Source organism: Elaeis guineensis, chromosome 5 (genome assembly GCF_000442705.2).
Source record: "Elaeis guineensis isolate ETL-2024a chromosome 5, EG11, whole genome shotgun sequence".
In the NCBI taxonomy this organism is placed as follows: Eukaryota; Viridiplantae; Streptophyta; class Magnoliopsida; order Arecales; family Arecaceae; genus Elaeis; species Elaeis guineensis.
This window is the reverse complement of record NC_025997.2, coordinates 127048499-127120587: the sequence shown is the minus strand read 5'-3', so window position 1 is coordinate 127120587 and position 72089 is coordinate 127048499. Positions and strand designations below refer to the sequence as shown.

Below are 72089 nucleotides of genomic sequence, written 5' to 3'. Positions count from 1 at the left end.
AGTAATCATCATTAACAACGATTGATAATTTAACAATGTCAAATTCAAAGAGTTCTATGTAAAATATCATATTATCCATAAACTCACTTTAGTCGGACATCTACAATCCAACGAAAAAGCTGAGGTGACCAACAGGATGATTTTATAAGGCTTAAAGATGAGAATCGATCGAGCTAAAGAAAGCTGGACTAACGAACTCTACAGTATTCTCTGGTCTTACCAAACCACTTCTTAGATTCTGCCCGAAGAGACTCCATTCAAATTGGCATTTGGAACAGAGACCATGATCCCAGTCGAAATCAATCTGCCTTCAACTCAGGTAGAACATTATGATGAATCAACTAATTTGGACAAACGACGAGCTGATTTGGATCTGCTTGAAGAAATTCGGAGACATGCTTAACTAAGGTGACCTTCTACTAACAGTGGATAGCTCGGTACTACAACTTTCGAGTCAAATCCAAAATCTTATGAGTAGGGGACTTAGTCCTCAGAAGAGCTAAAATCTCAAAATCAGCTGAGCAAAGAAAGCTATCTCCAAATTAAAAATATCCCTATAGAATTTTGACAGTTCTACGATTAGGGGCCTATAAAATCGAGAACTTAGATGGCAAAGAAAATTTTCGAACTTGGAACGTCGAGAATCTACGGATGTATTATCAATAAAAGATACCTTCATCAATAAAAAGGTCTTCTTTCTACAATTTTGTGCTTGCTATTGAAGTACTCGAAAATCTATATGAAAACTACTTCCTAGTCGGCTAATACCCGACTAAACATTAGTTGGCTAATACCCGATTAACGAAACCAGAAATATGCCCGTTCTTACATGGGTGGGTCCGTTGACCGTAAGCGCACTTGCTAAGGCTCAAGAGCCGCAGCATCGGGTTGAGCATGAGACTTAGGCAAAATTATTGCGTTATTCAGCTAGTACCCGATTAACGAAGCCACGAGGTCCGACGTCCGATGGTGCACCAGTCCGAGTGCTTATGGGCCCGAAAAGGTTCATGAGCCATGGGGCCATAACACCCGACAAAATAGTGTGGTAAGTCGGTATGGCACCGACAATCTGAGGATCCACTAATCCAAAATAAAAATGAGAATTTTTCTCTAAGTTCTTACTCAACGGAACATCCTATGATGAACAAACTATGGCCGCAACTTCAATCCAACCAAATTCACCTACAAAAACTGACTATATGATTTGAAAATTTTTTCTCAAGACTACACGTTCGGTTATCAACTACTCGTTTTGTAACTCTCCAACTGACTACTCTATTTGGACTTGCCGACTTTGCTACTTAATCAATTTTGCAAAAAGATAAGCAAATGAGTAAAGACAAAAAGCATGCATACAAGCCAACTTGGACAACTTAAAAATTGAAGAGAAAGATCATTCCATTTCATTTCAACAAAGTTCGCTACAAAATGAGGGTACCATAAGAAGATACATGATCGAAAACCAGAAAGAAAAGGAGTACAAAAGTGGACTCTAAGAGGAAGGTGGGGGATGATCTTCCTCATCCTCCGCTCCCTCATCGTCGGACTCATCCTTGTTGGCTCGTATCGAGCTCAAATCAAGTGAGGGCACAAGTCGGTGGATCTCTTTCTTGCACTCCTCGAACTCGAGCACATATGCATCCGAGCCCACATCCCAAGGTCCTCCTCGTACTCCTTTGATTTTCGAAATTCAGCCAGAGCTCGAGAAACAGCCTCCGTAGCTCGAGTTGCTGCTGCCATCAGCTTTTCCTTCAATTCGATGATGGTCTTCTCGACCCCCTGGATAGCCTTCTCGGCCTCCTTGGCACTCGTCTTGACCTCTACAGCTGTCTTTTCAGCCTCCTATCTCTTCTTCCTCTCCTTAGAGAGGGCGCCCTCAGCCGACTCTATTTTTTTCTGGTAGCTAGTCTTCAGCTTGTCGAACTCGTCTTTCTCTTTTCTCTACTGGGTCCCAAAGCCACCAACTCCACCTCTAGTAGAGTAATCTTCTTCTTGCTCTTTCTCTATTTCTCCTCAACTATATGGAGAAGCTCTTCAGTGACCTCGACCTGAGCCTGGGAAGTCTGGGCCAGGTCCTCCAACTTTGTGTTGATCTCAGTGAGCTTGATTAACTCATCATACAAAATTGTCATGTCGTGCATCATCTGCAGAAGAAAAATTGGTTAAGTAATTTAATCAGCTAACCAGTATTCAGATAAAAAGCTAGAGAAGGGTAGTCGGGTACTTACTGCGAGCAGCGACGTGTATGAATCCGATAAAATCTCACCAATTGGGTAACTCTTCCTAACTTTCCAATCGACAGGAAGCATAACCATCTTCACCAACTCCTCAGCGAGCCAACGATCTTGGAGTGCTTGATCCGTCGCCTTGATGCGAAGCCCTAGCATAACGATGGGCTCTTCTAAAGAAGTGTCCGAGCCATAGTTGGCCGTGAAGATAGGGACCTTCCCCTTGTCAGCAGGGGCCTTCCCCTTGTCTGCAGGGGCTTTCCTCTTGTCGGCCTCCACCCGACTAGTAATCTAGACTCCTCCTATCACTATTTGAATTGGGAGAGCTTGGATCGGATCAGCCACCCTAGTCAATGGCTCGACGTCTATTACGTCATCATCGATTGAAGGAGGTGGAGCCGCTATCGTGATGATTTCGATAGCGGGCAGCGGTGAAGAACGCTCCAGTGATGGTTAGGGCGGCGATGGTGGCTGCGTGCTCCTCGACACCCGAGGAGGAGAGTCTACTTTCGACTTCTTTGGCGGCTGAGAAGAACCACTAGGCTCAGACAATGCCTTTACTTTCTTCTTCTTGACCGCTTGCTTGAGAGATTCAGCCGTAACCCTCATGCCTACATGAATATGATAACAAATGAGTTAGTCTACATGCAGAATAAAGAACTACAAAAACTCACGAAAATGAAAACTATCGAGATAACTAGTCAGGTTTATTCCGGCATCGTAAAGGGACTACTCCTTGAGCAGCTCTTGATGTGAAAGGACCTAGACTCCGAAGAGCTTCTTGTATGCCTCCCGATCTTTCTCTAAGACGGTATCGTTTCTATTTAGGGATAGATTGGGAGTCATCCAGGTCTAGTCGAAGCCTCATGGGTGGTCACCCGTAATGTAAAAAAATTTACTCTTCCACCCATAGATAGAAGAGAGAAGACTCTTAAAAATTTGTTGGCGGGGCCAAGGATAGAAGAGCCACCACCCTCGCTCTCGGGGATGCTTCTTCAACAGAAAAACAGTCTGAAACCAAAAAATTTGGGGTTGAACCCGAAAAAGTTGGCAAAGGATGATAAAACAAACAAGGATATGAAAAGAATTGAGCACGAGCTGAGCGGGAATGACCTTGTACAGGTCGAGGACGTTTGGCAAAGAATGGATGAAGAGAAAATTAGAGTTTCGATTAAAGAAACTCCTCATAGATGGCAATATAGCTATCAAGAGGATGAACAATCTGGCTTTCTTCATCGGGCGCAATCACCCAATACCAACTAGGGATATGATAATAACCCCTTAGCCGATCAATAGTGGCCTGCAACAATTCGAACCTCTCAAAGAAAAGAACCTTAAGAGAGAAAAGACCGACAATGATGTCGATGGTGATCGAAAATCGATAATAGGCAACCGATGCCAGAGGAGACAACTTGCCTGCGGCGGAGCCTAACTTCTCTACTACAAAGATAAGGAAGCAAAGGACCTGAGGTAGGGCGAAGGCAATGGAATTGAAAACAAGGACTAAGGGACTCCTATTTATAGATCCTTTTGACGGTCAAGATCGACGCTAAGTATCACATCTTATTCGAAAATTACGACATGTGGCAGCAATCACGACTGACTATCTCGACATCGGTTTGATGCACCATCGTTCAAATCTTGCCGAGTCAGCTCAATCCGCATGATCATGGGCTAGACCAATGGGCGACCGACATATAGACGGCTCAAATACGTGCGCTCATTATTGCCCTAACAACCGATCTCCTGTCATTAGTACGAAAGATCTCCTCAAGCTCCGCGGCAATTATTGCCGCATGACTTGTGATGGGATGGCGCCGCCACACGTCCTACGAAGTGACAAAGTGATGATTCAGTATGCGGTGGGACAACATGAATGGCAATCGATGAAAGCAACTTAGATTTTGATGACTACGAACTCCCTTGGCCTGATTAAACTATGCAATCGGACTCGAGAGTTGGGGGGCAGGTGTTGGGATAGATCTTTATCAATGAACCAACTATCTTTCTACTCATCTCCAAGACAACTAAAGGAGCTGCACTGACTAAGCCACTGTGGCTTCTTCCGACTTAGATTAATGAGTCCTGTCCGATCAGCTGAACGATGGCCTTTATCAATGGCACCCGACTCACTAAAGGCAGCTCACTCTTGGTTGGCACCAGACTGACTAGAGTTAATGTGCCACTCACGGTCGTTTACACTCAACAGCGCTCGGCCTGTAATTGACTTTCTACTCGACATACAGCCGACTGCGCTATCGACGATGGGATATCACCTCTTGACAGTTTTATTTTACCGACTCCGACAACATGGGCTTCTACCGACTAGCTGAGCATCAAACATGGCCACTATGTCATTCTGACAAGTCACATCAAGATCATATTACTTAGACGCCATACTCTGATCAGTTAGCTGCGTGCAGTGATGGGATACTACGAATTCATTAAATGCATCCACAGGATCATTTATTATACCCCACGCACGGTGGCATCCGCTATCTTATCGATGCCAAATAGAAGGTATGCCCACCGTCAGTATTTAAAGATGCCCACGTAGCGTCATGCGGCATCGTATGATAGAACATGATTGTCATGATCATCTGTCCTCTCACCATCTATTTTGCTCCCTTTATAAATAAAAATAAACGGAGATCCCTCCAGGTACGCATACTATTTGTAACTCAGATACTGTCGATCTCTTCTCTTAAGCCATCTCACTAACTTGAGCATCGGAGGATCCTCGCCGGAGCTACCTCCGACGGGACTTCCTTTGTAGGATTTTCTTCTTCGGCACCGGACAGAGACCAACGCCATCATTCACCATTGACTCCTCGCTCTCGCCTTCGGTCCTGACTGTGTGTACTTTCTCCAATGATGGCACTCCATCTTTCGACATCCCACCGGCCCATATTCATGTGCAATAGTTAGTCGACTTCGGATCGAGTACCTTGATCGGAGAAAGGCCGCAACAATACTCATGTAGTTGAAGACAACCTTTTCTTCATATCTTATCCAAAATGTGGAGAAAATGCTGGGATGTTGGTGAGTCATTCGAAAAACTGTTGAGATTGGTGCCTCTTGATACAATTGACCTGCTTGTATTGCAACATGTATCTCGCACATCCTTCCTTGTTATATGGCGTACAATACCTTTTTCCCTGACCAACAGGATTATTATTCTATAAAAAATTTCTTTAAGGCCCAAATCTGAAAAAAATTATATCTTACATCATATATATCATATGGTGGTGCACCATAGCAATCACTGCCGCTCATTCTAGTATTGGTGCACCAACACGAGCACTTGATGAGAGGGATCCATAAGAATTATCGATTGTGATTTGTATAGTGCACCATTTGATGAATGAGATCCATAAAAATGACTAGTTATGATTGGCATGGTGCACCACCATATAATGACTTTGTGTAGATATAATTTATATCAAAAAAAAATTCAGAACCATATCACGAGAAGATTGGTGCTTCACACTAAGGATCTTGTGTTTAACACAAACATTCTAGCCAGTACTATCTACTTTTGCCAATACGGCCTCTTAATTATGAAAGGGCCTCTATTCATTTTTGTTGAGATTATTTGTTGAATTAGATCCATTAGCTTAGTATGAGCAATGGAGAAATCTAGCCACAAAAGAATATGCCTATATTGCCTAATTTTTTTTTATCCATATATAGATATGTCTTTTGATTGGACTGGTCCACCGTTGAGCTGGTAGACCAGATCCAATCAGTAATTTCTTTCTCTATCTTCTTCTCTTCTTTTTTTTTTTTTTCCTCTTCTTTTTTTATTTTTTTTTATTATTATTTTTTTTGAAGATATCAGATTTGGATGCTATCGCAGACCTTTCTTTTTCTTTCTTTTTTTTTTTTAATTTTTAATATATATTTTGCTCTCTATCCCCATCTCTGCCCTCCTCACCTTGCACCCTTTCATCTAAATTGGGCTCGTGAACCACGCAAGATTGTAAAAATGAGGACACGGGTGCCGTGGCAGGCATCATTCACGGGAGCTGGGTGGCCTCAACTTTGCAGGACTGAACAGTTCCTCCTCATTTATGGTTGATACAGATTGACAGGGATTCTGACAAATGCTAAAGGATAAATCCTATGCATTAACATTAAATATTGTACTGCCAAATCTGTACAAAAATTAGCTTTTTTTTTCCTGTGAAAATAAAATGGATATTTGGAGACTCAGCGTGACCTCGTATACAGTGCAATATATTTTCCGGCAGGTCAATAACATGGCTGATTGCTTCCTATATCTCGAAGCACACGGGTTCAGAACCATGGGAGACTAATTTTAAAGATCATCTTAATGGGAGAAAACCATGATGGTTGAACTCCAAATATAACTGAAATATATGTCAACATGTGGCAGCCCTGAACAAAATGCAAGGTCAGCATGACCTCAGTTTTATCATTTTTTATTTGAAAATGAATATATAAATATGAGATTCTTTTAGCAACAAGCAACAATATGCTTCACCCATGCATGAAGCTGGTAACTGTAGACAACTTGGTGCCCTTATTCTTTTGGATGCAATAAAGTTTCTTATCCTTGGATTTAATCCTCAGTTGCCAAGTTCAACCTTTAACAAACTTAAGCCGCTCATCCCATTCTTAAGGCAACCCAATTGATTAAGTAGCTGTATTCCAATTATGTGCATTTATAATAGAGTTTTCTCATAATAAGCTTAGTGTTTTGAGCTAGAAATTACTAAAAATCCAAATCATTCTTGTTTTTCCTTTTCTTTTTTTTGGGATTGACGTGTCTTTTTCTATTGTTTATGGGGTTTCAGTATTGGTAGCAATAAGAATTCTTCACATGAAGCTTTGATTTCAATAAATTAAAGATTCAAGTAATATTCACCTGACACTTTCTGGGGCATCATCATCTGGGGCTTTGATTATCTTAAATCCCTAGCCCTGTGGCTTCTGCTCAAACTGAAAATAGGATCATCCTTTGTGGAAGTTATATTTTTTTATTTTTCACAACATCATAAGGAATTCCTTTAGCCTATTCCTGAGTAATAGTATTCTAATTTCCTTCACTTTCATCCATTCAGCCACCCTTCTTGAGCTAGTTATTAGATCCAAGTTCATGAGCATAATCTAGCACAGGCTTGAGAAAAAACAAGAGCCAAAGGACCCATTCAAAGATCAGCAGCAATTACATCTTTAAAACATCAAACACATCCAATTATTTGATAATTAGCAGGATTGCCTATATTGAAAACATAAGTGACGGGGAAATCAATAACAGAAATAGAGGGGTTTTCACTTTGCTGAAGGTGTCATTAGTCACACAATCTCAACAATAACAGAAGGGAAAAACAAAGAATCAATTAATTCATTCTACAAATACAATTACAAAGTAGCAGTTAAAGCAGAGTTATGAAGAAATCTTTTATAATCAAGATCATGTTACAGCAATCTGGAGCCTCAAGTTCATTGTAGTTGCTACAAGCTTTGCTATAGCTTGCCATACGTTTTGCTTACATTGGAAACTTATTATTGTTGAACTTAATTAAATCTTTATGCATACAGATGTACAACAAGGAGTGGCAGGCACCATCAGGCTTGAAACTGCTGAATCTGCCGACCAAAATTGTGGAACACTAATCTTCAAAATTCTACACATGGGTATCTTCAGTGCTTCCCAATCTCACGTCCCTGCAATTTGCACCAATAAGCAGCCCCATACAGAATCGTTCCTTACTTTTAATCCAGCAAACCTGCAATCTACTTACATCTGTATTTTCCACACTTACATCAGTCAATACAACAACAAATGCATGCAGCTGATTTAGTTTAATCAGATAACCGATAAGTCCTCCTCCCAGGAGTTGGATTTGAGTTTCTGCCTCCAACACCAGATAATTGCCTTAGATTAGTTAAAACATTCTGAGCATGCCTTTTGGTCCTGGGAGTCCCCTGTTTCAATGCTTCCACCAATGCATTCACCAGAGCTTGATCAGTTGAATACAATTGGACAAGACTTTCTACTTGGAGGAACCTTTCCACCATTGATATCACTTTTTCCTGAAGCTCCCCTGGTGCAACCTCTTTGAATAGATAGATTGCAGCATCAAAAAAGCCAAGCTGTTCTAGTTCATTAGTTGCACTCTTAAGGTTTTGAGCATCTGAAACAATTGTGGAAAGTGCTTCCACTGCTGCTATTTGAACGTCTGTGTACTCATCATTCATAAGATCAATCAGTGGCTTGATCGCATTTCCTTTCAGCAAGCAAAAGGAGCTATCATCCTCACACACCACACCATGTAGCGGACATGAGACAGGATCCTTTGGTGGCTTTCCACATATCAAGACTAAGGGAGCACAAAACCCACGGGGAGGTTGAGGTTCCGAGTCTGCAGTTGCAATCAATGCCCTAGCGGACTCAGAGAGGTACTTCAAACCAAGGGCAGCTCGCTCTTTTGCTCTGTTATGCGAACGACTGTTGAGTTGTTCCCGGAAAATGGTCATGAAGTGATTTTCTTGAGCAAGGGCCAGTATCGCTGGATCAGAACTCCTTGCATAGTGCAATAAGAGGCCAACAAGCCCTTCCACCATGCTTCTAGCGTTCTTGTTCTTTCCAGAAACACTGGATTGTTGCTCCTTGATGTTACTGACTATCCATTTCAGAAGATCAGGTCCTAAAATTGTTTTCACCTCCTCATTTGAGATGGGAAGGTTGGCAAGTAGGCATGCTATTTCACATTTCTCACCAAATGAACATTCATTATCCAATAATTTTCCCTTTAGTAATGGTAGCTTGTCAGAAGCTCGCAGCTCCCCGGCGAGAACTTCGCCTAGTCTTTGAGACAATATTCTTACAAGCCTAAAAGCATACATTCTATGTCCGATCTCTGAGTGCTCAAGATAAGGTGCAATTATCACAGTGCCATTCCCACTTCTTATATAAGTAGCTGCCATATCTGAAATAGAAGAAAAATACAAAGGGAAAACCAGCAAGCAGGTAGTTAAAAAACAGGATACCAAGAATTATTTTTCTTAGAAACGAAAATGCTAGAGATACAAGTAGCACATTCGAATTTGAAACTTAAATTAATGAACCAAAATTCAAACTGAGTGCGTTTAAGTCCAATATCAATTTAACAAACAGAAAGGAGAAAGAGATGAGGTAAGCTGACTGAAGGCACTAGTGAGAGAGAGAGAGAGAGGAAGGGATGTCAACAATCTAGTGGGAATGATTTAAAAGTGCAAAATATAGGATGGTCCATTTAAACTAAGAATCCCAATGATTTTTTAAAAGCCTAAAAAAGGCTTAAGAGTCTTCTTGCTTACATGTGGCTGCAAAAGGAAAAATCTAATAGCAAGAAACACTTATCCATTCTGATCTAAGATTTAGAAAATATCCAAACATAATATATCCAAAAATGTCCAACTCTTGGCTTGTAGATATAAATATGTATGCTTCAGATCAATGTTCTAAATTCTTGATTTTTAGAACCCACCATAATTTAGCAGCCTAGCTCTACCAATGCATCAATTTTGTCTCCACCTGATCTGGATGCAACAGTTGTCCAAAATGTTTGACTTTTGGATTTAGGGTACTTTAGATGTTGCATAATGGTAGGAATTTCTCATTAGCATGTCTCCAAGAAAGTAAGTTACAACACTAAGCATCCTAAATGCAATCTCATGTTGCTGTGGAACTGAGACTAAAGCTGAAGAGTTTTTTAAATATCTTTTAAAATGTCTGGATGGACTAATTTATCGATTGTTAAGGCATGTAAATTCAAATATTAACAATATTAATGAAAGCCATTTATTAAAGCTCAAGGGTAGGACATCGATTATTGACAATAAGTTGCAAGATTAAATCAAGTGTTGATATAGGGTTGTTGACCGTTTGATGACCTTATGAACATATTATTTTTTTCTGGTTTATATTTTATGATTAAATATTTAGTTTTTTTTTAAAAAAAAAAAGGTTCAATCAATTGAATGATAATTCAAGCTTGAGCTGAGCTTTAATTCAAGCTTGAACTGATCTTGAATCAATCTTAAACTAAGCTGGACCAACTTTGATTCAAGGTTGATACAAGCGTAAACTGATCTAGGCTTGACTTAATGTTATTAAGCCGACTGGAACAGGCCCATCCTATGCTTGGTTTGTAACTAAGCCCTTAAAATTAATGAAGAAATAGATTATCCAAGCTTGATATCAAAATTCAGACTCAAAAAAGAGAAGAAATTTTTCAAGCCAACCTTTGATCAGACCCAGGCTCAGTTACAGATATCAACTGACAACTTTAGATTAGGAAAATCACAACTGGACTTGCATCATTTTCTGCATATGCATTTCTGCCCTAAGCACTTCATTAGTACAATAATCAACTTATAATTGACAATCCCATAAAGCTGTGCATGTTGATACCAATCAACTGGATTGGAACCCTGCCATCTCTTGATCTCGGCCAGGCTTCCTCCCATGCTAGTTCTGAAAATAATATACTACTCTCACACCTAAAATGCTAGGAGAAATACATCTGTTAATTAGAAGAAACATTTGGAATGGCACATAGCCATATATGATCGTGAAATTATGATAAATCAGATTTTGTCATAGTTATTCACCTAATTCCAAGCTTTGGATAATTCGTAACACTGATCACAATAAACAGCTCTTTGACATGCATATTGCATCCATGGATGGGTGATGATTACAAGCTAGTTCTCAATCCATTAACTTCAGAAAACTAATGTGCATGGGTAAGTGACTTATGATTCTCATTATATTATTCTCTTGGTAACAAAACCACTAGACAATAAACTCTTAAAAGATTGGTCAATTCAAGAAGTTTATTTTGAAAAGCCAGCTAACAGCAATTCACAACTACATTAAATCTTGAACAGGAAGCACACCTGATGCCTGGGGAGAAGATGCAATTCCACAAAGAATCTGAAGAACAGAAGCTTGGCATTTGCAAGATGAACAGGATAGAAGATCCAAAAGTCTATGTATGATGAATTCTGACTGCATTCGATGCCCTTCTTTGTCTGCAAGTGACAATTCCCAGTGCCCCGAGTTAGCAACAATATTTGCTATTATTGAAGCTGCCAAGTCTTTCAGGTCAGAAGGATCATCTTGCTGTGTTGTGAAAAGAATATTCATAAGTGCTGGAAGCACACCCAAATTAACAAGAACAGTAGCATTATCATCCAAGGTTGATAGATTATATAATGCCTGCAAGCTGGATGCCCTTTCCTCCCGCGATGAAAGCATATCAACCAGTACTTTTCCTCCTTGCCTAGCAATAAAGCCTTTCCCATTGCTTGTCAGAGTAATCTTCCCCACAAGTAATGCAATCTCCATTCTAACATCTTCAGAACCTATGATCCAGAAAGAATATCAGTTCATATTACAAAAGGCTACTCCTGATTTAAAACGACTGAGCATTTTGCTATACTGCTGCACTAGTCAGTGCCCCTCGTACCATAAAAATGACAAGCCAATATTTGGTACACCACTTGCTACCTAACTATACCAACAAATGGTACCAACTACTGTACCATGTTGGTATAGTATGGTACATATCAAATACCTACCCTACCAGCAACCAACAGATGCAAGTACTGATAATTAGAATTTCAATTTTGTTTTGTACCAATCTGAAAATAAAATATGTACAAGTCTTAAGAGATGCTATTTCACATCAGAAGGAAGAAAGCTACAGCTTGTGTAATTATTGGCAATGCCAAGACATGCATGAAAAGTGTGAGTACTTGCACAAATAGTGATATTCCTTATGCCAATAACCTGCACGACCGAATCTATCTTTCATTACATTTTAAATTGTAGTTTAGACTTCTCTAGACATTTTTCACTAAATCCACACATGCTAGTTCATATGTTTTCCCTATCTTTCTTGAACTTTTATGCAGATTCAAGCAACTATCCTTGCAAGTGCCTCCTTACATATTTGTGTCCTGCACCATGTCATCCCGATCTTCTTCAAGTTTCCTTCACTTGATCCAAGCTTACAGCTTCACTAAAATACTGATTCCCCACCCTAGCCTTCTCAGACTTACCACAAATCCATCTCATCATTCTCCAATCTACCAAGTTCATTTTGTTTGCTTGATGATTGCTGCTTCATAAAATCATGCCAAAATTGCCAAGGCATGCACTGGCATGCTTAAGAGTACCTTTCTGTTTATCCTCGTCTATCTATACATTCTTTTGTATGACAAATCTACCAAAGCAATAAGTATCTCTCGGCCACCAAAATCAATTGAGGCTTCATTTTCATATCCTTTTCCATTGGAATTGCATTCCACATACTATCTTTGCATTCAACTAACCTTTAAGCCCTTATCCCTAGAGATGTTTTCCATATTTAGCATTATGGCAACAACCTAAGCCCAGATAGCATTCACAATATCGATCACAAGCCTGTACAGAAAAGGAGGATAAGGGTGGGCATGGAGGCCAATATCTTGCAAATTTTATGTAGAATATTTGAATATTCAAGTCAAAGAAGGGGCCTGATAAGATATCAGATTTTGTTCAGGACCTAGAGTGAAACTTAAAAAAAAACTCTGTCGTTCTGGTCTCAGATGTTAGTTGATGTCCATCTCCCCCACATTCCCCCAACCCCAGCCCCCCCTACCTCCCTCCCTCCCTCCCCGCCCACACCAAAAAGAAAAAAGAAAAAAGAGGACCCACCTAAGCCCAAGGATGTGTTTGTAATGGCCTAATAATTACTGAATCATTATAGAAAACCACTATTCTTTAGATCTACTATCAGTATGGATGTAAGCTTGTAGATCTGGTTCTAATTCAGGTCCCAAACATGCGATTCAGATTCGAGTGCAGATATAGCTAAACCAACCCTAATCCAATCCATTGCCACCCCTATATGTGGAGGATTGATGACTAGCAATTAATTGAAAATAAGGATTAAGTGCAAAAAGAATCCAAAAAAGCAAAAGGTTAAGGTTCCAGCCTAGTTTTGCCTATTCATCACTGAAGGAAGCATAAGATTGTCTCATTAAAAGAGAAAGCCAGATGATTGGCCAACTAGCAGACTGTGCAATTTTGAAAAGGGAAATTATAGGAGGGAGAAAAATCATCCAAACACCAAAATGAAACTAATAAGAGAAAAAAGTAAAACATATCTGAAGCAAGGGATGATGACCAAGGTGACAGTTGCAGAAAACAATTGAAGATGGGCATATGGCATATAAGATATGCAAAGAGGAAGAAGAACAACCAGACAGAGTTTATGAAGATGCGCCAAATGATAAACTTCCTGAACTATACAATTTGACCCATTTATGAGGTTCATGCCTGGAACAAGAAGAGAACAAGGATAAGATAGTCAAACTAAAAGCAAGCTGATATAAAAAATTAACATCACAAACAAATGTGGGACAAGCAAGCCATTGAGAAACATTAGAAAAGGAACAAGTAACGCCAGGGAAGAACTTTTGCACAATGAATTAGAAAAGGAGGAGAGATGCGAGGATCATGCAGGAAGAGTGTAATCACCATATATCATGATAAGTAGCTCCAAAGTCTATTGTCCATGATGATGGTGATAAATGAGAGTAAATGACTTGAAAAAGAAAGCATTATTGCTATTGAAGAAGCTCAAAAGGTATAGCTTGATTGCCAGTTCATGCACCATAAGTGTGAAACGAATTATTCATCAATCAGCCAAGTTGTGTAAAAAAGTGTACTTAGTTCATAAACAAATAACTTTTTTTGGAAGAAATGTAAGAGCACAAGATTTATTCTATTAAATGTAAAATATTGGTGATTATATACAGGGGGGCATTGTCCAATGCATATTACCTCAATGCTCATGTCAGTCTTACCAACTGATGGCCTGTATCAATCCATGCCAACCAGCATGTATCACGATGGGCTAGTCGGACATACATCATTGGGTCCATACTCCTAGATACTAAGTTACAAGGCTTTAGTTTTTTAATTTTTACAAGAAACCCAGCCAACAACTGTTTATTTAGTTGGTTGGCACATCTCCCCTAAGACCTTGGCCCTAGAAAAAGGTCCAAGGTTCAGAAGCTAGGTACTGCTCAAAACAATACAGCATGCGCAGTGCCAAAAGAACTCAAGTCCTTAAAGTCAACCAATAAGGAGAACAATTATAAAAACCAAATCTTAAAACATTGACACCATCCACACGAAGCAAATTCCGTGTTTAACCAGTTCAAGACCATTAGAACATAGACATGGTGAAATAAAGAAAAAAAACCAAAGCAGATATGTACCAATGCTCCAAGATATTCAAAAAGAAACAAGAAAGAGATGCCACTCACAAGGCACACAAAAGGTTCACTGCAAGAAATCATCATATTATAATTGATATCCTAGCTTTATTTATGTCAAGTAGTCATTCTATTAACAATTACATCTAGATGAACTGATTTGATATGTGATAAATTTTGAGTTAACCATGGCAACAGGAGATAGCAGATTGTTAATTGACAAAGTAGACAAGCATATGTTGGACAATCTAAAAGTGATAGCAGTTAAAATTTGATGATTCAAAATGCAATTGGAGATAGGATTTCAAGTTTAAATTTACTGCTATCTTAATTTCCCAATAATTCAAGCAATACTGTAGCATAGGAGTTCTAAAGCCATTACAAAGGAAAAAAAATCGGGGGCATACCTTTGCAAAGTTGAGTGATTAATGGCTGAAATCTTCCCGCTATTGCTAAATGTTGAATGTTCTCTTCCACTCTTTCGATGTTCTTTAGGACCTCCTCAGCTAGATTAGATAATGTAGGGTATTCTGAGCTTCCCGCCATACTAGAGAGAAGAACTAAAGCCCCTTTCTCCAGTGCTATTTTTTTACAGTAGCCTTCATCACACGAGAATTCAAGCAAAAGCCTCAAAGCATACTCTTTTTCCATTTCTGAATGCCCGGTCAGACTACGTATCGCCAATCTAGTTATACCTTCTTCGATCATAATTAGCTAGAAAAATAATACCAAATGATTACACACCAGGTGCCATAAAACAGGAGCTTATAGATGAACAGTAATTTCAGCTAAAGAACAGCTCCTACTGAAAAACAAAAAAACATGCATCTCTCATTTGCAACAAACAAATGGTAACCAAATGATGGTGGACGTTTAGTTCAGCTTTATAGGAGTTTTGTTACGGGTGAAAGGCAAATTTCTAAGAGAAGAAGCATAGAATCAAAGAAAAACAAAAACATTTAGGATTATAAAAATAAATTAGCAACCTTTGATATTTGATACGACCATAATGCATTTAAATGTATGAGAATATTTAAGTGTTGTTGTTGATCGAATCTTCTCGTTTATCAAGATACAACCTCATCGTTGAAAGGTGGGCATGAATTGCATCCATTTGAAAGTTGCGAGCAACAGCAAGAACGGCGTTCTAAATAAAAGCTGAACATACCTTGCTTTCATCATCCTTGGTCATGCTATGCATGGCCATAAGTGCCTTGCCCCTCAACTGCGAACCCATTCGCTTCGACCGTTCATTGAGCATCCTGACCACAAGACCAACAATTCCTGCATTCCTCACTCTATACCTGCTCGACGGGTGCTCCTCGGAGATCCTATAAACATTATCCAGCACACTTTCCAAGCACTCAAGTGGACAAGACGATCCCTCGCCAAGATACTGCAATGCTGACTTAATATGGATCTCGACATTCCGATTAACCCACTCCTCGATCGCCCCTGCGAGTCCAATGTTGGGCTTCAGCTCCAGCGAGCTGAGGACCTGCCCGGTGACCGGGCAAGTCGGGTCTCGGCCGTCCTCCAGGCACCGGTCGAACCAGTACCGGATGGCGGTGCGCTCATAGGTCTGCGATGACTCCACGACGACCGGATCTTTCATCACTTCCTTGGTAAGCGGGCACAGAAAGTTCCTGAAAGGCGGAATGTGGGCATCATCCTCGAAGTCGGCAGCGTTAGATCCATCGGCGATGCAGGGCTCCACGGACCAGCTGTCGAAGATCTTCTCCAGCGACATCAAGATCCGCCGCTCGGCAACGGTGCTCGAGCCAGAGAGATCGGAGCGCAAGAGCTTAATTTGCTCCGCCAGTTTGCCATGGTCGGTAAAGTCCATCCCCAGGGCGCGGGCGAGATCCATCATGATGGCGCTCTGGACCGCCTTGCTGCTCTCCCGCACCTCCGCCTCCTTCTGGAGCGTCGTGTACACCCTCTCCTCGTTCTCCGTCACCTAAATTGAACCAAAATCAAACAGAGATAAGAATTGCCGGTAAAATTCGAGGAAAAAGAGATCGAATCGAATCGGGGAGCGAAGGATTACTCGGAGGTCGGCTTGCTGCATGTCGCGGGAAAGATCGGCGGCCTTCTTGCGGAGGTCGGGGATAGGGGAGAGGGGGGAGTCGAGGAGGGCGAGCCAGGAGGCGATGGAGGAGACGCGGTCGCGGAGGGAGGAGCAAAGGGGCTTGCAGTTGATGAGGACATAGATCCGGCACCGGGAGCGGTAGGTGGAGAAGGCGGCACAGGAGGCTTCGAGGTCGCCGGCGACGCCTCGGAGGGCGGTGTGGACGGCGGGGGAAGCGGAGAGGATCTCCGGCGGGGAGCGGGAGAGGTGGTGGGCGACAAGCTGGAGGCGCTGGGCGAAGCTAGCGAACCGCCGGGGCGGGTCCCACAGGAAGTCGTCTCCTCCGCCGCCGGCGCGTCCCAAAATCTCGGAGAGGGTGCGGGTGACGGAGTCCAGCGCGGCCGCCGGCGAGGCAGCGGGCGACGTCATCTTCGGGGGCGGTCGGTCGGGCCTCGATGGGGAGCAACCTAGCAGGCACGCTACATTGACTCTAGTCCTCCACTCGTTCAACATATAAATTATATAAATAAACATATAAATTATATAAATAAACTAAGGCGATGCTCCGCCTGACCATCATAAAGGCACCCCTTCGGTGAGTGACACGTCACCAATTTTACGAATCAAGAGCGGTATAAATAGCAATCAATGGGGATATAATTTTATTGACCAGTTTTTTTTTTTTGTTTTATAATAGGCAATCCGTTGAAAGATGCTATGTCATCTTTTCATGCAGCTTAATGCGGATATACTGAAACAGCGACGGGGGAGGAAGAAATTAACAAAGCGGTGGCGGCATTTATTTTTTTTTTGCTTTGCCTGCTAAATTCCTGGAAGTCAATATAGAGGAAATCAGTTAGACGCGGATAAGTTGGCGCTCGGTGTTGCTGTAACTGCAGAAATGTCCACTTGTCATAGAGGATCCGGCGGGAACGTCATACTCCAAGTTAATTAAGGGATTGAGCACAATTGAAGGGGGGAATAGATGGAAAGAGATTGTATTTATTTTATATGGAAAAGCTTACCCTGTGGTCTCTCTCTTATCTCTATCTGTATAGGGGAGAGCTTATCGTTACCATAGATTTAGACTCCATCTCGAGATAGGGGACGGTGGGAGTCACAAAATTGATAGAGGCACTAATGGGTAGTTAATATAGCACACCCACAATCATGTAATCATGGATAGTTAATTTAAAATAGTTGTCATGCATTTCGTGCATCATAACTGTACCCATGACTTCTTCTGATATTCCAAACAGTTATTATGGCAAGTAGGTTGATAAATTACCGAGCTCTTGGTTGGGAGGTTATCAACATCCGTCGCCTCATATTTCCCCTAGCCGATTGTATAACAGCTTTAAACTACTTTTATATGCTTTAAGTCATCAATGTAATACAATAAAATCTTCATAGTCGGAAAATGCTTATCAGACTATTCTGAGAACTCTTCTCGGGATCCATTCGAGGTCAAAAAATGTAGTAAACATCCCAACACCTATAATATATAAAGTAGATTAAGTTTATCCAAGAATTCATTCCATTATGCATCTCTGAGCGGCCTCACACTAGATTGACTACATCCTCATTTTAGGTGTCATATACTGTATTTACTAATAAAAAAAATGACATGGAATTATTTCTCCTTTCAACAGTTTAAATTTTACATGTTAAGTTTATGACAAATAGTATTAGAACTAGTCTCGTTATGTGTTATAATTTTATTAATCAGGTAGGTTCCTAATTGAGGAATACCTAGATTGAGGAGGATCCGAGAGAATCAACTAGGATCTGGACTATGATATAATGACACGGGACAGTTGCCATCCCTGAATGCCGAACATGCCATCGAGTGCTTGGAATGGGTATCATCCACTGATAGAATGATTTTGAGGAGACATCCATCGAATGCTGATGATGCTGGAGGGAATGCATATCTTGATCTTGAGGTCCCACATCATGAAGCCATCGTCGAGGATGGCTATGGCAGTGGTGTTGTGGATTAAGACTCCTCGGCTGACATTGAAGCATTGAGGGCTCAAAGTGACAAAGGGATACGAAAGTCTCTATGGAACCAATGACATCTCTCCACTAGTTCCCTTCTCTCTTTAGGCGTTGAGATATGTGAAATACCCGATGTGACATAGTTCTACATGTTGTCTATATGATGTATTATAAACCTTGTTTATAGAAATTTTATTTTGGCTAATAGAATGAAAAAGCAATGCCATGAGACTGAATTAAACTACTAAATAAGTAAGATTGGATCAAGTGAATCACTGTGATTTGGTCATAAGGTCAGTTCTCCCCAGGTTCATTAGCCGTAAGTAGGGAGTTTTTATAGATGGACAGGGCATCACAGACAACATTCTTATTGCCCAGAAGTTTATACATGGTCATTAGAAATCTCCCTTGCTATCATTATCTTATGATCATCAAGTTGGACATGAAGAGAGCTTATGATCACACCTGTCGAGACTTTTTTCTCTACTATATGGAGAGCTTTGATTTTCATGAGGTATGGATCGGCTAGATATTGAGCTATGTTCATGCCCTATCTTTCTCCATCTTGATCGACAGTATGCCAACTGTATTCTTGTGCTCTTTGGTTGGTCTTCACCAAAGTTGTCCCTTGTCTTTTTGTCTCTTATTATTTGTATTAACATCTTATCTCAAGCTCTACGGATGGTTTGCTGACATCAGACTTTAGATGCTTACACTTCTACAGTGCGAGCTCGGCCAATGTCAATTTTTTTTTTATAGATGACTGCCTTCTACTGACACTGGCCTTCAGAAAAATTTTGGAGGACTAATGTGCTGCTTCAAGACAAAATATGAATTTTTTTAAATCAGTTGTTTGCTTCAGCCTAAAGACCAAGTAGCAGGTAGAGCACACTATCAAGAATTGCTTTGGGATCAGGGAGCAGGAGGAATCTTGGCAATATCTTGACATCCCCATCACTAGGCATGAGCCTTAAAGGATCGAGTGGTATACCACTACAAAGTAGAGCATTCAAGAGTGGTTGAAAGGCTGGCAAGCTAGATCTCTATCTATGATGGACAAGTTGAATTTGGTGAGATTTATCATTAGCTTTATATTGATTTATCTCATGAAGAATACCATTGTATTGAAAACCTTGATTATAAAGATGCAGTAGATGTTCCAAAACTTCCTGTGGGGCTCATATAATGATGGGCACAGCATGCACATAATAGCTTGGGATGTGATCTACTAGCCACTATGAGAGAGTGGGCTGGGTATTTAGCCCCTATTTATCAAGAGAGAGGTTATGATTGCTAGGTATGCTGTGAGGTTTTTACTCGAGCTCAAGAGTTTTTAGAGCACTCCAATGAAGGCTAAGTATGATCTATGGACTTCTGATATCAATATCCAAGCGGGTCAGTGTAGCTCTTTTATCTAAAGGAAGATATGTACCCATGCCCCTATGATGATGGCTAACACGAGGTGGATGATCAAGAATGGATAGAGCATATGGATGTGATGAGGGACATCTAGATGCTTGACCTTCCATTGAGATAGCGACGAACCATGGTTGATGTAGAGATGGTGAACTGTATATAAATTTATGATTTATTATTGCCTGAGAGATGGTGAAATATGACTTTGGTCACTCCAGATGTTTAGAGAATAGTTAGCTAAGAGGATTTAGGTACTTATGATCCCTAGGCATGGTGCCCGTAATAAGTGTCTAGAGATCTACTTGGAGCTCAAATGTGAGATTTAAGGATGTGTATGATCTTTTCAAAGAAGATCTTTCTCAAAAATGAGATTGTGTTTGGACCTAGATGCTCGATGCCCATGTAAGAGTCACCTAATTCATCAGGAAGGTGACTTGGAGCCATTTTGCAACCACGGATGTTTTGAGTAGATCAGGGGTGAACATCCCCCAACCTGCCGTTGGTGTGATTAAGAGGAGTTCATTAATCATGCCCTATTTTAGTATGGAAAAGGTGTACGGGTGTGGAGACTGGCCAATATCCCACATGACCTCTTTTAGTCAGAGACCTCAAACCCCAATTGATACTTTCCTCGCATATATGCTTGTGGAATACTGCCAGTAGATCACTCTTTAGGTTGACTGCTATTAGGGGTGCTTATGTTGCCTATTATATTTAGCTAGCTGTTGGGATACACCGACCAACCGACCGATGGGCCGACCGACCGACCGATCGATCGACCGATCGACCGACCGATCGGCCTACCGACCGACGGACCGGCCGAGAGTATGTCGGTCGGGCAAACCCTTTCCGCCCTCTCTACCGACTACATCGGGGGGTCCAGTGTCCGACCCCCGTGACGTGCCCGACTGACCGTCGGAGGGGTCCGAATCTTCACCCGACGCCCCTCAGCTGGCCACCGACCTAAGATCGGTCGACTTCTCCAATCACCGTACTACTGCCAGAAACTGTCAGCCCTGACAACGGCATGCGGCGCTACCGCCTAGCGGCATTATCCCGCCCATGGCTTTGTCAACCCTAGTGATTTGACGGCCCCATGGCAATTTGACACCTTTACGGCGACTCTGACATTCTACAGTGAATTGACAATTCTCCAATTGTCCGCGCCATTAATGACGGTGCCATACCGTGCTCCACTATATATATCGGGGAAGGCAACAGTGCTAGGGGCCTTCCGAAAAACTCTCAGGCTTGCTCCCTTTCTTTCTCTCTCTCAATTGAGCTCTCTGTCTTCATCTCACTGTTGCCCGGTCTCCTCCCTGACTTGACCGTTGGAGGGTCTCCGTCGGAGCTGCCTCCGGTCAGTGTGGACTTCCTTTTTGCAGGCACTCGTTCCCGACGACCAGGCGACGAGGGGATTGGCCGCAACAGATTGGCGCGCTAAGTAGGGGGACGTGGAAACGTGCACAGGACTTTACGGTACGCTATCCCTATGAAATTCGAGATGACAAAGATGAGAGCTCAGCGATCGAGGGTCACCGGGTCGGCGAGACGCTCTTCCCGTCGGGAAGAAACCTCTCCTCCACCCTCCGCGGTGGAACCCAGCTCACCGCACCCTGCGGTGACCACGGAGGCACAGATCGCGGCGATCGTGCGGCAGATGACCGTGCTGACGGACGCGGTCAAGAGCCTTCAGCAACAGCCGGCCCAGCTGCCGCCATCGCCGGTCGGACAACCGGCGGTACGTCCGATGCCCTCTAGGAGCAGCCGCCGACGCCCACATCGACCTCCGTCGCCCCCGCAGGAGCACCTGCCGCAGCGCTCCCACGGAGAGGAGGAGGGGCGGCCGCGGTGCGATGCCCATCGGCCCCGACGGCTTTCTCCCTCCCAGCTAGAACGAGCGAGGAAGGAGAAGTGGCCGCGAATGCCGTCCACCTCTCTCTCAGACTCTTCCGGAGACTCTACTCCTGGGGTCTCCCAACACCGACGGATCGACGACTACGAACGTAGGTTCGACGAGATCGACCGTCGGCTTGCCCAGTTGCAGGTGGACGGGCAGAAGTCCTCGAACGACGTTGACTTCCAGACCGCCCAACCTCTCTCCCGACTCGTCCTTGACAAATCGATCCCCAGTCGGTTCAAGATGCCGCACGTGGAGCCTTACGACGGCTCCACCGACCCCATCGACCACCTGGAGAGCTACAAAGCTCTCATGACGATCCAAGGGGCAACCGACGCTCTCCTTTGCGTTGGCTTCCCCGTCATGCTATGCAAAGCTGCCAGGGTCTGGTACTCCGATCTTCGATCGAGAAGTATCCACTCCTTCGGACAGCTCGAGCACTCCTTCGCGGCCCATTTCAGCACCAGCCGAAGGCCGTCCCGAACATCGGACAGTCTTTTCTCCATTAAATAAGGAGAAAATGAGATGCTCCGACACTTCGTGGCGCGGTTCAACGTGGCCACGCTCGAGGTTCGGGACCTCAATGAGGACATGGCCATCTCGGCCATGAAATGGGGGCTGAGGGCGTCCCGATTTACCTACTCCCTGGACAAAACCCTCCCCCAGACGTATGCTGAGTTGCTGGAGCGCAGGTACAAGTACATGCGCGCGGACGAGGGAGCTTCCGACCGACGCTTGACCGAGCCTAAAGGCCCGAAGGAGAAACGGAGAAAGGGTCGGGATCCGGCTGTGCCTGGCGCGCCCCCGATCAACGGTCGGGTGTCGCCATCGCGACGGGACAAGAGGTCGCCCCGACGTCGGAGCCCGAGGCCGACACTCCTCAGGTACGATTCCTACACTCCCTTTTCTGCTCCTCGTGCGTAGATTTTAATGGAGATCGAGGGGGAAGAGTACCTGCGACGGCCTCCACCTTTGAAGGCAAAGGGCCTCGACCGACGAAAATACTGTCGATTCCATCGGGGCCACGGCCACAACACCGAGCAATGTATCCAGCTTAAGGATGAGATCGAAGCCCTCATCCGTCGGGGGTATCTCGATAAATTTTGGAGGAACCCGCCGGCTCGATCAGCTGCCGACCGGCGACCCCAGCCGACTGAAGAGGCGACCGATAACCGACCAACGGCCGGGGTCATCAATATGATTTCCAAACGGTTGGGCCCGGGGACGTCTGCTGAGGGGAGCCAATGAAGAAGCTATGTTCGGGGCATCCAAACCTTCCATGATGATGCTGTTGTTGTCTCGGCAACAATAGCCAATTATGATGTAAAGAAAATTTTTGTAGATAATGGAAGTTCAACGAACGTTCTGTTTTACTCGACCTTCTCACGGATGCGACTGTCGGTCGACCGACTCAAGAGAGTCTCTACGTCCCTGATAGGCTTCGCTGGGGATGCAGTCACAATGGAAGGAGAAGTCACTTTGCCCGTGACGGTCGGTATCGAACCACGACAAAGCACGGTCCTCCTGACTTTCGCGGTCATCCAGGTGCCCTTGGCCTATAACGCCATACTCGGAAGACCCGGACTAAACGTCCTCAAGGCGATTGTCTCGACGTACCATCTCCTGGTTCGGTTCCCGACCAGAAACGGCATCGGGGAGATATGCGGAGATCAACACCTCGCCCGTCGATGCTTTCAGATCTCCGCTCAAAGCGACGAGTCGAAAGGCCCCCTGACGGCCGATAAGCTGGACCAACGGGAGGAAGAAGAATGGGGTGAGCCAGCCGAACAGCTCGTTCCCATCACAATAGCAGGGAACCCCGACCAAAAGGTGTGGGTCGGGTCTCAATTACCCGACCCCGAGCGGCAACATTTGGCAGAGCTGCTAAAGGCAAATACCGACGTATTCGCTTGGTCGGCGGCGGATATGTCGAGAATTCCCTCAGATATGATGACCCATCGACTCAACATTGACCCATCAGCGAGGCCGATAAGGCAGAAGAAAAGATCTTTCGCTCCAGAAAGACAGAAGGCCATCGACGAGGAGGTGGATAAGCTACTCGAGGCAGGCTTCATCAGGGAGACCGCTTATCCCGATTGGCTCGCCAACGTAGTGATGGTGAAAAAAGCCAACGAAAAATGGAGAATCTGCATCGACTACACCGACTTGAATCGAGCCTGTCCAAAGGACAGCTTCCCACTTTCGAAGATCGATCAGCTGGTGGATGCGACGTCCGGCTACCGACTGCTCAGCTTCATGGATGCCTTCGCAGGGTACAACCAGATCCGGATGGCACCCGAAGATGAGGAACACACCACCTTCGTGATCGCCAAGGGCCTCTACTGCTACAGAGTAATGCCGTTCGGATTGAAAAATGCTGGCGCCACCTACCAACGACTGGTCAACAAGGTCTTTAAAGATCAGATCGGGCGCAACATGGAAGTGTACGTCGACGATATGCTGGCAAAGAGTGCGCAAATTTCAGATCATGTCCGGGATCTTGAAGAAACCTTCCGCACTCTACGGCGACACCGGATGAAACTGAACCCGACCAAGTGCGCCTTCGGGGTGACCTCGGGGAGGTTCCTAGGATTCCTCATCTCACAACGAAAAATCGAGGCTAACCCCGAGAAGATCAGGGCCATCATCGACATGCGGCACCCGGACATCAAGAAGGAGGTGCAGCAACTCAACGGAAGGATCATCGCGCTCAGCCGATTCATTTCTCGGTCGGCTAAGAGATGCCTCCCGTTCTTCAAAACCTTACGACAAGCCAAGCAGTTCTCCTGGCCGGACGAGTGCCGGCAAGCCTTCGAGGAACTAAAGAGGTACCTGGCCTCTCCGCCGCTCCTCGTGAGATCGGAGGTCGGGGAGGTCCTGTACCTTTACCTGGCTACTTTCCCGGAGGTAGTTAGTTCGATGCTCGTCCGAGAGAACGAGAATCGGGTCCACCAACCGATATATTATGTCAGTAAGATACTCCACGAAGCCGAGACTCGGTATTCGAAAGCAGAAAAAATGATTTTTGCCCTAGTCATTTCGGCACAGCGACTCCGTCCGTACTTTCAGGCGCACGCCGTCGTGGTCCTCACCTACCAGCCCTTGAGAGCCATCTTGCACCGCCCCGACACATCAGGAAGGCTGGCGAAATGGGCCGTGAGACTGAGCGAATTTGACATCCAATACCGGCCACGACCTGCCCTCAAAGCTCAGGTTCTGGCCGACTTCATCGCCGAATGCCCGACGACCGACCTACCGTCGGGGGAGGAAAGCCCGGTGGAAGTCGGGACCCACGACTGTGACCCCGACTCGACCTGGGTGTTGCACATCGACGGAGCTTCCAATGCTCAGGGGAGCGGGGCCGGTTTCCTGCTCGCCAGCTCGGAGGGGGTGGTCACTGAGCACGCCCTCCGATTCGACTTCAAAGCCTCCAACAATCAGGCCGAGTATGAGGCGCTCGTCGCGGGTTTGAAATTAGCATTGGAGCTCGGGGTCGACCGACTCAAAGTCTTCTCCGACTCCCAACTGGTCGTTGGACAGATCAAAGGCGAGTTCGAAGCACGAGATCCGACCCTGGTCAAATACCGCCAAAAAGTAAAAGATCTCGTGGCGCCCTTCGAATACTTCGAGATCTCCCACATCCCCAGAACGGAAAATGCTCGGGCCGACGCGCTCTCCAGGCTCGCGACGTCCGACTACTGCACCTTGGGCCGGACGTTCGTGGAAAGTTTTGAACGGTCGAGCATCGACGAGGTCGGGGAAGTACTGTAATTAGTGGCGGAGCCGAGCTGGATGGACCCGATTGCTCAGTACCTGACCGACGGATCTACACCCGAAGACCCTGCGGAGGCCAAACGACTCCGGTGGGCGGCTTCCCAGTACGTAATAATCGACGGCCGACTGTATAAAAGGTCATTCTCTCTTCCCTTGCTAAAGTGCCTGGGGCCGACCGATGCGGACTATGCCCTCAGAGAAGTACATGAAGGAATCTGTTGCGATCACTTGGGGGGCAAGTCCCTGGCTTACAAAGTCCTGCGACAGGGCTACTACTGGCCCACTATGAAGAAGGACGCTGCTGAATTGGTTCGGAGGTGTGAACCATGTCAGAAGTATGCCAACATACAGCACCGACCCGCCAGCCAGCTTGCTCCGGTCATTGCCCCATGGCCCTTCGCCCGGTGGGGAATCGACATACTCGGACCTTTTCCTCCAGCATCCGGACAACGAAAATTCATCATCGTCGCGATCGACTACTTCACGAAATGGGTGGAAGCCGAACCCTTGGCACAAATCACTGAGCGGAAGATGGAAGACTTCGTACAGAAGTCCATCATCTTTCGGTTCGGACTGCCAAACACCATCATTACCGACAATGGGCGGCAGTTCGACAACCAGGACTTCAGAGACTTCTGCACGAGATTTCATATCACACACCGACTAACCTCGGTCGGGCATCCACAGTCCAACGGCGAGGTCGAGGTGACCAACCGAACCATATTGCACGGGCTCAAAACACGACTGAATGAAGCCAAGGGCCTCTGGGTCGAAGAGCTGAACTCCATCCTGTGGGCGTACCGGACGACACCCCGTATCCCGACCGGAGAATCACCTTTCAGCTTGGCCTATGGAACGGAAGCCGTGATCCCGCTGGAGATCGGGTTACCTTCAACTAAGGTCGAGCAATACCGTGAGCCGGAGAACTCCGAGTGTCGGAGGGCCGACTTGGACCTCTTGCCCGAGCTCCGCCGCGAGGCCCAACTTCGTATGGCTTCTTACCGACAAAAGGTGGCCCGATATTACAACGCCAGGGTAAAGCCAAAGCTCTTTCGACCTGGAGACCTGGTCTTGAGAAGGGCGGAGGTCTCGAAACCCTCGGATCAGGGAAAATTGTCCCCAAACTGGGAGAGACCCTACAAGGTGGCTGACGCCTACGGACCCAGAGCTTACCGACTGAAAACCCTGGAGGGGAAAACCATCCCCCGAACTTGGAACGTCGATAATCTGAGATTGTACCATCAGTGAAATCTGTATCTCCCCCCATTGGGAATACGAACTCAATTTAAACTTCGGAGTCTGAAATTTCGACCCTTCGACTGGGGTTCGGCGCTCGACGTCCCAACACGGACTTTACGCTCTACTTCGGGCCGTCGGACTGGCTGCCGATGTTTCGTCGAACGTTTAAAGAATCGACGCACTCGTGAAAACAGGAGTTACACTCCTTCTACAACTTTCGGCTAGAACGTTCGGACAGAACGATCAGCCGACTTGCCGACCCCTCTCCGGTCGGGAAAGGCAAAAGCGCCAACGCAACCAACGCTGCGTTCGCGACTTACCGACCGGGTCGAAGCCGGTCGAAGGGTACTCGGCTTACCATCGTTTATCACATGGCGCTACACAAGCGTCCAACCAGAGTCTGGGTGAGGAGAACTCGGCTTGCCATCGTCTTCCCAACCAGACGCGTCGACTGCGTGCGACACTGTAGCAGACGCAGTCTGACCGATCACATCGGACGACATTCGGGTCATCGGGGTGCGCCCGAAAGTCGGTCGACTCTCTTCCCCACGAACGACCTTCGACTCCGCCAGTACGACCGACTCAGCGCGCTCGTGGCTGGAAGTCGGTCGACCCCCAACTCACGCCAAGACGACGTGCGATCGACTCTGGCATTCGGTTTGCGGCCTAACGACGGATGTTCCGTCTAGGTCTTGAGACGGGCGATCAGTGGTCGGGGTTCGCCTTGCTTACCTCACACTGAACAGCCGACTATCTCGACTAACGACTCGGGATGATGATTGGGTGTCCTAATGCAGAACGCCAAGGCTGCGGCCCTCCGACCTTATGACCCCGCGATTACAAGTGCATCCCAGCAGGAAAGAAAAGGAAGTCGAAAAGGGAACTGGAAATTCCTTAAGTTCATTTGATTACAAAATCAGGCCGAAGTCCGGTTACAAGTGTGCTAAGGAAAACAAAAATGATAAAGGAGGATAAGGCCGCGATCACCCTTCGGAGTCAATCTCCTCAATTGACGGAAGCACGGGGATGACCGGTGTATCCACTAGGATCGGCACTAGGTCGACGGCCGAGGCAGGATCGTCGGTCGGTGCTGGATCGGTGGTCGGCACTGGACCATGGGTCTGAGCCTGGTCAGGAGTCAGGGCCGTCCCTCCTTCGGCAATCTATTCCGGGACGGCCTCTCCCACCGCAGCGACGCCCTCCGACGACGGGTCGGCCATCTCTTCCGTGGCTTGGTCCTCAGCCCCCGGTGGAATGATGCCGCTGAGATCCAACTCCGGGTACAGGGCTTGGACTGCATCCTGACCATCCTCGTACCCCACTCGGTACGATGCGAAGCCGGACTCCAGTTGCTCCTCTCGATACTGGTCGGAGCCACGGAAGTCGTCCACCGCCCGACTCACCGACTCCTTCGCCGACCTTGCCTCCGCTTCCGCCCGATCGAGAGAGTCCTTCGCCGACTCTGCCTCTGCCTTCGCTATGTCGACATCGGCCTCGGCAATCGACAAGTCCTCCTCAGCCTTGGCGAGATTCTCCAGGCTGACCCGGAGCTGCTCGCATTCGGCCTCGAGCTCGACGGCGACGCCGTCCCGCTCGCACCGTAGATGGTGCGCAGTCCGACCCTTGCGCTTTGCTTCTTTTCGGGCCGACTTGAGCTCGGACGCGAGACGAGAGACCTCGTCCACCAACTTTGCCTCCCGGTCGGTCGACTGCTTCAGGTGTTCGACCAGCATCGCCCGATCGGCTTCGGCGACCGCCGCCCTGTCCTTCCAAGCCGCCCGGACGTTCCCGAACCTCCGGTACCCGGCTTCAAGTTCGGACATGGTATAGATCAGCTGCGGACGCGGGCACTACGTCAGGAAAATGAAGTAATGAAAACACTAAAGAAAAAGGAGGCGAAGTAAAACTTACCCTGACCATGGTCGGGTAGAACGAGGATAGCATCTCGGTCACTTGCCGAGACCTCAGTACCTCCACGTCAGCCGGGAGGAGGATCCCCTGGCACAGCCTCCTGGCCAGGTTGTGGTCGGCCAGTGCCGACGCTCCTTCGGAGAACTGAGCGCCAGGCGGCGCAGTGCGACTCCTCGACCTTGTGTCGTCAGCGGGGTCCATCGGGGCTTTCCCCCGATCGGCCACCCCAGCCAGTGGATCCGGTAAGGAGGGGTGCTCGAGTTTGATGCAGCACCCCCCGTTGCCGTTGCAGACGCCGTCGGATAGCGTTCGGGTTCCCGAACGGCATCCGACGCCACTCCCGTCGGCGAAGCCGCCGACGTTCCTTCAGCCGCTTCCTCCGCCGGCCACTCCTCCGGTTGCACCGTCGGAGCCGAGAGTGCGATCACTGGCTCCGACTGATCGGTCGCCGATGCCGCGACGGTCGGCGCCGCTGTGGAGGGTTTCTTCGGTGGTCGTGAAGGTCCGGCCCCCGACGTCGGCCTCTTCCTCGCCGCATATTGTCGGATTTCTGCGTCGGTCGGCCTCATCCTGGGCGGTGTCCCTGCGATACCGATAGAAGGATTAATATATGCACGAGAACTGATGCCAAATGAAAAGACAACCGATGGATCGGGCGATACCTAGACGGGGGACCTAGCTCAGGCCAGCGTCATAGAGGGCTTGTTCGGTAACAAGCTCCCTCTGCTTCGGGACCGACATGTCCTTGAGTCGATGGAAGTCCTCCCGGTCGTCCGCCTCCACCCGGCTGTTCTCGTTCGCCTCAGTTCAGGGCGCGCCCCAATGAGAAGGGAAGCCCTAGGGAGAAGAAGAAGAAACAAAGAAAAACTGGTTCTTCCACCCGTGAATGGACGATGGAAGGCCAGTGATGAAGGAAAGGCCCTTCCGGGGGTTGAAGAGCCACCACCCTCGGGCCTTAGGATGGGGTCGGAGGATAAAAAATGTCCGGAAGAGAGAGATACGAGGGTTGGTCGGCAAAAGCTGACACAACAAGGCGAAGCTGATTATTAGCCGAACAGAGTTCGGCGCCAGTTGCACCGGACAAAGTCCGTAATAATCCAACAGATTCCAGACGAACTCCGAAATCGGAAGCCGAAGACCAGCCCGGAGGTCCTCGACGTACAGTGCCACCTGGCCCGTCGGAGGGTTGTTAACCTGACCGCCGACCCCTGGGGTGGAAAGTTGGAACTGCTCCGGGATACGATACTGATCCCGAAGCCGATCAACATTCGGCCCCGAAAGTGAGGAAACTTCAACTTCCGGAGTCGACCGAGGGTCATCAGTCGGGTTTCCCGACCGAGTCCCCTGAGATGAGATTCCAGCCATAACACCAGAACCAAGAGGAAGACAAGACCAAAGGAGAAGGAGAAGGAAGAAAGAAGGTTTAAAGAGAAGCTAGGGCAAAACAGGAAGGAGCACGAACCCTGGATGGACCTTTGCGAGAGCAGAAGAGGAGGCGGCTGCTGGCGACGACGGAAGGATTGCTTGGGCAGAGTCTCCGCAGCAAATCGTCAGGAATGAAGCTTCAAGCCCGAATGGCCCTATATATATAGGGCCGTTCAACGACCGAGATGACGCCGCGCCGATCGAGATTTCTCGGATGGACGACACGTGGCGGCATCCGGGCCCCCTTTCGGCCCGGCGGTTCGACGCACCCATCCCGGGAAGGCCACGCCACCTTCATTAAATGCGAAGGGCGCCGGCCCGATAACCCCTGACACGTGGCGGAAGGGCCGCTATTCGAAATTAAATTGCCCGCAGCGATTCGCGTTCTCGATGGGACGCCTGACAGCGCCCCGCGCTCCCAGAACCGACGCTGGGCGGCGGCTTGCATTCTCCAAAAGGCACCGGACACCCGATCGCCTGACACCGAATCGTCCGGCACCCGATCGCCTGATAACGAATCGTCCGGCACCCGATCGCCTGACATCGAATCATCCGGCACCCAATCGTCTGACACCGAATCATCCGGCACCCGATCATCTGACACCGAATCGTCCGGCACCCGATCGTCCGACACCCGATCGCCTGGCACCAGATTGTTTGACGTCCCATCATCAGACAACGGGACGTCTGACGTCGATCCGCCCGAACCATCCGCCGGTGAAGTCGGCAAATCTGGTCCGGGATGCAGCGAGTAGTCCACTCCTTTCGCCCAACATCCCGCCTGCGTGGAGACGCGGGCTAATGCGACATCAGGCTCAGGAGTGGGGGGGGCCAACTGTTGGGATACACTGACCGACCGACTGATGGGCCGACCGACCGACCGGCCGATCGACCGACCGACCGACCGATCGGCCTACCGACCGACGGACCGACCGAGAGTATATCGGTCGGGTAGACCCTTTCCGCCCTCTCTACCGACTACATCGGGGGGTCCGGTGTCCGACCCCCGTGACGTGCCCGACTGACCGTCGGAGGGGTCCGAATCTTCACCCGACGCCCCTTAGCTGGCCACCGACCTAAGGTCGGTCGACTTCTCCAATCGCCGTACTACTGCCAGAGACTGTCAGCCCTGACAACGGCATGCGGTGCTACCGTCTAGCGGCATTATCCCGCCCATGGCTTTGTCAACCCTAGTGATTTGACGGCCCCATGGCGATTTGACACCTTTACGGCGACTCTGACATTCTACAGTGAATTGACAATTCTCCAATTGTCCGCGCTATTAATGACGGTGCCATACCGTGCTCCACTATATATATCGGAGAAGGCAACAGTGCTAGGGGCCTTCCGAAAAACTCTCAAGCTTGCTCCCTTTCTTTCTCTCTCTCAATTGAGCTCTCTGTCTTCATCTCACTGTTGCCCGGTCTCCTCTCTGACTTGACCGTCGGAGGGTTCCCACCGGAGCTGCCTCCGGTCAGTGTGGACTTCCTTTTTGCAGGCGCTCGTTCTCGACGACGAGGCGATGAGCGGATTGGCCGCAACACTAGCCAAGAATGCTTGATTTTTTAGGACAGCAATTAGCCACTAAGATTTATTTTAGAGCTATAGTTTAGGTCACTGAGTTCAATTATTCACATGTTGTTGGAAAGTCTTTGATAACTCTAGACACCTTGAACTCCTCGTCAACTCTTACAGTGATCTGATCATTGTTCTTCACTTAAGAACCTCCATCCTTAAACTTCTTCAAAATCAATGTTGATGGCTGCGTGATTGATAGCACAACATAAACGGAGCATGATTTGTGATCAGAGATTCGAACTTGAGACTCATGACAACTGGTGGGATCCCGATGTTTGACATCTTGATCCGGCAATGGTACTGAGTGCAATTTGGATGCGTATTAGCTACGTTCGGCGAGTCCTGCGAGCCAACTCTATCCTTCTTTAGAAAGACTGCTACGATGATTGAACGGATACGGAGGCAAGATAGGAGGTTAAATACACCCCCTGCTGCAAGATATCTGGCTTCTAGTAAGGGAAGGCATCTTCTGCTTTGCTAGACATGTCTATCGGAACGTGAACGAGATTACAAATTGGACGGCATCCCTCGTTGCTCAGTGATCTGATGAAGAATTATGGGCTGTCTCCGCATCTATGCCGGATACATTAAAAGGTATTTTATTTTCTTTTTTTCTTATGTACTCCAGTGTGAGTCCCCATTTTAGAGGAAATAAAAATCTGAAACGTGGCAGGATTTGATTGGTGAACTGCTATCACGTTGCACTGCTGGAGGACACATGTCAGACTAGGGATCACCTCAGCGTCTTGTCAAGCCAGCATTACCAAGGACAAGTTGGCAATACCATTGTACCTTGTAGCTTTGTTGTAGGTATAGTGGATTGGATCCGGTGGATAACCGAGTGTCTCCATTCTTTACCAAAAAAAAAACCGTGTGTCTCCGTTTCCACGGCTTGGACACAGTGACGCAAAATGTCCGTTGCCCGCTGACGAAGGGCATGCAGTATGGGTCAAAGTCTTTCTATGGTTTTCTTTTTGGGTAAAGCTGTGGGTTTATCTTTCACGCGAAAGAATGTTTCTTCTCCGCAGGTTCGGCTCCCATATATCTTTCACGCGAAAGACCGGTTCATCTTCTCTCACACGACGTTGATCATTGGATTACATAGTATTTTTTTCATCTGTCTGAAGCAGCTGCAATGGTTGATATTTTGGAAGAAGAGCAATCAGCTGGCAGCTGCAACAGAGGAGATGTGTGTGGGCTGATCTTGATGGAGTCACAGATATCGGACAAAGGCATTTAAACCAGCCATATGTGATATCTATTTATGATCATTTTTTGAAGAGTTTCATTCGAACCGTTTAATTGAAAGGAATTTTATTTTAATTTCAATTTTAAAATGAAATAAAAATAATTCAATCTATTTAAAACTCAATCTCCATTTTTTTCTATGGATTTAAATTTTTATTTCGATTCCGATTCCAATCATAAACCAAACGTTTCAGAAAATTTGATTATTTTGATTTCCATTCCGATCTATTCTGATTTTAATTTCAATCATAAGCCGAGCATCGTCTTAAATTTTTTTTAGAAGGTGCTTGATTTGCAATCAGAATCAGAATTGAAATATATTGGAATCAGAATTGGAATGGATTGGAATCAGAATTGGAATGACCAAATCCTCTGAAATATTTGGTTTGTAAACAAAATCAAAATTGAAATAAAAATTTAAATCTACAGAGAAGAGTGGGGGGATTAAATTTTAGATAGATTTGACCATTCTCATTCCATCCCGAAATCGAAATTGAAATAGGACTCCTCCCAACCAAATAGTTGGAATGGGAGTCTTCCATTTTCATTCTGATTTCGGATCCTATTCCCCCAATTAAACCAGCTACAATCTCTATATTTATAATCATTTGAAGTTTTCTTTATTGTTTTAATAATAAAAGTATTTAGGGTTGCAGATGTACATATTGTTCTCCAAGAACAAAGAGGGATAATACTTATATTTTTTGCGTTAAAGAAGTATTCATCTTTCTTCGTATGAATCCATCGTTGGATTGCATGATGACCCCTTTGAAATCCATTCAGCCGATGAATGAAAAGGTTGGAAGTGCTTTGAGATATGAGCAAATTGCGTTCAAATGGTTGAGAGAATACCAATCGTAGATACAACCTGAACCTGTGCAAGGAGTTACCGGTTGCCATTTTTAAAGCAATCTTGGTGGGGAAGCACTTTGAACCATGGGAACCTCGAGTATCCTAATGTATGACTTTGAAATATTTGTAACCTTTGAAGAGGTCAATCTTGCATAAAGCCAGTGTAAGGGCAATTACAAGCATAACTTTCGCAGAAGTCTATAAGCCAGCGTAACCGCATTTCGTCCTCGAAGCAGCACAAGTTGGTCACAGTGAAGGGATGAATTGTTCCTGCACTTCTTTCAATCGCACGCATAGCATATCTAAACAGATGTTTATCTACTCCATGCGAAAGCACTGGCTGCTCTCTTTGTAATTAATTTTTTATTTTCTTTCGAGACTTACCTCTCTCTCTCATATCAAAAGGAAAAATGTGCGTGAGAGAGAGAGAGAGAGAGAGAGAAGAACACATCTAGCTTTGGAATTCATTTTAGATTGAAGTAATGAAAGTAATAGAAGGAAAAAAATATTTGAAGGTGTGTTTGGTTGGATAGAATTAGATTTCGGAATGATAATGGGAACGAGTGATTTCTGTTTTAGCCATTTAATTGAAAGAAGCCTGATTTTTATTTTTATATTAATATAAGGAAATAAAAATAATCCAATATCTGAAAATTTAATTTCTATTCTTTTCTTAATATTCAAATCTCATTTCAATTTCAATCACCAACTAAACAAATTGAAGGATATGACCATTGAGTTTAAGATTAATCAACTATACTAAGTTATCTATCTTTTACTAATTATTTCATGTATGATTAAATTATACATGTTATTTTCAACATATCACGCCCCAAAAAACTATACTTTCACTCTAGCCAGCAAATATTAATGCCAAGACCTGTTAGGGCGATGTTCCAAGGCTCGGGAAGCTCCTCCATAGCCAATGTGTAAACCTCCATTTGAAGATCAGCTGGTCTACAATTTCCTCTAAAATTTTGCCATCTGCACAAGTAGTCCCTCACAATATTTTTCAATCTCAATTACTTATCACAGCGAGTTGATTCTTATCTAATATCTGCATGCATGTATAACTTAGTTGATGTATGAGTTCTATTTATTTGGACCAAAATCTAAGGTATGTTTGTTTAAGGAAAGTTGAACTTGGGCATATAAATAAAAATGAGCGATTTTTATTCCAACGGTTTGATTGGAGAGACTCTAATTTCTATTCCCATTCTAAAAGAGGATGAAAATATCTTATTTCTTTAAAATTTGATTTCAATTTTTTTTTTAGTATTAAAATTTTATTTCGAATCTATTTTCGATTCTTCCAATATCTGTTCCAACCCATTTTGATTCCAACTTCAGTTTTGACCGCAAACAAAATGCATCCGGATGGTGTAGTCTAAAATTTGGTAAAATGACTCGAATTCTCATAAAAAACTAAATGCCGCATTAGTAATTTCGTTTTCATGAGCCCAAACAATCGTTAGATGTTCCTTGTGAGGAGCAGCCTTGGATCTAGAAATCTCATCATCCCCCACCACAGTCGGAGGGTGCGGTTTTCATCGACGATGATGAATCATGTCCAACTCCACCACCCAAGTATTGTTAGAAAATACGTCTCAAGATTCGATCCACATTGAGCCCACAGTGAGATCGAGGATGAAAAACGAAGTCCAACAAGCCCAAGAACAGTCCAAACGGCAAATATACGTACGAAAGAAGGATGGTACGAAATTCGGAGCGATGGAGGCCGACGGCGGGTTGGAGGTGGCGGTGGTGCGGCAACGTGCAGCAGTGCATGGCCCAGCGTGCAAATGCACGGACGCCCAAGCCAGCGCTCGCATAGTCCACCATGGACCACGGGGCGCTGATGGCCCATAGGAGTGCATGGACTGAAGTCGCGATCCACATGCGGTCTATGGTGATTTTTGCGCGCTCTAATGGCTCTGGAGTGAGCCATTTATGATCGGATGGCTAAGATTAATTTTGAGTTTGATCAAGCATGATCAGAGACTGTTTTGCATGATTGGACGGTTCTGATGCGAGCCGATCACGATCGGACGATCACGGGTGATTCTAGACTTGATTGAGACTCTGTTTCCTACTGAAACAATATTTTTATGATTCTGAAGCCTATATAGCTCCGATTGACGAATCATTTATTGTGTTAGGAAGCTGGTGACGTCTTGAAAGTACATAAAGGCTTCAACAGAGATTTTAAAGAGCTTTTGTGAGGATTTTGAGATTTTTTCTTAAGAGACTCTTGTACAAGGATTGAGTGATGAGTTTTCCTTGTATTGATCTTATTTATTCTCTCATAGTAAAGCTTGCACACCTCATGGAGATAGGCTTGAGGCCAGTCCATGTATTTGTATTGTATTTCTTGTTTTGCTTCTTCTTTCTTCCTGCTGCACTGTATGGTACTGGATCCTGATGGCGCAATAATTGGTATCAGAACAAAGTGATGCCAGAGTGTAGGTTGCAGCGGTGGTGAACAAAATAGAAGATAGAGAAGACAAGTACCATCAAAGTAGAGATCAATAGATTTGATGGAAAGAGTAATTATTCTTGTAGCAGGCAAGGATGAAAGATGTGCTCATCCAGCATGCTCTATTGTGCGAGGAGAAGCCGACCACCATGGAGGTGCAGGATTGAAGGCGGCTTCAGATGCAAACGGTGAGTACGATTCGCTTGTACCTAATAGATGAGGTGGTGATCCATGTGCTTAGCGAGACTTTCCTGACGATGCTGTGGTCGAAGTTTGAGGAGTTGTACATGACGAAGTCCCTCACCAACATCCTCTTCCTCTGAAGGCAGTTCTACTAGTCGCGGATGACTGAAAGATAAAGCGTGCAGGAGCATCTCAGCTACTTCCAGAAGATCCTCACCGACCTCCTCAGCATTGGCAAGAAAGTTGAGGAGAAGACCAGGGCACTGGTCTTGCTAGTGTCTTTCTCCCTTCGTATGAGTCCTTGATGATTGCTCTTCTAGTGGGGAAGAGCATCATCAAGATGGACAAGGTCACTGCAGCGATTCTTCAGAACGAGGTTCTAAGGAAGGAGAACCTAGCTTCGAGCTCAGGCGGCAGCTCAACTTTGATGATTTCTGGAGGAGCAGGAGGCGGTAGACGGAGCGACAGGAGATCGCGGTGAGGGCGGTCTAGATTCAGGATGAGAGACCTGAGCAAGATCAGATGTTACCGATGTGATGAGTTGGGACATCTAGCCAGAGATTGCCCTTAACTCAGAGATCGGATGAGGGCTATTGCACTGACAGCCAGTAGCGACTCAAAGGGTGATGCCCTAGAGATATCTGATGAGATATCTACTTCTTCTCAGCAGTGGATTTTAGATTCTGCGTATACCTATCATGTATGTTGCAGAGAGGAGCAGTTTGACTCCTAAGAGAGCAGTGAGGGCATTATTTTCTGTCGGATAGATCGAGCTGTGCGATCAAAGGCATCGGGACAGTCAGCTGGAGGACACATGATGATGCAGTGAGGAGATTGGGGGAGGTCCGATATATACTCAATTTCAGATGGAATCTTATCTCACTGAATAAACTGAATTCGAGAGGCTATAGGATGGTAGCTGGTGGAGGCATCCTAAAGGTGTTGCACGGCAATAGAATTGTTCTGAAGAAAAAGAAGAGGATAAAAGAACATTACTATCTAGCGGAGAGCCCAGTACGAGGTGGAGCTTCAGGAGCCAGGAGGAGTCCAAAGCGAGGTGGAACTTCAGGTAGAAGTAGATCGGGCATTAGACAGGAGACTCGGGAGGATGAGAGGCAACGTCGCAAGGTGAGATTTCTATTGTCGCAGGAGACTTCCCTGAGTAGGTCTTTGGTCAGAGTGGACATAGTCTATGACGGAGATGGGATCGAGTGGCCTGGCTCAACTCCCATGTCTATCCATCCATGCGACAGCAGACATGCCTCAGGATGTGAGGGTGAGATGGATCACAGGCTCTCGGAGACAGGTGGAGGCCGAATATCGAGTCGAGGTGGAGATTGTTAGAAAATACGTCTTAAGATTCGATCCACATTGAGCCCACAGTGAGGTCCAGAACAAAAAACAGAGTCCAACGAGCCCAAGAAAAGTCCAAATGGAGTCCAAATGACAAAGATACACGTAAAAAAAGAGTGGCACGAAATCCGAAGTGACGGAGGCTGGAGGTGGCAGTGGCATGGCCGCGCGCTGCCCATGAACGCATGGGCATGCGCACGGGCTGCATGGCCCATGCCCACGCATGTGGGTGGGCCGGCCCAGCACGCACAAGCGCCCAGGCCAGTGCTCGTGCGGTCCACCGTGGACTGCAGGGCGCTGGCGGTCCATGGGAGTGCGTGGACCGAAGTCACGGTCCACGCGCAATCTGGTGATTTTTGCATGATCTTACGGCTCTCGAGTGAGCCGTTCATGATCGGATGGTTGAGATTAATTTCGAGTTTGATCAGACATGATCAGAGACTGTTTTGCATGATCGGATGGCTCTGGTACGAATCAATCATGATCGGATGGTCACAAGTGATTCTAGGCTTGATTGGAACTCTGTTTCTTACTAAAACAATATTTTTGTGATTCTATAATCTATATAGCTCCAATTGACGAACCATTTATTGCGTTGAGAAACTAGTGACTTCTTAGAGGTATAGAAAGGCTTCAACAGAGATTTTAGAGAGCTTTTGTGAGGATTTTGAGATTTTTTCTTGAGAGACTCTTGTACAAAGGTTGAGTGATGAGTTCCTCTTGTATTGATCTTATTTTATTTTCTCATAGTAAAGCTTGCATGTTCCATGGAGATAGACTTGAGGTCAATCCACGTATTTGTATTGTATTTCTTATTTTGTTTCTTCTTTCTTCCTGCTGCGCTGTATGATATCGCATATAAAACATAACAATGCAGAGATATATCAACTTAGATGCCAGTTAAAGACAGCATTTGGGTGGAGCTAGCTTGGCTTATCTGGAGTCTGAACCTGAGCGCAGCTTGGGATTTTGATGCCAGCTTTAGACTTGGATAAGTCCTTGCAGCAAAGAAGATGAAGCTACGGTAGAATCAATGTTTGATTCAACTTAGGCCGAGATAGGTCATATTTATGCAACCTAGTAGAATATATTGCCTTTTTGTAGCTATAGATAATTATATTTATGCGTGCCAATAGGTTTGGAGCTGCTGCCCCCACTCGGCTTCCAGGCAGCTTCGCAGTCTACGCTACAGAGTTCTGGTGCATTTGAAGTTTGCTGCAATGGTGACTTGGTAAGAGACAATGCTTTCACCTTCAATGGCTAGTTTTTACTTATTTATTTTTGGCACATACATTCATTTGATGCTACTTCTAAGTCTATGTAGTTTATAAAAATAAATGTGCTCCTGTAGGTGTCATGATCTGTATATTGGCAGCATCCTATCAAGCGTTAGCTGTTTCAGAAAAAAATATTCACATCATAAATTGTATTTGCATTATTATTGCATAAAATAACTGCACATGCTTCAAGAGGAACCAACCTTCTTGGAAAATACTTTGTTTCTGTTGTTATTCTACTTGTGAGGCAGTGAAAAGTGGATCATCTTTGGTTGAGCGATAGAGGGTATGGAGTCCAGTATGAACGTTCCAAAAGAGATGTTTTGACATTGATGGCTGTTCATGTGCAATGACTTAGCATTCCTGTTTGTAGTTACTTGTACCTGATCTGTGAGTCGGATCAGAGGTTCAAGTGTCTTCCTATCATTTGGACGTTTATATAAACCTTAATGCTTACTGAACCATTGAATGTTGCTGTTGGTGACAAAAAAAGGGACAAGAAAACAATCTGTTCTAAAATATCGGTCTCTTCTTTTAAGCTCCTGTGTGATTTACCTCCATTATTCCCAAGTCGGAATTTTAGCTGGCATTTTTTATGTAAATAGGTAACTTGTTTTGTTTTGTTCTTCTGTATAGGTGATGAGGTATGATGAAAGTTACTTTGTGTTTTTTTTCCATCTATTACATGCGATTTATGATCATTTGTTAATGGGAAGCACATGGTTGTCTTTTGTTTTATAAGTATAACCTGTAAGATTAAATGGTCCTTGTTTTCTTACTTGAAACATTTGGTGAGCAATTTCTCAATTAATGAAGGAATCTTAAAAATGTAACTTTATTATCAAAAAGTTTTTACATCCAAAATAGAGGCAAGAAGTCGTATAATTTCCAATTAACAATCAGACAAAACGTTGAAAAAGATAAAGACCAATTTTCGCCTCAATGACAGAATTTAGCATGAACTGAACAAAGCCATCCCACTCCTGCTCTAGTTTTTTTTATCCCACTAAACCCATCTAGAATTACAACTGGATTCAGCCTGCGCCTTGAGAATGCTATTGGGGACTAATTCATCATAACCATGATAATAGACGCTCAATGATTATACCTTAGAAGTTATAGTGATGGCCTCATCAATGAAGGGTCTTATTGTGTGTGTCTCAACTAGTTCTGTGTATGGCAATATCTGTTAGCTAGCTTATGTTGTAACTAGCTACCTCAATTATCTCCATGTTGAGTTTGTTATACGATTGTGATATGGTATTCTTATTCTTTTGCTCTGAACATTGCTTAAGAATTAGTATAGAGTTGTTGCGTATTTTATCCTAAGAAATTAAAGTGATCTCCTTGAGGCTTTGTACCTTTGATGACTCCTGTAACTTCACAATTTTTGGTTCTTATTATTTGTTATATAGCTAAAATGCTCTCCAATACTTCTCTTTCTATTATGCATCCAAATATACTTTCTCCCTCCTCTCTGCGATGTCTACTTGATGTACCTATTTCATCTTCCATTTATGTCTAGCTGCACACATGCATGATATATGGATAACATGTTGATATTTCTTTCATAATTTATTTATAAGCACTAAGTTTGTCATGGTGACTGCTACTACTTCTTGTTTTATTTTGGTGGAGCATGATTTCTCTTACTTAAATTATATTAATTGTACTGTTCATACTTGGTACTTGTCATGTTTATAAGAATATTAATCTGATTCACGATGATGGTTTTCTGTGAAAGCTTTTTAGGTGTCTAAGTTAGAAAGAAGAAATAATTATTCTTCATTGTTAATCATCAATTCCCGATCCCACTGTTGTCTCCCAGATTTTTGGAATCTTAGAGCCCTTATACTTGTCATCCAATGACAGGCTTTTTCATTTCTGATGTGTATCTATCTTATCCTTATGTTCCTTTAAATTCTTTTCCCTTCCATTTTTTTGGGATGACAACATGAAAAGAGGGAATAATTGTTCTTGAGTTCTTGATACATGAGATTTTATTCTTACCAACTAGAAAAGAACTGCCATACACAATACTCTTTTTTTTTACATGATAAATTGAGCTACTGAGATTGTAAGCATGAAAAGCTTCATTTTAGTTGTAGCCAATTCGAATTCCGACTATTTGATTAATTATCTAGCTTCCATCACCAGACTCCCAATTTGTTTTCATGCGTTTCTTCATGGGAAATGGAGGAAAAATATATACACAGCAAGCTGTGGTAGTAGTTGCTCTGGGAAAATGGATGCAACACGTAAATTGAAGAAACTTTTGTTTATTTCATTATACTTGATAATTATATTGTTTCAGAAGTTTTGTGATATTGTTGTAGTTTATAAATTGGAATGCAAGGAAGATAATAATTGGATGTTATTATCATATGCAAGTAACATTACCAAAGATATTTGTAATTTTTCTTGGCATTAAAGTTGCATGACTATATGCTATAATTAATTTATCTTAAAGCAACATGCGGACAAAATTTTAGCTGGTGATTGCCAGTTGCTTCTGCTTTGCAAAATGACCAACTTTGGATGAGGATGCTACGTTATTAAATTCCTTGAAATTATGTCATCTTGCTAATAAAGTCCTCTGCCTCACAATAACTCGATCTGTATATTACACCAGCAGTCTCGCTCATGCACTTTCCGATCATACCTTATTAGAGCAAACTGGGTTGGTGAAAATACTCAATCAAATTGACATTGTTGAAGGCTACGCAAATGCAGATGAAGCAACAGTTTCATCAAATAAAAAATGGTATTATAGTCCTTTTACGGTGAAAATATTTGCAATTCAAAAAGCAGCAAGCTCCATGTTGTTGCTAGTTTTGAGTATAGAGGCAGAAACGTTTAACCTTAGTTGTTATAAGCATGATATTATATCCCTAACAAAATATTTTGGACCAAAGGTTCATAACTGAACATCGATTTTCATTGCAAGCAATCAGATTTCTCTGTAAGAGGAGTTAGAAAAGAAGTTCATTTTTTTCTTTCACTAAGTGAGCTAGTGGATGTCTTTAATCTCTAGAACCTATCAATTGAATGCTAATTGTTCCAAGCTACACATGTAGACATGGAAGAGGCTGAGATGGGCGTAAATTTGGCTGAAAAAGAAAGTTCATCTAACCAAAACTTGCACACTGTACTCTGGTAATTTGGATCCCAAATCTGACACCTGATTTGTCTAATTGGCTTAGGTAAAGGTCTAGCAAAATTGACCTTGTCTGTATATGGCCACCACAATTAGAACCGATCAAAATAGGTCATGATGTTGAACCAGACTCAAAAAGGTGGAACCTGATTCATGCATGAACTGGAATTCCAGCCAACTGATTTAGCAATTGGATCGGTGTCGGATCTGTATCACAGTCCTGAAACCGATTCAAGGCACATATGGTTTATGCCAGATCTATAGGTATGGCTAACCATGTTTTTTTATGCTAGCAATTCAAATCATTATGATTTAGGGCCTCTTTTGGATGTCCACTCAGCAAATGCATTGGAAACTGCCAAAACATTCTTGCAATTATTTTTCTTCTAATTTATACTTTTTGCTTCTTGGCATTTCCTACAATCGTATCATGGTACTTGTTGGTGCAATAAATCAATCTTAAGCCACGTGGCATCATCATATGAGATCAAGGAATCATCAATCTCAAAGGATCAAATTGCGATGTATTAATTCACTGACAAGTGAATATCAAGATTGGGTATTTACCGACCTGAATCACGGCGCCTTTTATATTCAAGATGACATTCTCTGATAATAACGTTTCTATTTCATCCTGATCATTTATCGAGGTGAATTACTATATTAGCAACGGCGGCCATCTTGTTAGAGCCCGCCGTAATCTCTACAACTAGATCACAGCTGGCCACGATCTCATATACAGTTGGCAAATATAGCCAAGTATGACCTCACTCACAGTTAATACCTACAGTTATCTTCCAGCTCGCTTATAGGTGGCTCTAACCATCTAACAAACTCCTCTAATGGCCTAACAAACTCTATAACGACCTCATCAGTCCCTCTATAAATAGAAAGCCAGGGATCCTCCATTGGTAAGTGGACATCTCTGAAACTAGGAGAGACTCTGTCGGTAGAGAGCTTTACTAGTTCTTAAACGAGAGCTCTAGCTCCTATCCATTCCAAATTCTCTAGTTTCACTCAAACCTTCTTACTCTACCACTCTTTTCTATCTCTGTTCTCAGGTTTAAAGCTGACTTAAGCGTCGGAGGGTCAAGAACCAGAGGATCCCCATCCAGTTTTTTGACTTGTTTTATAGACTTTTTGGAGAAGATTCGAATTAGATCGCTACAACTACTCTAGCCCAACATCATCTGATTCTCTTCTGTTTCAGATTTTGAGCCTCGCAGCAACAAATTGGCACTAGAGGAAGGGCCTCTGATTTTTTTCGTGCAAAAGATGGTTAAACCGCAAGCACAACAACCCTCTCCAGAAGGGATACTGGAGGCGCCATAATAGCAATTAGTTACTATTGATCTTCAACAATTCAACCTTTTTGTTCAGCAAGTTCAAACTCTGGCGGCAGTTGTCCAACAGCTTCAAAAGAAAAAGGAGCAATATCAGAAAGAAAATCCTCCTCTGAAAGCTGTATCTCAGCACAACCATCAACCAGCCCATCAAGATGAACACCATATTGATGATGAGGCTGATGGTGAATCCGCCTCCGACACTGCAAAAATCCAAAGAGGGGGTGATCTGGAGCACAAGATCCAAGTTCTTGAGAAGCATCTGTTGGAGATCCAGGTAGGAGGTCAATCTCAGAATAAAGATGGTTTCAACCTCCAATCTTCTTTCTCTTATGAAATTCTGAATGAACCAGTCTCAAATCGGTTCAAGATGTCCGCCATCAAGTCCTTTGATGGTTCTACTGATCCGATGAATCATATTGAGGGCTATAGGGCCCTCATGACTTTGCAAGGGGCTTCTGATGTCCTACTGTGCATTGTCTTTTTTGCTACTCTCAAGAAGGCAGTGAGGGTATAGTTCTCTGGATTTCCACAGAGATCCATCTCTTCTTTTGAACAGCTTGTAAGGCTGTTTGTCATTTATTTTGGTACTAACCGGCTCCATTTGAGGCATGTGGATAGCCTGTTCTCTATTCAGCAATAGGAAGGAGAAGATCTCCGAAAGTATGTGGCCCACTTCAATGCAGCGACCCTTGAAGTAAAGAATTTTAATGAGGCTGTAGCTATATCTGCCTTAAAGAGGGGGCTTTGAAGCAACTATCTAGTTTTCTCCCTGAATAAATATTTTTCAAGCAATTATGATGAAAAGCTCGATCAAGTATGAAAGTATGCTCAGGCCGAGGAAAAAGAAGCCATCATGAGACAGGTGAAAAAGGACAAGAATGGGAAGAAAAGATTAAGGGAGAATGATGAAGCTCTCCAGAATAAAGGCCATGATCTACCTCAAAAAAATTTGAGGTCAAGAAGTCCACCTCGGTGTTTCGACTCCTATGCCCCTCTGTCCGGCCCTCGAGCACAGATTTTAATGGAGATAGAAAAAGAAGGATATCTCCGAAAGCCTGATCCTATAAAAGCTCCACCAGAAAAAAGGGATAAAAAAAGTATTGTCGCTTCCACCGGGACCATAGTCATGATATCGAGGAATGTAGGCAACTGCGTGATGAGATTGAAACCCTGATGCACTGAGGCAACCTCAGTAAATATGTTAGGTCATCCAAAGCTATTGAATACAGACCTCTGTCAGAAGGCACCTTTGAAGATCATAGTCAGCCAACCGTCGGAGTCATCAACATGATATCCAAACCACTGCAGAAGGTTGACAGTCCCTCCCTCAAAAGATAGAAGATAGAAGAAATTATTTTTTTTATGAAAATGATGTAAAGGAGATTTAAACCCCTCATAATGATGCTCTCGTTGTTTCTATGACGATAGTGAAGCATGATGTAAAAAAAATTTTAGTTGACAATGAAAGCTCTGCCGACGTATTATTCTATGATACATTCTCAAAAATGAATCTGACAATCTAGCTGAGGCGAGTCAGTGCTCCACTTGTCGAATTTTTAAGAGATCCGATGGTTGTTGAAGAAGAAATCACTCTACCAGTCACAGTAGGATAAGAACCAAAGCAATCAATAGTATAGCTCACCTTTTCGGTAGTTAAAGTCTCATTTACTTACAATGCTATCTTTGGCCGACCTGATATCAATGCCCTTAAAGCTATTGTCTTTACTTATCATCTGTTGGTGCAGTTTCTGACTAAGGGAGGAATTGGTGAAATACGTAGTGATCAAACAATAGCTCGACAATATTTTATGATTGCCTTTAAAATGAAGCAGTCTGCAGAAAATATGCCAGTCGATGTGCTAGATCTGCTAGATGAGCTCGAAAATGTTCGAGGTAAACCAGTAGAAAAGTTTGAAATTATCTTTTTAGAAGATAATCCAAAAAAAATAGTTCAGATCAGTGTAAACCTCAAATCTAGTTTGAGGGATAAAATAATCAAGTTCCTATGAGCAAATACTGACGTCTTCGCCTGATTAGTTTCTGATATGCCTGACATCCCTACCGATGTGATTATTCATAAATTGAATGTGGATCCAAATTTCAGATCGATTCAATAGAAGAAAAGAAGTTTCGCTTCAGAAAGGCAAAAGGCTATTGATAGGAAATTGATAAGCTTTTGAAGGTCAAATTTATCAGAGAGGCTCATTATCCAAAATGGATAGCCAATGTTGTTATGGCCAAAAAGATCAATGGTAAATAGAGGATATGCATTGACTGTAAAGAACTCAACAAAACTTGTCTAAAAGATAGTTTTTTTTGCTAAGGATTGATCAGCTAGTGGATACCACCTCAGGTCACAAACTCCTTAGCTTTATGGATACTTTCTCAGACTATAATCAGATCAAAATGACTCTAGAAGATGAAGAAAATATAGCCTTCATCACTGAAAGAGGTTTGTATTGTTATAAAATGATACATTTTTGTCTTAAAAATACAGGCGCTAAATACCAGCATCTTGTCAACAAAATCTTCAAATGTCAAATTGGTCAAAATATGAAAGTCTATGTTGATGACATGCTAGTAAAAGCATTGAGGAGGACCAGCATATTGCCGACCTAGAAGAAGCATTCGGAGAGCTCAAGAAGTATCAAATGAAACTCAATCCAAACAAATATGCCTTTGGAGTGACTTTGAGCAAATTTTTTGATTTTCTTATAAATTAAAGAGGAATAGAAGCAAATCTTGAGAAGATTTGTGCTCTGTTGGAGATGAAATGTCCAACTTTCGTTAGAGAAATCCAGCAACTTATCGGGTGAGTAGCAGTCTTTAGCCAATTTATTTTCAGGTCGGTTGAAAGATGTCTTCGATTTTTCAAAATATTAAGGAATATCAAAAATTTTTACTGGACGAAAGAATGCCAGATTGTCTTCAAAGATCTTAAGAAATATCTTGGCTCTCCACCTCTTCTCTCGAAACCAGTTGAAGGTGAGAAGTTATATATGTATATATTTATCTCACCCTATGCTGTTAGTTCAATTCTTATCCAGAAAGAAATGGGTATCCAAAAACCTATCTATTATGTAAGTAAATTAATGCAGGATGCTGAGATTCGATACCAAAAGACTGAAAAGATAATATATGCTTTAATCATAGCAATCCAGAGATTTAGACCTTACTTCCAAGCTCATACTGTTATAGTGCTAACTGATCAACCACTCAGGTTAGTGCTCCAGCAGGTCGACACTTCAGATCAGATTGCCAAATGGGCCATTGAATTCAATGAATTTGATATTCAATACTGACCTTGAACTGCAATCAAAGATCAGGTGTTAGCTAATTTTATTGTGGAATGCACCATTTTCGATGATGGATCAATTTTAAAAAATTTTGAAAATAATTTATTCTGGGTTTTGCATGTAGACAGAGCGTCGAATTCTCAGGATAGTGATGCTGGAGTCATGCTGGAGTCATAAATTGAATGTGGATCCAAATTTCAGATCGATTCAATAGAAGAAAAGAAGTTTCGCTTCAGAAAGGCAAAAGGCTATTGATAGGAAATTGATAAGCTTTTGAAGGTCAAATTTATCAGAGAGGCTCATTATCCAAAATGGATAGCCAATGTTATTATGGCCAAAAAGATCAATGGTAAATAGAGGATATGCATTGACTGTAAAGAACTCAACAAAACTTGTCTAAAAGATAGTTTTTTTTGCTAAGGATTGATCAGCTAGTGGATACCACCTCAGGTCACAAACTCCTTAGCTTTATGGATACTTTCTCAGACTATAATCAGATCAAAATGACTCTAGAAGATGAAGAAAATATAGCCTTCATCACTGAAAGAGGTTTGTATTGTTATAAAATGATACCTTTTTGTCTTAAAAATACAGGCGCTAAATACCAGCATCTTGTCAACAAAATCTTCAAATGTCAAATTGGTCAAAATATGAAAGTCCATGTTGATGACATGCTAGTAAAAGCATTGAGGAGGACCAGCATATTGCCGACCTAGAAGAAGCATTCGGAGAGCTCAAGAAGTATCAAATGAAACTCAATCCAAACAAATATGCCTTTGGAGTGACTTTGAGCAAATTTTTTGATTTTCTTATAAATTAAAGAGGAATAGAAGCAAATCTTGAGAAGATTTGTGCTCTGTTGGAGATGAAATGTCCAACTTCCGTTAGAGAAATCCAGCAACTTATCGGGTGAGTAGCAGTCTTTAGCCAATTTATTTTCAGGTCGGTTGAAAGATGTCTTCGATTTTTCAAAATATTAAGGAATATCAAAAATTTTTACTGGACGAAAGAATGCCAGATTGTCTTCAAAGATCTTAAGAAATATCTTGGCTCTCCACCTCTTCTCTCGAAACCAGTTGAAGGTGAGAAGTTATATATGTATATATTTATCTCACCCTATGTTGTTAGTTCAATTCTTATCCAGAAAGAAATGGGTATCCAAAAACCTATCTATTATGTAAGTAAATTAATGCAGGATGCTGAGATTCGATACCAAAAGACTGAAAAGATAATATATGCTTTAATCATAGCAATCCAGAGATTTAGACCTTACTTCCAAGCTCATACTGTTATAGTGCTAACTGATCAACCACTCAGGTTAGTGCTCCAGCAGGTCGACACTTCAGATCAGATTGCCAAATGGGCCATTGAATTCAATGAATTTGATATTCACTACTGACCTTGAACTGCAATCAAAGATCAGGTGTTAGCTAATTTTATTGTGGAATGCACCATTTTCGATGATGGATCAATTTTAAAAAATTTTGAAAATAATTTATTCTGGGTTTTGCATGTAGACAGAGCGTCGAATTCTCAGGATAGTGATGCTGGAGTCATGAAGGGTTTATAATCGAGCAAGCCCTAAGATTCAATTTCAACACTTTCAATAATGGAGCTGAATATGAAACCTTGACTATGGATCTGAAAATGACAAAAGAATTTAGAGTTAAAAAGCTGAAGATTTTTATCGACTCACAGCTTATCGCCGAATAAGTCTGAGGTCAATTTAAGGTCAAAGACTCCATAATGACTTGGTATTTATAGAATATAAAGAAGTTGTCTAAAAATTTTGATGAGCTCGAAGTCCTCCAAATTTTGAAATCGAAAAAATACCTGGGCTGATACTTTTCGCATCTCACAACATTAGGATTTTTGGAGTTAAATCAGAAGGTCTTGATTAAGCAGTTGGATAGACCCAACATTGAAGTACTTCATATTTTTCAGGTCGGTCATAAATCGAGCTGGATGGATCCTCTCATGGATTACATATCTAAGAGAATCTTGCCTGATGATCCAACTAAGGCCAGAAGCATCAAAAGATAGGCTTTGTGGTATATTCTCCAAGGAGACCAATTATACAAAAAATCCTATTTACTTCCTCTACTTCGGTGCTTGACGCCATCTGAAGGTGATTATGCACTTCGAGAGATGCATGAAGGAATATGTGGAAATTATCTACGGGGCAAATCACTTATTTATAAAGTAATTCGGCAAAACTATTTTTGGCCAACTATCCAAAAGGATGCAGTTGATCTGGTCAACAAATACAACAATGCCAAAGGTATGCTAATATTCAACATCAACCTACTGCTGAGCTTATTTCTATTACTACCCCTTGGCCCTTTGCAATTTGAGGAATAGATATATTGGGACCTTTCCCAATGGCGACAGGTCAAAGAAAATTTCTAATCATAGCTATTGACTACTTCATAAAGTAGGTAGAGGCAGAACCATTAGTCCAAATAACTAAAAAAAAGATGCAAAATTTTGTCTAAAAATCTATAATATGCCGGTTCGATTCGGTTTACCTCGGATAATGATCATTAATAATGGTCGGCAATTCGACAATCTCAAGTTCAGAAAATTTTGCTCTAAGCTTCATATTGATTATCAACTTATTTCTGTTGGGCACCTACAGTCAAATGGTGAGGCCGAGGTCACTAACAGAATTATTCTCCAAGACCTTAAAACAAGACTCATTGAAGCAGAAAATTTATGGGCTGAAGAGCTTCACAGTGTTCTATGGACATACAGAACCACATATCGAATTTTGACAGAAGAAACTCTTTTTAAACTTACTTACGGGGTTGAAGTTATGATTTTAGTTGAAATCGACTTATTATCTGATAGAGTCAAAAATTTTCATGAAACAATAAATTTTAATCAGTTGAGAACCGATCTAGATCTTCTTAAAGAAATAAGAGAGCAAGTTCATATCAAAATGACAGTCTATAAGCAAAAAATTACTAAGTATTATAATGCCTGGATAAAATCGAAATCATTTCAGAAAGATGATCTAATTCTGAGATGAACAGAAATTTCAAAACCTACTGAACAAGATAAATTTGCTCCAAATTGAGAAGAACCTTATCGAATCACTGATGTTATTCGTCCAAGGGCTTATAGGATTGCAAATCTAGATAGGGCTGTTATTTTTCATACTTGAAATTTTAAAAATTTTCAAAAATATTATCAATAAAAAAGCTCCAATGAGTTTATTATTGCATATTATCTTCTAACTATGAAAATCTAATTTTTAGATTGGTAAAGCCCCGAGAGGCACAAGTGGGGATAAGATCTCTCCATATCCAATCTCTGAATTGATAAAGTCTCGAGAGGTATAAATGGAGATAAGATCTTTCTAAATCCAATTTTCAAATTGATAAAGCCCCAAAGGCACAAATGGGGATAAGATCTCTCCAAATCTAATCTCTAGATTGATAAAGCTTTGAGAAGAACAAATGAAGATAAGATCTTCCTGAATCCAATCTCTAAACTAGTAAATCCCCGAAGGGCACGATCTCCCTATAAGTAAATAAATACCGACCTCCGGGTCAAGTAATTTTCAGCTCTATAGAATACCGATCTCCAGATCAAGATTATCCAATTTCGATCTCAGGACTAAGATAATCTTATGTCAACCTTAAGACTGAGGTGATCTTATTCTGACTCTAGGATTGAGGTGATATCGCATCGATCTCTGAATCAAAGAATATACTTGAAGGCCAAAATCAAATAATGATCTTCGAATCAAAATTAGATCTTGAACCTGATCTACTCCATGCCATGCCAACAAAGGTACACCCAAACTTTGATCTTAAGTCAGTTATTAATTGGTAAGGTTAAAATTATCAATTCTTCAGTTCTGTTGAACTATAAGATATATGTAGTTATTTTTAGCAAGTCATGAAATTTGCTAAGTAATAGAGACATGCACATTGGATGACGACAAATGGAAAAATATTTTTTTCATCAATATGAAAAGAAAATATAAAGGAAATGACCCATAACAGGTCATTACATTCAAAAAAAAAAGAGGAAAGACCCACATTGGGTCATTACAAATCAAAAAGACCCCTATCGAGTCAATACATTTTGAAAAGGAAAGAAAATTTTTACAGGATATCTACTGGGGTATTAGAGTTCTTCTCGGTTGATTTTTCTTTAATCTGCTGTGGTTCCTTCGCAACCTCAACAGCAATGGGCTCTATGATTGTGATGGGCTTCGATTCCTTAATGGCCTCAGAGGCTTCGATTACGATCGGAGGCACTATAGTTATTGACTCAGCAACAATAGCCTCGATGATTTTCACCCCGACCGACTCCCAACCTGCCTCCTTGGCTGGTTCCTTTATCGCTTTAGTGGGCGGCTCGGGATCTCCCTTTATGCCTATATCGATGGCAACCTTTGGAGTTATCTTGAAAATATTGATTTTCAGATACAAAGTTTTGATTAGATTTTTGCACTGATTGAATGCATAGTTATGTGCCCCCTCAGAGCTCTCAGATATCTCCTTCTCAAATTCTTTAGAGGCCTTGAACAGCTCTACTACTTTGGTAGCTTTCTCCTATTCCTTCTTGACCTGCCTCTGTAGGGCTTCTATAGCATTTTCGTGAGCCTCATTGGCCTTGATTGCCTCCTATAGCCTCGGCTCCAGCTTTTTATTCTTCTCAGCCTGAATGTGCAGATCAAAGATCTTTATCTCCTATTCATTTATTTTTTCACTAAAGGTCTAGAAGATTTTGATTTTTCTTCTTCAGCAACTTCAACTTTTCTTCAAGTTGATTTTTGAGTCTCGCGGTGAGTTCGGACTCCTTCTTCTCCTCTTGAAGGATGATTAGATTGGCATCCATAGCCTCTTTATTTTTCAGCAAATAGGTCATGTTTTCATACATGACCTTAAAATCGACGGCGATTTGCAAGGCAAAAGTTCAGATCAATCATACACCGATGGAAAAAAAAAGAGAGAGAAAAAGAAAGAGGAATTTACATGCATGAGGTGCTCAAATCCGTGATTTGCGACCTCCTTTGATTTATTCTTTCAGCACATCTCCAGATCCATTGTCGGCACCATTGATTCAAGAAGATCGCGACCTAATTGAGGCCGCTCCAAAAGAGACATTTATGTCACGAAATCTCTCTCAGTTGAGGTCGATAGCTACAGCGGTAGTGGTCGGCTTGCATCCTGGCTTCTTGGGAGGAGGTGCAGGTTGGAAATCATTTTTTCTCCGATTACCTCAGTTGATTGACGAGGTGGAGGCTCAATTGATAAGACCCGAAAAGAATTTTGTGGACCCTAGGAAGCATCGCTTCTCCCCGAATTTGCTGGGGAGGGAGTGGCAGAGGTGGATCGGGGTGGTGCCTGGATGGATGGAGGTTCCATGGCTCCTTTGACCCTTTTTGGTGCCGAGGCAGTGGCAGGTTGCTTTGGCTAATCCTTCCTTTTCCTCTCCTCTAATCTATTCAGATTAAACCTCATCTCTGCACTAAAAAAGTTATAAATTTAGGAATATATATATATATATATATATATATATATATATATATATGATGACACAAGAAGAAAAAAAGAAGAGCAAAAGAAAATATATCAGTCTTACCCCGAGGAGAGTACAGACTGATGCCAGCATCATACAATGCCTGATCATCAACCAGCAAGGATAACTTGGGCACTTTGGTGGTAATCAGGGTTGAATGAGCTACCTCATCCTCAGAAAGAATTTCATCATTAAAATTATGTCTGGTGTCTAGATGTCTTCAAGAAGTCCTAAAATCTCATGGAATAGAAGCTCGAACGAAAAAGAAATGGCCTTTCTAGCAGTGGATGGAGGAAGGGAGATTAGGTCCAAACTTATAATTTTTTCTTAGGTGAGAAGTACCACCAACTCTTTTCATTCGGATGCCTTTTTAAAAAAACTAACGACCTAAATAGAGAGATCCTAAGTTCTATACCTTGGAAACTGCATATTATTATGAACACTATGATCATTCTAATTGTATTTGGAGTTATTTGAGTAGGATGAATCCTATAGAAGTAAAAAATATTGTAGAAAAAGAGATGTAATGGAAACTACAGTCTGAATCGAAGGGCTTCATCGTAGAAGGCTATATAGCCCTCGGGAGATTCAGAAATTCGATCTTTCGAACCTGGCACTAACATCTCATATTCTTTGGGTATATCATATTTCTCTCTAAGGGTTATCAGATTTTCCTCGATCAAAATGGATTCCTCTATTTCTAAGTCAAGATAATCCATGAGACAACATACAGGAGATCCTACACTATGATCCGAACTTCCCTCGTCTACAGAACCAATCTCAAGGTCTTCCCGAGGCAGATTTTCTATCTCAATGGTCAATAAAGGCTGGGTCGACCTAACCTACAGGTCACCTCCAGTCCCTTTCGTCTTTCTATTTTTTTTAGACATGTTTTTCAAAGGAAAAAATGAAAAGAGAGAAGACAAAAAGAACTGGAAAGGAAGAAAGGCTACTCTATAGTAGAAAGAAAACAGATGGAGGAAAGGTTGGTACCTAAAGTGAATGGGTGAAATCCTCCTAAAGGATGAAGAACAAGCTCTTCTTCTCTCTCTCCAATAAGTTTCTCACTGTTTCCAATGATCGTTCCATGCACAAAAGCTCCTGGAGACAATCCGACAGCACTTCCGTAAGATAACAGCAGAAATGAATAGTGGTTGGGGGGCAAAAGTCTTTTATAGACAAATCGATGGCTCGAATAAACTGGCCTTACAATCGATTTTTGACATTTGGTATTAATCCATGACCTTGTTAGATGATGGTTTGGCGCACCCTTCCCTGGATTTAGCCACGTCAGACTGATCCACGAGTCAATTGATCAATCAATCAGGTGCCGACAAATGGCACTCTCTTATTTGATATTTTTAAACTGCCTACTCTAGTAATGATGGCGGAAGGATATGACGAATCATTTTTTAAAAATGTCAGGTCTCTTCATGACCCGTCGAGCAATAAATTTTGATATTACCAAAGCACGATGCATTTATTACAAGCGGTGATAACACCAGTCCGAAAAGCTTCGTGAGAGCAAGTATGGAGATAAGATCTTCTGATCGATAAAAATCGGATCAAAAAATAAAGTATGGAGATAAGATCTTCTAACTGATAAAAATCAGATCAAAAGATAAAATATGGAGATAAGATATTCTGATCGATAAAAATCAAATCAAAAAAATAAAATATGAAGATAAGATCTTTTGACTGATAAAAATTGGATCAAAAGGTAAAATATGGAGATAAGATCTCCTAGCCAATAAAAACTGAGCCAAAAAATAAAGTATAAAGATAAGATCTCCTGACCAATAAAAATTGGATCAAAAGATAAAATATGGAGATAAGATCTTCTGACCAATCAAAATCAGGTCAAAAAATAAAATATAGAGATAAGATCTTCTGAGCAATAAAAATCAAGTCAAAAGGTAAAGTATGGAGATAAGATCTCTTGATCAGTAAAAATGTAACAGCCCAGTTACTTGGGCCTGTAGTCCAGATGGCCCAACAGCACAAAAAAAAAAAAAATAGAGAAGGAGGAAGACTCCTAGCCGGAGTCTTCTTCCTTCACGATTCCGGCAAAATCGGACTCAAAGAGTCCGGCTAGGGTAGAAAACCTCCACTATAAGATCCTCCGTCCTCTCTTAGGAAATTACAACAAAAATTTTGAAGTAAATCAAGGGATTTAAGAAATTTTTCTCAAAAATTTTCGTGGTGGTTGATCGGAAGAAAAAGGGGTCGTCGGAGCTGTTTTTGGCCGCCGGAACAAGGTATGTTCCTTCTTCCTTCCTTTCGGTCTAGTCCCTCCGGTCATGGGGTGTTCGGAAGCCGGCGAGGAGCCGGTTCGGGCTCAAACAGGGATACCCTGTTTGTGTGACTTTTCTTCCTTCTCTGCCGTCGGCAACGAGGAGGGTGGCACTGCCGCCGACACGGTAGCATCGCCGGCGTCGGGACGTTGCCGGGGAAGGTGGCCGGAGGCGCTCTCTTGGCCGGGATGAAGGGAGACATTCGAATGGGGTTCGGGTTCCCTGTTTTCAAACATGGAGAAGAGAAGAAGAAGAAGCCTCTTCTCTCTTCTCTAAATAAAAAAATAATAATAAAAATAATATATATATATAATAATAATAATAATGAATAAAATTAAAAATATATATATATATATAATAATAATAATAATGAATAAAATTAAAAAGTACATATATATATAATATAATTATATATATATATATACATACATATATATATATATGGGGGGACATGGGTATGAGTCAGATAACCTCAATAAATATAAAAAAAAAATTTATTTGATTAAATTAATTTATTTTTGTTTGATAGGAGAATAGTCTAACGATCAGGGAGACAACGAGTAGGGCTTGATTTTCGGACTATAAGGTTGTGAATTTGAATTTTCAATTATCGAGGTAAGAATCATTATACATGATCATCATCACATGTATATATTATTTTACTGATAATTTTGTATCGTTGGATTTGAAATTAATGAATTTATCATATGTAAAATGTTGACATTTACTTATGTGGTTGCGAGCATGAATATGTTTTCATCAAAGCATATGATGGCATGATTATATAGTTATGATATGTTTATTTTGAGTATACTGCAAAATTTGAATTGATTAATGAAGTCAAATATTATAATTTCATAAAAATGAAAAGAAAGAGAAATATGGTTTGGACTGACCTTGTCATGTGGAATAGCCTGTCAGGAGCTTATGCCTGGGACAGCCCCCACAGGCTTATGTGTGGAAGAATATGATCCGAGAAAGATCATGAAGAATCTGATCCGAGAAAGATCATGAATGATTTGATCCGAGAAAGATCATGGCCACTTTGATCCGAAAAAGATCATGAATATTTCGATCCGAGGAAGATCACAGAAATTGATCCGAATAAAAGATCATCGCATGATCCTGGTAGTCCAAAGCCAAAAAAAAGAATAAAAGGTTGTCATTCCAAAGATGTGAAGAATGAAACATATAATATGAAATTCAAACAATGAATGAAGATTTCACCTGATGATGTATGATGATATATATGCATATTTGTGACAATGTTCCAGTTATTACATACCTATGTGTTTTCTAAATTGTATTGGTTTTAGAAATATTAATTTTATCTACTAGTTTGATGTACATGTGCAGTGATTCTTACTGAGCTGGAGAAGCTCATATTTTTCTTCTTATTTTTTTTTCAGACTCACAGGAAGCTTAGATTGGATGGTTTGGGCGAGAGCAAATGAGAACTGAAGTCTTTAGTAATTTAGTTAGTTTAAAATTCTCTGATGTCAAAGAATATTTGAATAATTGTATTGAACAAGTTTGCATTCGATTTGAAGTTGTGACATCAGTTGATTGATTTGGTATTTAATTGGTTATTTAAAATTTTGAAGTGTTAAATTTTAGGCCTTACATGATCCTAGGGTGCTGCTCTAGGATTTGTGTGGCCGTGTCATGTGCCCAACTCAGGTGCTGGAATTGGGGCGTGATAAAAAATCAGGCCAAAAAGTAAGATATGAAGATAAGATCTTCTAGTCGGTAAAAATTAGATCAAAAAAATATAAAAGTATGAAGATAAGATCTTCTGACTGATAAAAATCAGATCAAAAAATAAAAAAATATGGTAATAAGATCTCCCGACTGATAAAAATCAGATCAAAAGGTAAAGTATAGAGATAAGATCTTCTGATCGATAAAAATCAGATCAAAAAGTAAGGTATGGAGATAAGATCTATTGATCGATAAAAATCAAACAAAAAAAATAAAATATGAAGATAAGATCTTCTGACAGATAAAAATCAGATCAAAATATAAAACATAGAGATAAGATCTTCTGATCGGTAAAAATCATATCAAAAAGTAAGGTATGGAGATAAGATCTTCTGACCAGTAAATATCGAATCAAAAAAATAAAGTATGGAGATAAGATCTCCTGACAGATAAAAATCAGATCAAAAGGTAAAGTATGAAGATAAGATCTTCTGACCAATAAAAATCGGATCAAAAATAAAGTATGAAGATAAGATCTTCTGACCGATAAAAATTGAATCAAAAAGTAAAGTATGGAAATAAAATCTCCTATTGGTAAAAATCATACCAAAAGGTAAAGTATAGATAAGATTTCCAGATTGATAAATACCGGATCAAGAGATACAGAATGGAGATAAGATCTCCCACTCAATAAAAATGTAATTTTCAGATTCTGACCTTAGAATGAAGCCAAGCTTCGAAAGGCAAAGGTAAATACATAGATGCTTCTACTTCCTAATCCGATCTGAAAATTATCACCTCAGACATACGAAGTAGGAGGCAAAGTGTTGGTGCAATAAACCAATCATAAGTCACGTGGCATCATCATATGAGATCAAGGAATCATTAATCTCAAAGTACCAAATTGTGATGTATTAATCTACTGAGAAGTGAATATCGAGGTCAGATATTTACCGATCTAAATCATGACACCCTTTATATCTGAGATGACATTCTCTGATAATAACATCTGTATTTCATCATGGTCATTTACCGAAGTGAATTACTACATTAGCAATGGCGGCCATCCTGCTAGAGCCTACCACAATCTCTACAACTAAACCACAGCTAGCTGCGATCTCATATACAGTTGACAAATACAGTCAGATATGACCTCACTCCCAGCTAATACTTACGGTTATCTTCCAACTCGCTTACAGGTGGCTCTAACTGTCTAACAAACTCTTTTAACAGTCTAACAAACTCTGCAATGATCTCATCAGTCCCTCTATAAATAGAGGGCAAAAAATTCTCCATCGGTAAGTGGACATCTCTGAAACTAAAGAAGACTCTACCGGTAGAGAGCTTTGCCGGTTCTTAAACGTGAGCTCTAGCTCCCACCCATTCCAAATTTCCTAGTTCCACTCAAATCTTCTTACTCCATCACTCTTTTTTATCTCTGTTCTCAGATTCAAAGCTGACTTAAGCATCGGAGGGTCAAGAATTGAAGAATCCTCATTTGATTTTTTGACTTGTTTTGTAGACTTTTTGGAGAAAATTCGAATCAGATCGCTACAGCCACTCCAATACGGTCTCATCTGATTTTTCTCTGTTTCAGATTTTGAGCATCACAGCAACAATATTTACGAACATCTTTTTTTTTCTTTTTTACCCCAACTTTGCAGGTTTTTTCGAAACTGCAGGAGCACAGGTTCCCTAGTGAACTTGAGTCGAAAAAGTTGATTGCCAACAGGGTGCCTAATTCTGCATTCAGGGAGAACCTTGAAGTGTTTGGTCCAAGTGGACTGCAGATTAACTTCACCAAAGTTAAATTCACCTGATCAGGCCACTGTTGTATGACATTTATCAGGAAAGGGATAAAGTTGACAACTTCTATGTCTCCAAAATTTTATTCTTCGGTTCTCTTACTGGGTCCTCGCACTCGGTATCTATACGTTCTCTGAATGATTGAGTTCTTAAGGAGGGAAAAAAAAAAAAAAAAGAATATCTCAATCATTGAATAATCTACTGGCAAACCATGGATGCTTGGAGTTTGGAATGAGTATTCACTAATCAAATGTCATCTGCCAGGCTTCCGATACGTAGGCATATAAAAAATTTTCACCAGCTGCAGAAAGGACTTATTCTCTTTTTTGTAAATGCTGCTGCTATTGACCTGGTATTCTGATTGTTATTATCATGTTTGCGTTTTTAAAATTGTTCAAGTTTAATATTACTTTGAACACTGGAAGTCAGAGCTGTTAGTGTAAGCATCTCAATCGTGCCATGTTTTTGATAATTATTCCTCTGTAGGTATTGGCAGGCAGCCCCTTCCACGAGGCAAGCAAGTGGATTGTTATGCGTTTTGGTGGATGTTTGTGTGTTTTATTGTGATTTTGATGTTTTTCTTCTAAAGAACCTGTTCACTTGGGAAATATCTCTGCTGCAACCTTTGCCTCCACACAGCTGAAAGATGAGCTGTCAAAGGCACAAACATTAAGAATCGCAAGCTTGTGGAATGTCTTTATTACTCTTTTGCATTAATGTTTTTAAAAAATTCTAAAAAATATAGTTATTTTTAATGCAAATTGAGTATTAAATGTTTTAGGAATATTAATATAAATGAATAATAGTGTCAGGTGATATTCAAATATAGTGGCATCAATGCAAGAAAAAGGATAATTGGAGGTATACATAAAAATAATAATTTTGGAGGGTAAACATGTAATAAGCCATATTTGCATGGGAGCTTTTTGCCCATATAGCTTATTGCAAATATTTTTTTATTACACATAAAATAAATATATTTAGATAAATAATGACCCAAAAGTAGTTGGTATTCTACAATTTGATTCTATTATTTAATTAAAGATTTATTTTAATGTCAATATAAAATTATTTTTTATATAATTAGTTAAATTAAATGTTGGAACATTCTTGTCCTTCATTTTCTATGTAGTGCTTCATTCTATGCCCAAATTATAAAACTAGACTCACAATTTCTATTCCCCCTCTTCCTTTCCCATTTCATTCTGATTCTCATTCTAATTTTCTTTCAATTCTATGAACCAAACATAGTAGTATATTTCCACCTCAAAAAAATATTCTTTAACAATTTTGTGCCAATCAAATATACTTTACTCTTGATACGTTTCCTTAATCCCTTAGATATGCTCTTTACAAGATGCTATTCCTTGAGAACCACAATAGGCTATGCTTTGAAAAAAAATAATAAATCAGAAGCATGTGCATGGCTCAAAATAAAAGTATTATACAACTTTCTTCTTAAATCATTTATGAGTTGAAATTGTGTCTTTGCTCAACAATTGCAGTGAAATGATTTGCTTGTTAAGCATACAGAATATTTGAATGGAGATTTGAAGTGATGTTATGTTGATGCATGGGATTTTTCCAATAAAATTTTGTAAGAGATGAATTATAGCTTATGTAGTAGGGATAGCACTTCTTTGAATATTCTTTAACCCTCTTATTCCTATTGAAGGTGGCATTTGTAACGAGATCTCTCTTTATAACCTCATAAATATGCAAAATTATATAAATATCTTAGTAAAATTACTATTTGCATGTATACGCTCTTAAAGTACTTGTTTTGCATGTATATTTTTTCTTTCTTTCTTTTTTATATAACAACTAATATCATCTAATGTCATTAAAAATAAACGGTTTAAAATTAAAATGATTTAAATATTATTATGGACAGATGTGCAAAAAGAAAAGTTTATAAAGGTACATATACAAATAGAAATTTTATGAAGGTATTCATGCAATTTTATATATTTAGGAGGGTATATATTTAAAAAATTATTAAAAAAATGATCAAGACTCGATTGAGATTTGCCAAATCTATGACTTAGTTAAATCAATAAGTAAAAAAAAAATACACAATAACATCATCAATATTTTTTTGTTTAAGATCTTAACTTGGTCGAGTTAGAATATTGAATGATTATTTTAGTAATTATATTCTCATATTTGATTTTGATCTAATTATTATTATTGAGTTTATAATATCTATATATATTCTTCTTTACTTAAAGAATATTAAAATATATTGAAGTTAAATTGATTAAAATGTTAAGATCAATGAAATGACTTTTAATGATTTATATATAGTTAGTTGTTCATTTATTGAGGTTTCACAAAAATAACATGATTTTTTATATAAAAATTAATATTAGTATAGGATCATGCAGCATAATAATATTAATTTTTTTGTTATCTTTCTTAATCAAGAGTACTAAATTATCTTTACCAAATTAACTTCTGCTACTTGAGTATATGCTCTAATTTTTAATTGATTTTTTTGAGTGTATATCTTTTTATATACGTAAAATTACACGAATATCCTTATAAAGTTGCTATTTACATGTATACTCTTAATAAATTTTTTTTTTATATACTACTCATAAAGATATTTCAGTCATCTTAATTTTAAACTATTTATTTTTAGTAGCATTATATAGTATGTGTATATATACAAAAAAGAAAGAGAAAAAAAGAATAAACATACAAACAAATATTTTAAGAGGATATATATATAAATAATATTTTTTTAAGAATATTCATACAATTTTGTAGATGTTAGAGGGTATACATATAAAAAACTCTATTATTAACCCCTCTATTCCTATTGATTGTCTCTTTGAAATGAAATCTCTTGTTAACCATCAAGAGATTTTTGTCAAGAATTTGGCATGCTTGATCCATGATATTGTTTGGAATGAATAACAAGTTCCTATACGCCTAGGTCTAATGATCCATTAAGTCATAGCAGGGAAGACTACAGGGAAAGACTATCCCTAGTCTTCCCTCTCTTTCCTTGATAGTCTTCCCTCTCTTTCCTTGGTTCTTAAACTCCCTAAAGTGGAGTCATCTTTTAACCCACCAACTAATCAAATTACACACAGAAAATATAAAAGTTGGATTGAGATCTGACAACAACATACATTATTTCAAATCTATACACGTGCAAACCAGAGAAGGCAATCGGTTGCACGTGCCATCAGTCCCTCCACCAGAAAACAAACCATTCCGGCATAAATTGGCCTTTAAAATAATTAAGCTGAGCTCAAGCTCAAGCCCGGGCTCGGCAACATTGCGAGCTATGCGAAAGCACACTGTAGCACCGACTTCGACCTGTCGTCCAAATAAGTAAATGAAACGGAAGCAACAGGAATTTGCTTATAAAAGCGGAAGGAGAGAGGAAAAAGAAAAATATTTTGTTTCGCTTTATATATGCGTATAGGGTAGTCCTTCCATCTCGCTCCCCTTCCTCGACCGCCTCCTCGTCCTCCTCCGCCGCCGTCTCCACCGCCTCCGACGCCGTCCGTGAGACGCCCCACACACCACCCTTCCCCTCTGCCCCGAGATCTTCTGCGCGCCCCACTCTTCTCTTCATCCTCCTCCGCCTCCTGCCGGCGCTGCTCCCTTGGCCGGCTAGAAACGCCGTCGTCCTCCGACGTCGTCTTCCGCGGCCATCCCGGCCTTCTTCCCCGACGCCTGATCGAGACGCGATTGATACCTTGTCCGCATCCTCTGCCCCTCCAGCTGGAACCGTGTCTTGTACGCCCTTCCCACCTCTCTCTGTCTTGTTCATGATTTCTTTACCTGGGTCTACGTGTGGGTTGGGGGTAGGTGCACCTCCGATCAGGTCTTATCTTTTCTTTCTTTTGGTTCTGGATTTAGTTCTGGATCGGTTCTTGATTTGGGTTATCATTTCATCAGAATGACCTGCCTTAATCACAAGATTTTAGAAGAAAGATCGGTTCTCAATTGTTCCGTCTCGTCGAACCTTTTCTTTACTTGTTTATTTTCGTTTCTTTTGAGGTGATTGATATCCATACAGAGAGTACATTGATGGATCACCTATCTGTTTTAACAAACAGGGATGAAAAGCTTCACGGGCATCTGTAAAAGGAATAACCTCCTATGAAATTTTGGCTGGTTCAGACCTTCTATCAAGTCTTTTTTTCGTGTCCTGATTCAAACTACTTCTGGTTTTAGCATCTCAAGAATGGTTTTAGCACCTCCTATGAAAAGTTTCGTGACATTATGCTAGATAATTTAGCTTCATCACTTGCAAATAGTTTTAGACTGCTATGCATCCGAAGGGATGCTGATTTAGTCGCATTTGGAATAGACCCCAAGGTTGTTCAGGAAGTTCATCATTTAGGGATGATGTTCTCTTGCAGCAGCATATGATTACTACTCCAGAACAAGCCATTAAAGGCAAAATACGAAGCAAAACCATCTTAGAAACTAACTTGTCTAAAATATGATGCATTGGTAGTAAAGAGATTATGTTCCCTGACATGTGGGTAGATGTGTTTAATGCATCTTCTTAAGTCTTTAAGCTTAACGTGGCAAGACGGTTGTTCCAAAATTAAGAGACTTGACGTATTGTCTCTTAACTGACTTTAAAAAACTGATTGTTAGTGTATTATATTTTAAAGATCAGTATCATGTAGGCTTGATACAGAGAGTGGGATAGAAAATGAGAAAAATTGTTCCAACTCGTTTTAGGGTGGAATAGCATTTCTCAAATTGTATGTAAAGTGGTGCCAAAAGTTTATGTTCGCTAAGAATGTGATATTCCTGTCATCTCCATCAAAGTCATGTCCTTGGTTTATGCATCATGTGGGCGATCCGAATCATCTGTTCTCAGCTGTATTCCCTGTAGATCCCCCCTCCTAAGGATCTGAATAACAGTTGAGATTTAACTGAGTTAGCAAATATTTTTACCACAGTATTCTTCCTCTCATTTGCTTTTCTACTCCATATGTTGTAGTTTTTAATGCAATTTCTAGTCAGCATCACTGTTAGTTTGGAGATTGTTTCGACACAGTTGCATAATCTCAAGCCTTCTCAATATTCTATAATATTTTAGCATGGTGAGAAGTATATGGACTTGCCCTTTCCTTTCCCATTTACTAGTTCCATTACTAATTAATCCTTCTGGCTGTTGGAGATAACCATAACTTGCATTTATTCAAGAGTTTTTGGCTGGGAAATTGCTAGTTGCTATTGGTCGCGAATACTAATAACTGGATTGAATATGGAATGCCATGACAATAATAACTGTCACTGCTAGCAGAATGTATTGTTTAAATTTGGAAAAAAGAGAAATTTAAATATTTGGAATATTGGTAGTGTTCTGTATATTCGCAGTAATGATGCTAGGTGATGGTGTTTCTGTAATATTGAAGGACTATTAGATATAAAAAAAGAATCAGAATTTTCAATATATCTCATTCCCTTTGAGCGAGTGAAGCGAAGCAAGCAACATCTTTATCTTGCTTTCTTTCTGACTTCTCAAAGAGTTCTATTGAAATTTCAATGTTTGGTGCTACTTAATAATATTATTTCAGCACTTATCTCCCAGATGGAGAAAAAATGGGTGGTGGGTGGGTGGATGGGTGAGTGGGTTTTGAGGATAGCACTTGCTTATATGCTCTAAAATTTGAATTGGAAAAGTCATCAAATCCGTGCCAGAGGAAATCCTCTATTGGTACTGGTTGAGGACAGTGCGTAATGCTAGTGATGCTATTTTCCAACTGAATTACTTTTTGTGAGGTCAAGATCAAGTAAGCTAAAATCTGTGAATGTTACCTTTCTTCCAACTTCCTATAAATAGTTGGGGAAGTCCGATAATGTGGGTTATTGGGCAACTTACAATTTAATTGGCTTCATCTTGCACTTTCTTTCTTTTTGGTGCTTTGGTCCACAAGCACATTGTTTGAAGAGAGAGATGGTTGCTACCCCTCCCAAGTTGAGGTCATGACTCATTTAGAGTCCTGTTCACATCATTCATTGAATTCTTTAATGATTAGAGATATAGGGATGAACAATAGAACCACAATCCACAAAATAGTAAGATATCCTGCTTAGATATGTATTTTCTCACATGAATGAAGGGCAAGTGGTCCCCATGTTTGATCATGGCTCTTAGAAACCAATCTTTTAACTAGATAAAAGTCACACTTCTGCTGGCATCTGGAAGGTGCACTGCCTTTTCATAATGATATTATTGGCTATGCAAAAAAAATTATTTGTTATTTTGCCTGCTTTTCTCTACTGCAACTTGTATAGTTCTTAACTTAAGCAACAGCTTGTTTGATCCCCTTGAAATCCTGCACTGCAGGAAAAAAAAAAAGAGGGGGGGGGTGCGGGGGTGGGGAGATATGGCCTATGAGATCCATTCTGTTGCAATTTTACTTGATATGTAATTGTTATCTAGCAGAAAAGATGTTTGGGAGCTATCATCTGTATTTTAGTCACGATTCTTATGCCTGTTTCTGAGCATTATTTGAAAATCAGTTAATTGTGGTTTCATTTTCATTGTTAACAGTAGAATAACTTTATATTGAGTAATTTGATTGTATGTCTATTGGTTGTTCTTTTTTTAAAGAAAAGAATTATCATAGAAATCCTAACTGTGTGATTCATCAGATGGAACCTAAGCAGCATCTTGCTGGTGATGGACTTTCAAAATGTACTAATTCATTGGAAGTGAACAATTTGGTGGATCCAATGGAACTTGCAACAGATGGTACTGGCTCTGTAGTTGAGAAGAGTTGTGAAAATGGGGAGGCAATTAAGTCTAAAGAGCTTGCAGGAAGCCTGCCTAATGAGGCATTTGTATATAGGCAAGATGTTGTCAGATGCAAAAAGAATGAAGGGTTGCTCGGAGTTGTGATGGAAGTTGCTGGGGACTCAGATTCTGAGGGCAGCATCACAGATGACAGTGACAGCGAGGAGGATGAAGGTGGGAACGGTGGAGGCAGTGGTGGTGGAGGTGGTGATAATGTTGGTGATGATGACAATGGTAATGAAGATGATGGTGAAAGTAATGATTCTTTACCAGAAGGCCAGATCAGGGTAACATGGACTGATGGTTCTGAGACAACGGAGAATATTAGCAATATTACAGTTGTGGATAGAAACTTCTTGCATGGTGATATGGTTGCTTCTGCTTCAGATCCAACGGGACAAATGGGACTTGTTGTAGATGTTAATATCATGGTTGATCTACTAACAGCAAATGGAGAGATTATAAAGAATGTGTCTTCTAGAGATCTCAAACGGATAAGGGAATTCACTGTGGGCGATTTTGTGGTATTTGGACCTTGGCTCGGTCGAGTAGATGATGTTTTAGACAATGTGACTGTGTTGTTTGATGATGGATCTGTCTGTAAAGTTGTGAAAGCTGATCCTTTGCGTCTCAAGCCTGTTACAAAGCCAGTCATTGAGGATGCCAGTTGTCCATACTACCCAGGTCAGCGTGTTAGGGCTGTTTCTTCATCCGTTTTCAAAACTTCTAGATGGCTTTCTGGCTTATGGAAAGCTAACCGTCTCGAAGGTACTGTCGTTAAAATTCAGACAGCTTCTGTGGTTGTCTATTGGATAGCTTCAGCTTACCTTGGTATTGGTACTAACTCGACAACTGTTCCTGCTGAAGAGCAGAATCCAGAAAACTTAACTCTGTTATCCTGTTTTTCTTATGCAAATTGGCAATTAGCTGACTGGTGTCTCCTTCCATCACCTCCACAGCCATCATTCTCGGCTGATGATACTTCAAAAGCCAGTAAAGAAGACTCAGGAACAGAAGTTCCAGAGCAAGCAGCATCATTTCAGGATGAAACTGCCGAGTCCAGTCAGGTAGCTAGCTTGGATGTGCTTAATCTTCAGTCAGCTTCTGGGTATGTGGGGGATGGATATTGTGAAAACACTGAGACAACCAAAAATTTAGAAGGAAATCCCCAGCCCCAGTATGACAATCCAGTGGTTCTTGATAAGATGAATAACTTAGGTGAAAATACTGGAACAGAGTCAAATGCTTTGCCAGAATGTTGCTCTTGCAGTACTTCATCAGTTTCAAAGGAACCCAATCATGAAAGTTGGCCTGCATACCGCAAAAAGCTGCGAAAAGTCTTATTTAAGAGAGACAAGAAGAGTCATAGAAGAAATGAGACATTTGAAAGAGCTCTTCTCATTGTAAATACTGTGACAAAGGTTGATGTGGCATGGCAAGATGGAACAAGAGAATTTGGGTTGGAGTCAACTTCTTTAATTCCAATTCACAGTCCGAATGATCATGAATTCTTTCCTGAACAATATGTGGTGGAGAAGGCCTCGAATGAAGGAGATGATTCTTCTGATACAAAACGTGTGGGTGTTGTAAGAAGTGTGAACTCAAGGGAGCGAACAGCATGTGTGAGGTGGCTCATGCCTGTATCCAGGCCTGAAGAGCTGCAGGAGTTTGATTGTGATGAAGTGGTGAGTGCTTATGAGCTTGATGGGCATCCAGATTATGACTATTGCTATGGGGATGTGGTTGTTCGCTTGCCCCCAATTTCAACTTCTGGTGATACATCCAATATTGAAGGTCATATGGAGAAACAGGAACAACAGGTTGATCCGGTGGAAGCTGAAGGTGATGGTGGCAGGGAGAATGATGGAGCAGAGCAGGTCCTAAAGGATGAAGATTCTTTAAATTTTGCATGTACATGGGTAGGAAATATAATTGCTCTTGAAGACGGTGATATTGAAGTTCAATGGGCTGATGGGACTGTCTCAAAGGTATATATGCCATATCATGAGGAATAGGTAGTGATACTTACATGGACATGTTTTATATGACTGCTAGTACTAAAAGTTTGCACAATTTGGATGCATTAGATATCTTATTGTGGTGCATGCTATCAATATGCTACATCTTTTCCTTGTATTTGCTTTCATCCTAGTCATCAGAAACTTGTTATTACATTCTTTGCCTGTTATTTCAGGTTGGACCTCAAGCAATCTATGTTGTTGGTAGAGAAGATGATGGAGACTCATTTGATGGTGGAAGTGAAGTTAGTGATGATGGCGCAAGTTGGGAAACAGTTGATGAAAATGAAATGGATGCACATGACAAAACTGAAAAGGTTAATTCACATATCATTAGCTTTATTGCCAGGCATTTTTTTTAGTATTGACTATATCTATGATCCATAAAAGTGTAAAACCATTATGTTCAGGAAGGTGATTTGCAAAGTCCTGTTGATAATTTCGTTGAAAGGGAAACTAGCACTATAACTTCTGAAGAGGATAATAATGCTGGACGAAATGGGCCACTTTCAATGCCTCTAGCTGCTATTGGCTATGTCACTAGACTGGCCACTGGATTGTTTTCTCTTGGTAGAAAACAATCAGATCCATCAGATTTAGATCACATGATTGAAAATGAATCTGAATCTGGTGAGATTCTCAAGGTTTCAGAGAAAGCAACCAATGATGAGGCCAGCTACGAAGAATCTGAAGCCCTTGATGTTGTGCAAAATGTGCACAAGGCTGCTGAGGTACATAGTGATACAGCAACAGCAGAAGATGCTGAAGAAAAAATGGAGGATGTTCCAGATGGCTCCACATCTGATGATCCTCATAGCTTCAAACACTTTGATATTGCTGAAAACCCTTCAGATCATCATTTCCTTGGTGGTAATGGACAGGTAGCACAAACTTCTAGATGATTCTTTTCTCATTTTCAATCTATTCATTCTTAAGTCCATCGCGCCTTCTCTTCTTTAAGCATACAAGTGCATCTGTTTGCATTTGGATTTTCATTTATCTTGCATCTTGGAACATATTTTCATATAGGTTTACAGATAAGTATTGTTGGTTAAGGTATAAGTGGTAAATGCCCTAACATATATTAGGCTAACAAAACTAAATTACAGAACACTGGTGGAAGAAAGTGGGTGAAAAAGGTTCAGCAAGAATGGAGCATCCTTGAAAAGAACCTACCAGGTAAGTCATGTAAAATTGTCGCTCATTAAAAAACTTGTAAACAAATATACTTTTATGTTGTGAAGATCTAATTCTTTATTGTGATTACAGATGCTATTTATGTCAGAGTTTATGAGGATCGTATGGATCTCTTAAGGGCTGTAATTATTGGAGCATGTGGAACGCCTTACCAAGATGGCCTTTTCTTCTTCGACTTTCACCTTTCACCAGATTACCCTCAAGTTCCACCGGTAAATAGAGCCATATTATTTTATTTTCTGATACTCATGTTGAACAATAGTTAGCTCTCACCAAGTATCAGACTGAAATACATCAAAGGTGAAACCGTTCAGATTTCAGATTGCTTTTCACTTGCTTATAACACTTCTTCTCAACCCTGCAGTCAGCGTACTATCATTCTGGTGGTTTGCGGGTAAACCCAAATTTATATGTGGATGGGAAGGTTTGCTTAAGCCTTTTAAATACATGGACTGGCAAAGGAAATGAAGTTTGGGACCCATCATCCTCCAGCATCCTTCAAGTTCTAGTTTCACTCCAGGGCCTGGTTCTCAATTCTAAGCCATATTTCAATGAAGCAGGGTATGAGAAGCAGGTTGGGACTGTTGAAGGAGAGAAGAATTCTTTACCCTACAATGAGAATACTTACTTGCTAAACTTGAAAACGATGCTGTATCTTCTGAGAAGACCTCCCATGGTAAAACGAATAAATTGTTATCATTTTTCTTTTTTGATCAATATCAAACTTTTTCAGGTTTTACATCTGGTCGATTTTATTTTTGTTTTCTCACCGCTGCTCTTTCTAGTTTCATGATAATAAATTTGAGCATTTTCATATCATGATATTTTACTTGCTTTAGGCGATGAAAAAAAAAATCAATTCTGTATGTTCCATGACTTGTTTGAAATACTTGACTTAATTTAAGCTTCTGATTGATTATTATCACTTCAATTTTATGTTGAGACTAAAAACATGATCCTGAGATGTTTGAAGAAATTCCACAAGCATATCACAGCCATATCTTATTCTTCCCACATGTTTGTTTCCGTGCTGTTATTATGATGTTGTTTCCTGTAACGACCATTGTAGGCTTTCGGCTCTAAGTGCAATATAGCGTGGCTCATTTAATCTCATATTACCATCTGACGAATACTTGCAAATGAAAATTGACTTCATTCTTGTAACTTTAAGTTTCTTTATCATTTTTTTTGTGAGAAATTCTTTGATGTTATTTTCTACTGTCATTAGTATTTCTTTGAACAAGTACCTACGTGCTCTTACTAGAATATAAGATGTATTATCTATTAGTTTTTTATGATCTCTTTCTTATTTGTTTTCCTAACTGTGATGGACTAGCATTTTGAAGAGTTCGTCAGGGACCATTTCCGAAGGCGTGGTCATTATATTCTTAAAGCTTGTGAAGCATACATGGAAGGTTGTGTTATTGGTTCCCTCACAAAGGATGCTTGCAAGACTGAGAAAAGCAGGGAGCATTCTTGTTCAGTTGGTTTCAAGCTTACGCTAGCAAAAATTTTGCCCAGGCTGATCATGGCGTTTAAGGAAGTTGGAGTTGACTGCCACCAATTTGAACACTTGCAGAAGCCCGAAAACATCCCAGAAAGTTGAGCTGCCAAAAGTTCTCTCCATGGTGTTGTTTCGTCAAGGTGGTTTTTACATGCCTCATATGGTTGTCTCATGTACATGTGGACATCCACTCACAATGTTCTTGCTTTCATGAAGCATTGGGGAATCAATTCCTGAGTGCTGTTATTGTTTCCTTTGCCCTTTTTGGAAAGTGGGAGCCAATCGGCGTTGTATTCTCCCCATTATTTTGAGCTGCAAGGGCTTCTTGGAAGTTGAACTGAAGCTCCTCCATGTCATAGCCTACATTTCCGTCATTGTTCACATTGTTCAAAAGATTGAAGGAAATAAATTTGTCTGCGTTTTATACAATGAAAGTTCTAGTGGCATCCAATTTTGGTTCACTGGAATGATCACTTTTTCAAGAAATTATACTCTAAATCATGTGCACCAGCATGCCATGCACCATGCTAATCGCAGCTTCTTTTTGTAAGCTTTATTCATCATACGCTTATCTTGGTGATTGATTTACAAAAAGGAAATGTGGTGGTTGGCCATGGTCATGTGGTGCGCCCAATGGTATCCTTTCTTCAATTTTGTTGCGCAAGGCTCATCTTCTAATCAGTTTGTCACATATCAGATCCCAGAACCGTCTTTGATGCATCAGCTGGGATTCTTATTTCAGAAAAGTGAAGGTCTTTTTATCTTTTTTTTTTTTCCTTTTTCCCATTAGCACAGAACATAGTTGTGCAGATTGTCCTAGTAATCTAGCTCGTGATGAAAATATGGTCATTAATTAACAGAGTCTGCGGAAGAGGTCTTAGAAGCAACCATGCTCTTTTTAAAGGTTTTCCTGCTTGAGTTCTTAGGTTTTATGTTTCCAGCCAGAACGACATCAAACCCGATATAATATTGAAACTGGAGAAATTATTAGTTTGAATCGTTTTACCGCATGCATGTTAGACTATTCAATAAGCAGTCAATTCATCATCTATTATTGAAAAAGTATATCCTGTTATCTAAGTTTGGTTGAAAATTTTAAATGAGAAAAATTCATTTGGCCAACTGATATTTTTTTTTTTATTTTGAATGAAAAAAAGTTTGCTTTCTTAAATGATGCGATGATTTTTTATTGGATAGTTCAAAGTACACATGCAAAAATAATTCTAATAAATAATTTTTCATTGGGACGGAGCGATTTTCAGCCAGATGAAAATATAATCTCTTTTCAAAATCATATAAGGATTCTCCCTCCTCCATTTTCCATCGGCTTCACATGGGCATTTACAGCGGGCAATCTTGAGAAAAAACATTTTGAGAGCGGCGGATGAAGCCGAATTTGTATTTGCTGTGCAACGAAAGAAACAAGAACAGAACAGAACAGAACATGGCAAGCATTCAAGCAAGGGATAGGAGGACTACCCACAAAGTGGCAAGGATTCTTGTTCATTCTATGGTATTGTCAGATGGAAGGTAATAATTTGAATTTATCATGAGAGAAGAAGACCACATAAATCATGGTCTGGAATCTGGATTACAGATCTAGACAATCCAGACCTTTCTCAGAATCAGAGTACATCCAAAGATTTGTGTTCATGCGCATGGATCGTGATGCCTTAAATGCATCATAGGATTCTGCAAATCTGACTTATAAAAGCACAACGTAAATCAATTTCCACAAAAACTCTTTTGCTGGGAAGAAAACTCCCATTACGTAGTGGCAATCTTTTAGGTACCTGATGTCAGAAATGGGCTAACTATGGCATCCGAAGTTGGTAAACATCAATCATGCTGGAATAACTAACGAAGGTCTCCCTTTTTACCAAATTATCTTAACGAAACAAGTGCAAAATGAACGGAAAAGAGAAAAAGTTCTCATAGTCGCTTCTTCCTCATCTTTTTTTATCTTTTTTTTTTTTTTTGAGAGAGTCTTAAAAATCGAAGAAGATCCTAATCAACCATCAAAAAAATGATCTCTACAAGAAACTAGCATCCCGGAGAGATCAAAAAGTTTCTGATCAGATCAGACCTCGTATAGATACTTGTAGAGGCCGGACACGTACGCGGCTACATCAGAACCTGAGACATTTTCAGATCCGGATTTGAAGAAGGAATTCAACGATTTAGGTATGTGATTCGAACACAAAATTATTTGATTCTCTGAAATCATATGC

The 72089-nt window shown here is 41.5% G+C and overlaps 2 protein-coding genes across 3 annotated transcripts; one reads left to right on the top strand and one right to left on the bottom strand.

Annotated features, from left to right (window-relative positions):
- Positions 1 to 7630: 7630 nt before the first annotated feature.
- LOC105045839 (U-box domain-containing protein 43) lies at positions 7631 to 17089 on the bottom strand. 2 transcript variants are annotated; one of them, XM_029264782.2, is made up of 6 exons: positions 16564 to 17089; positions 15682 to 16473; positions 14921 to 15227; positions 11464 to 11609; positions 11142 to 11367; positions 7902 to 9187 (listed from the first exon to the last, which is right to left on the bottom strand). In XM_029264782.2, the coding sequence occupies exons 1-6, from the start codon at positions 17011 to 17013 to the stop codon at positions 8061 to 8063; spliced, it is 3048 nt and encodes a 1015-aa protein (XP_029120615.1). In that variant the 5' UTR covers positions 17014 to 17089; the 3' UTR covers positions 7902 to 8060. The 2 variants fall into 2 exon arrangements, with proteins under 2 accessions (XP_010922563.1, XP_029120615.1); XM_010924261.4 differs by having other exon boundaries at positions 7631 to 9187; positions 11142 to 11609.
- Positions 17090 to 61800: 44711 nt separating this feature from the next.
- Positions 61801 to 70292, top strand: LOC105045840 (probable ubiquitin-conjugating enzyme E2 23). The gene is made up of 8 exons (XM_010924262.3): positions 61801 to 62111; positions 64998 to 67127; positions 67334 to 67474; positions 67568 to 68038; positions 68267 to 68336; positions 68427 to 68566; positions 68719 to 69030; positions 69691 to 70292. Exons 2-8 carry the CDS (start codon positions 64998 to 65000, stop codon positions 69958 to 69960), a joined length of 3534 nt encoding a protein of 1177 aa, XP_010922564.1. The 5' UTR covers positions 61801 to 62111; the 3' UTR covers positions 69961 to 70292.
- The last annotated feature ends 1797 nt before the right edge of the window (positions 70293 to 72089 follow it).

Coding starts and splice junctions, on each gene's coding strand:
- LOC105045839 (XM_010924261.4), bottom strand. CDS start 17,013: ATGACGTCGCCCGCTGCCTCGCCGGCGGCCGCGCTGGACTCCGTCACC. Junction 15,228..15,681: donor CCAAGGATGATGAAAGCAAG/GTATGTTCAGCT, acceptor TTATTTTTCTAG/CTAATTATGATCGAAGAAGG. Junction 11,610..14,920: donor AATCACTCAACTTTGCAAAG/GTATGCCCCCGA, acceptor TCTGGATCATAG/GTTCTGAAGATGTTAGAATG.
- LOC105045840 (XM_010924262.3), top strand. CDS start 64,998: ATGGAACCTAAGCAGCATCTTGCTGGTGATGGACTTTCAAAATGTACT. Junction 67,128..67,333: donor CTGATGGGACTGTCTCAAAG/GTATATATGCCA, acceptor CTGTTATTTCAG/GTTGGACCTCAAGCAATCTA. Junction 68,039..68,266: donor TCCTTGGTGGTAATGGACAG/GTAGCACAAACT, acceptor ACTAAATTACAG/AACACTGGTGGAAGAAAGTG.